The sequence below is a fragment of the Papaver somniferum genome, chromosome 6 (genome assembly GCF_003573695.1).
Source record: "Papaver somniferum cultivar HN1 chromosome 6, ASM357369v1, whole genome shotgun sequence".
NCBI classification, from domain to species: Eukaryota; Viridiplantae; Streptophyta; class Magnoliopsida; order Ranunculales; family Papaveraceae; genus Papaver; species Papaver somniferum.
The window spans coordinates 91,102,207-91,174,295 of record NC_039363.1 but is presented as its reverse complement, the minus strand read 5'-3'; the positions used below and the strand labels follow the sequence as shown (position 1 = coordinate 91,174,295).

Below are 72,089 nucleotides of genomic sequence, written 5' to 3'. Positions count from 1 at the left end.
AACATTGGGATGCACTTTTTAGAGTGTTGAGGTATTTGAAATATACTTTGACCTTTTGTTTGAATTATGAAAGGTATCCTGCCGTCCTTGAGGGATTTTGTGATGCAAACTGGATATCAGACTCAGAGGAGTCCAAGTCTATGAGTGGATATGTTTTCACTCTAGCAGGTGGGGCTGTTTCTTGGAAGAGTTCCAAACAGACCTGCATAGATCGATCCACTATGGAATCCGAGTTTATTGCGTTATATAAAGCAGGAGAGGAAGCCGCTTGTCTAAGATGCTTTTTAGAAGACATTCCTTTCTGGCATAGGCCTGTGCCAGCTATATCTATACATTGTCATAATCAATCTGCAATAGATAATGCTAAAAAGAGCTACTATAATGGGAAGTCTATTCATATAAAGAGAAGACACGATACCCTGAAAAAGCTAATCTCGAAAGGCGTGATTTCCATTGATTGGGTTAAGTCCAAGGAGAATACGCAGACCCTTTGACGAAAGGTTTGTCCAAGGAGATAGTTAGTAATGCATCTAAGGGGATGGGGCTTAGGCTCATTAAATAAACTTGCCATGAATGATACTCAACCTTGCTGACTGGAGATCCCAAGATCAAGGTTTTGAATGAGACAACTAATTTTTGGCGGGTCAAGGTAAACACTATCAGAGAATTTCATTCTCTGCCCCTTCCCTATGGTGTAGACGTGATAGTGTGATTGCATGTGGAGGATGACTTTTAACTAAGTCTTAATGAGTTATATAGTTCCAATTTAAGATTTAAGTGGGGTGTAGTAGTAAACACTCTTGATGGAACTCACCTATCTGAATGTGGAAGTGGGTCGCTTCCTATGAGAATAAAGATGGTTCTCTAGAGCATTCTGAGAAACGGGATTTTCCAGGGCCAAAAAGGACACAACGGCACGAACTTGATAGCACCTAGAGAGATATCACGCGTGGTTATTATCGCGGATTACACCAAACGATGGAAGTTCAAGACATCGCGTTCACTGTCCATCAAGTAGTTTCGACAATTTCTCACTAAGCAAAGGTTCAAGACCTCATGGAAACCTCTTGACTAAGTGGTATTTCTCGCTTTCCTTTTTCTGATTTGTATCGGTATTTCATTCATGTGGGGGATTGTTGGAGAAAATGAGTTTTTAATGTTTTGATTTTATGGTCTTGGTGGGAATGGAACTTAGGACTTTTGGGTCTCTAAGAGCTCTTACTCATTTTCTATGAGTGAATGAAATAGGTCCTTTAGTCCCACATTGGGCATAACTAAAGAGGAGTTTCACTGTATAGTTATTACTTTATGGATAGTTAGTAAAACAATGTGGGTGGAACGGGTAGGGCGAAATATTTTTGTTTCCACTAAGGGCTTGGGCTTAGGGCTCGAGCTGGTGCTTGTGCCATGGACTTTGGTCAACCAAGACTTACCTTTTTGGAAAAATTTCTTTGATTTATTTCCTAATCATTTTGAAAATCAAAACAAATTCTGTCTTAAATATGGGGGGCGTGTGACCCAAATGAATTTATTCTCTTACCAAAAACATTTTTCTTAACGGATTTATTTGCTTTTTTTGAATGTTGATGACAGAATTATGTCGACATCATGGCAGCACTATTTCGCATGCAGTATTCATTCACGCATTAATGTGCATTGATTTCACCCTCTCTATTTGCCTATAAAAAGAATTCGAAACTTTCATTTTCATTTGTGTCCAGAAGATCTACTATCCTCTTATTTTCGTCTCTCTCCCTCTGTGTGGTCTTTTTCTTTTCTTCCGTGCTTTGCTGTTGAGTTCGTATGAGTGGGAAAGTATTGTAGTGCTAACAATACTTGCAACGGGCAGTTTTATCCTGGATACAAATTGACCACATGGTATAGGCATCACTCATTCTTGAGGCGTACCGGTCAACTATTGTGTTAAGGACATCGTCACTACGGGAAAAATCATCATTGACGACATTGTATTAGCGTTGTAGTACCCCTACAACAACTCTATTTTATGCATTGTGGATGGGGGGTATTGTAGAAAGTCCAAGCTTTTCTACAATACTTGAATAAGAGTTGTAAAGGGTGATGTGATTCATGGTTCGACAATATTTTGGCAAAGTTGTGATTCTCTTTCAATTTTTTTTGAAAGCCTAACACAACTCTTGCTTGTGTTGTAGGACTATTTTACACAACAAAGGATGTGTATCGTAAAAATATGTAACACAACACTTGTATAAGTTGAAGGTCTATCTTAGACAACCTAGGATGTGTATCGTAGAAATATGTAACACAACACTTGTATAAGTTGAAGGACTATCTTAGACAACCTAGGATGTGTATTGTAGAAATACGTAACAACTCTTATTAATATTATGAATAAGATTTGCACGACACTTGTTAGAGTTGTAGAACTATGTTGGACAACACCTAGTTATGTCGTAAAGACATTCTTTCACAACCTTTGGTTTGTGTATTTGAAATATGGAACACAACTCTTATTAGAAGTTGTGTGCATATAACTATTTTGAAAAAAAAAAATTATAGCTGAAACCGAATTGCCGAAAGTATTTGACATTCATAATTTCATATTAACCTGCCAGTGTAACACATTTACATTCATTCAAGTTACCATACCAGTGTTAAACACACACATCCAAAAAATGGCAGTAATATAGATGTTTGTTACAAAAAGTTGACTCCAAAAATATTATGAAGATTAAGATGTCTATGAGAACACTATTCGACAGCATCACTAACATACTTGAACTCTGATGTCGGCATGTAGACATGAGCATCATCCACATGATGAGTAATCACACACACAATGTAGGCTCGTCAGTTTAAAAAGTACTTGCAAGGTCATCAATCCGACAAAGATTTAAACCTTCACCCTGCAAGTGCAAACCTATGGCCAAACTTTAACAAGGCAATCATTTCATTGTAGCAAATAGTTAGCATGTTATAATTAGGTGATGAACTTAAGTTTTCCGTTGCCAACACATATCATATCCAACGCATATCATATCCAACACATATCTTATAATGTTAAGGTTATGCAATATCTTAATAATGGTATTGCCTATGTTAAGGTTAGGCAATATCTTAATAATGGTATTGCCTCGTCTTCAAAACATAAGATTGTGCTTCCGCATTGCTAAGGACTAAGGAGTGAATTGCAAAACAGAGAGGATCCCGGTTGATACAAATAATATTTACAGGATATAACAACAAAAATTTTATCAAAAATGAAAATACGGGGTAGTAACAAACCTTCAGTTCTCGCCAGATGCCCCACCCATATTCTCTACTATCTTCTTCAGATCAATTCCACGCATCAAGTTCATTCTCCTTGAGTGGATTTTCAAAATATCCCATCGAGACTACAAGAAGATGTGAAATAAAAATCATGAGACGCTAGCTAAGATTAAATCATGAAAACTGAATCAGAGCACATTATTTACATAATTTTCAGATTTACAATTTCAGCTACAAAGTTGTTTTACCCAATAAATCTACTGTTGTAATATTATCAAACAACTAAATTATGGGCATAGAATCATGAAAAAAACAACTATTAATCCCATCACACAAGATCACAATGATTCAGGAGGTGAACACTACTTAAGGTGAACGTATTACATACCTCCTCGTTGGGATTTGGAAACTCAATCTTCCTGTCAATACGTCCAGGCCTTAGGAGTGTTGTATCCAGAATACCAATCCCATTTGTAGCCATCAGAAACTGTAAAAATTACGTATTGAGTTGTAATAATAAGCACCAAGGAGAAATATCAAACTTTATGCTACAATATTAATCGATTTCCTACGAAGGCCCAACGCATCATAGAAATATTGAGCATACCTTGATCTTGTTTGATTCTTCAAATCCATACAGCTAATTAAGAAGCTCAAGCATGGTCCTTTGCACTTCACTATCACCATTACCAGTTCCACATTCCATACGAGCTGATCCAATACTGTCAATTTAGTCCATGAAAATGATTGAGGGCGCATGTTCTCTGTCCATGTTAAGAAACATGTACAGCTTAAGTACGAGTGATAAAACTTCTTACAAAACTCAATAACATGATACATCACATGAGAGGCAATTTAATCAAACTAAATGGAATCCACGAGTCAGAATTAAAGATAAAACCATGTTTGAGGAAGCATGACTCACCCGTATGGAGGGTATGGAAACCCTTGTTTGTAGATGTATGAAACTGATTGAGTGTAATTGGGTTTTGTGATGTACGGTCACGAATACCCTGCACTCCACCGTAGTAGGGAGTTTTTGCTCTCATGGTTCCTGTAAGAATAAACCAAACAACAAGGTATATAAGCTTCTACGAAAATATATTTATTTTTTTCTTCAGTTTATACCGATAAAGTACCTGGTTGAACCACAATTATTAATCATAGCAAATTTCATAAGCTTAAAGGCACAAATTAGTAAGAAAAGTGACTTGACCACCCAAACTCAAGGGTAATAAGTCATTTCCAAGGGAATAGAAACTGAAAAGTAAGAAAACAAAAATCACAAGGGTCTTGAAGAATTATACCGATTGGTTGCGGAGATTGCTGAGACCGGCCAAGCGAAGCTATGCATTCCGCTCACCCATTAACCATCATTGCAACTTGTGTTCATAAGCAACATACACATCTTCAACTGCAGATACAACCTCACTGCAAATACCCATTCCAATTCCATTCCAACATCACCTGCACCACCAGCTTGCCATCACCATGGCAGACACCAAAGTTTCACTTATACAAATGCCAGCAACAACAACTTCTTGTATTGCTCATCTGAATTCCATTGCACCCATTCTACACTGCCCTGGCAACTCAGTTTTCTTCAATTCATGGCACCATCATCTCCAAGTACACACCAGTCCACCAGTTAAGTTCTAAATGCTCATCACTTCAATCATCATCCATGCAGACCTTCACCATTCCTCATACCAACAGGTCCAGTCCTTCATCTTCTTCCATCTTTCAGTGTTGTTCTCACAGGTAACAGCAGAAACAAACCAAACCCATCCTTCTTTCACTGCATACAACAACACAACACCACCAGAAGCTAATCATAATAAATCACCACTACCATCTGGACTTCATCTTTGTTGTGAATTAACACCACCAACACATTGTTCTTCAACTCTGCAATATTGCTTACAACTCACACAACATCACATTATGGAGCTTCGCCCGTCCTAACCATACATCAAATTCACTCTATTTCGGTTTCACAAACTTAATCCTACTCTTGTTCTTGAGATCATGACAAATCTACCTTCTCATTAGATGTATCTTCTTCATCTTTTGTTCTTGACTAAACAAATATGAAACCCCCATCGATCTCAACTCCAAGCTAGTCCTCTTTCCCATAAAAACAATTGGTATAAAACACAGCACCACCTTCTGCAATCAAATCCACTACCATCTCTTCTATCTCGGTTCAATTCATCAGCTAAAATTCATTCAAGACATAACCCATATCTCAATCAAACCCTGGATTTTTTGTTCTTGGCTACAACAACAATCAAATCGAGAGAAACCCCCAACTTTACTCTCAAAACCTCACTCCTGAGAATCTTATATTCTTCTCATCTGATTCTTCACCATCTTTAATCTTGAGCTCACCTTTTTACTGATTTCAGAACTAACTTGAACCCAATCTTCAGTTTCCTTATAAACTTCGAAATCTAGTCATTAACAGACCCTTAAGAAATCTCCATCAAATCCATAGTATCATCTTATAAAAACCCTAACTTCCCATGAATATAAACAACAACAAATATACAAATTCATCCAGATTTGATCCCTAAATCGCATATTACGAATTGAAAGGGGTTCTGATATTGAATCAGTGAAAGAAGAAATCGGTAGCATATTATGAATTAAAGTTGGGTTTCGTTTGATTTAGGGTTTGTAGAAGGTGGATCTGAGGTATTCGATTGATGAGTTTCTGTGACTGAGGTTGTCATGTTTTTCACCGGAAATTGCAGATGAAAACTAATATGGGTCGATTCAATCAAGAAATGAAGATGAATAAGAGGGATTGAGAGAAGAAGAGAGGTGTTCTTCGGGGGAGAGGAAGAGGAGAGGAAGAAAGAGAGAAAGAGATAGAGTTCGAGTGGTTGAGGGAGGGTTTGGTGGGTGAATGAAAATGTTGGACGGACCAGATTTTGTTTGATCCACTCATACGGATTTGGAAAATAATTTCATGGTTGAGATTGTTTTTTGGGATGCTCATACGGATTAAGAAGCATGTGTGTTTCTCTTTGTGCTAATACGCACTCATGTATTCGGTTTTATTATCAACCTTCGACACGAAAAAAATTCAAAAAAAATATGAATAAATTTAGCATATTGTTATCGACATTCTAATATAAAAAAAATCCAAAAAATGTATAAGAATGAAGATGAAAAATAAGAAATGAATTCGATAATTGGTGTGTTTCTTTGTGCTTTCTCTTTGTGCTTCCGGTTTGAATTTCGACTAGTTACATAAGTCATGAAGTAATTTCGACTAGTCATACAGGTCATGAAGTAGATTTATTTCACAATAGTAGCATGATACATCATCGAAATCGATAAATATGAAGCTCAGTGTCGATTCAAACTTAAAATGTGGTATAACGACATACAAACTATGAACCAAGAAGTTCTTACAAAATATGAATCCCTAAACAAACCCTAAACTGTGAAACCTTCGGAATATTCGACGAAACCTTAAACAAACCTTATTTCTGCATATTGTATGCATACCAGGCTCCGAGATCGAAACCTGGACACGAGTTGACTACTCTAAGTCAGAAACTTGGTAAGAACGAAGAATCCATCCATTAACAAATAAGATTCCTTAGAAATATTCTACGAAACCTTAAACAAACCCTATTTCTGCATATTGTATGCATACCAGGCTCCGAAATCGAAACCTGGCCGGGAGTGGACTACTCTAAGTCAGAAACTTATTAAGAACGACGAATCCATCCATTTACAGGTAAGATTCCTTCGGAATATTATACGAAACCTTAAAGAAACCCTATTTGTTCATATTGTTTGCAAACCAGGCTCCGATATCGAAACCTAGCCACGAGTTGACTACTCTAAGTCAGAAACTTGGTAAGAACGACGAATTCATCCATTTACATGTAAGATTCCTTCGGATTATTCTATAAATCTTAAACAAACCATATTTCTGCATATTGTATCCATACCAGGCTCCGAGATCGAAAGATGGCCACGAGTGGACTACTATAAGTCAGAAACTTAGTAAGAATGACGAATCCATCCATTTACAGGTAAGATTCCTTCGGAATATTCTACGAAACCTTAAAGAAACCCTATTTCTTTATATTATATGCGAACCAGGCTCCGAGATTGAAACCTAGCCGCGAGTTGACTACTCTGAGTCAGAAACTTGGTAAGAACGACGAATCCATCCATTTACATGTAAGATTCCTTCGGAATATTCTACGGAACCTTAAACAACCCATAATTTTGCATATTGTATGCATATCAGGTTCCGAGATCGAAACCTGGCCGCGAGTTGACTACTATGAGCCAGAAACTTGGTAAGAACGACGAATCCATCCATTTACAGCTAAGATTCCTTCGGAATATTCTACAAAACCTTAAACAAACCCTATTTATGTTTATTGTATGCATACTAGGATCCGAGATCAAAACCTCGCCGGGAGTGGACTACTCTAAGTCAGGAACTTAGTAAGAACGACGAATCCCTCAATTTACAGGTAAGATTCCTTCGGAATATTCTACGAAACCTTAAAGAAACCCTATTTCTTCATATTGTATGCAAACCAGGCTCCGAGATCGAAACCTGGCTGCGAGTTGACTACTGTGAGTCAGAAACTTGGTAAGAACGACGAATCCATCCATTAACAAATAAGATTCCTTAGGAATATTCTACGAAACCTTAAACAAACCCTATTTCTGCATATTGTATGCATACCAGGCTCCGAGATCGAAACCTGGCCATGAGTTGACTAATTTAAGTCAGAAACCTTGTAAGAACGACGAATCCATCCATTTACAGGTAAGATTTCTTCAGAATATTCTACGAAACCTTAAACAAACCCTATTTGTGCATATTGTATGCATACCAGGCTCCGAAATCGAAACCTGGCCGGGAGTGGACTACTCTAAGTCAGAAACTTATTAAGAACGACGAATCCATCCATTTACAGGTAAGATTCCTTCGGAATATTATACGAAACCTTAAAGAAACCCTATTTGTTCATATTGTTTGCAAACCAGGCTCCGATATCGAAACCTAGCCACGAGTTGACTACTCTAAGTCAGAAACTTGGTAAGAACGACGAATTCATCCATTTACATGTAAGATTCCTTCGGATTATTCTATAAATCTTAAACAAACCATATTTCTGCATATTGTATCCATAACAGGCTCCGAGATCGAAAGATGGCCACGAGTGGACTACTATAAGTCAGAAACTTAGTAAGAATGACGAATCCATCCATTTACAGGTAAGATTCCTTCGGAATATTCTACGAAACCTTAAAGAAACCCTATTTCTTTATATTATATGCGAACCAGGCTCCGAGATTGAAACCTAGCCGCGAGTTGACTACTCTGAGTCAGAAACTTGGTAAGAACGACGAATCCATCCATTTACATGTAAGATTCCTTCGGAATATTCTACGGAACCTTAAACAACCCATAATTTTGCATATTGTATGCATATCAGGTTCCGAGATCGAAACCTGGCCGCGAGTTGACTACTATAAGCCAGAAACTTGGTAAGAACGACGAATCCATCCATTTACAGGTAAGATTCCTTCGGAATATTCTACAAAACCTTAAACAAACCCTATTTATGTTTATTGTATGCATACGAGGATCCGAGATCAAAACCTCGCCGGGAGTGGACTACTCTAAGTCAGGAACTTAGTAAGAACGACGAATCCCTCAATTTACAGGTAAGATTCCTTCGAAATATTCTACGAAACCTTAAAGAAACCCTATTTCTTCATATTGTATGCAAACCAGGCTCCGAGATCGAAACCTGGCTGCGAGTTGACTACTGTGAGTCAGAAACTTGGTAAGAACGACGAATCCATCCATTAACAAATAATATTCCTTCGGAATATTCTACGAAACCTTAAACAAACCCTATTTCTGCATATTGTATGCAAACCAGGCTCCGAGATCGAAACCTGGCCACGAGTTGACTAATTTAAGTCAGAAACCTTGTAAGAACGACGAATCCATCCGTTTACAGGTAAGATTTCTTCAGAATATTTTGCGGCTTAGTCACCTGAGCATTTTTTTTGGACATTATATTTTGTTTCACAACTCTTATAAAGGGTTGTCTTAAAATTAGTATATTAAAGAACCACAAACTTGACAGAACTTGTGATAGTGTAGGAATGGTTAGTGGTGTAGACTTTCATGCATGAGGCTGAGGATCAAATCCCCCCATCCTCATTTCTGCCAACGTTCTATATTTTTACTTCAACAACACTTATAAGTGTTGTTATGCATTTTTATTAAGAAAAACAAACAACCAAAACTTGTGAACGGTAAGGATGGTTGATGAGCTAGACTTCCATGCAGTAGATTCATGTTCGAATCTCCCTTCTAATCTCATTTTTTCCAACATTCTATATTTTTACTTCAACAACACTTATAAGTGTTGTTATACGTTTTTATTAAAAAAAAAAGAAAAAAAAAAGAAAACTTGTGAACTGTAAGGATGGTTGATGATCCATACTTCCAAGCAGTAGGTTCATGTTCGAATCTCCCTCTAACACTATTTTTCATCATCATATTTTGGTGTTCTTCAACAACTCTTGTGAAAATTGTGATAGGCTTAGAGCGTCCACAATGGACGACTAAACCCAAATATTTGGTCCAGCGGATAGGCGTAGTGGGACGGACCATCGATCAAAATTTGATCAAAGACTAAAACCCAGACCAAATTTGGTCGGCGACCAAGACCAAACCCAAATATAGTCGGACGTTTATATAGTCCACGCCCCATCACCAGGCGGACGTATAGTCCACGTCCCACCCCAGGCGGACATATAGTCCACGCCCCACACCAGGCGAACGTATAATGCACGCCTGTTTTTTTTTTTCTTTTTCTTTTGTGTGGGGCGTGGTTTATACCTCCGCCCCACTCTTTACAAATTTCAAATGCATGGGGCGGGATTAATACCTCCGCCCCACTCTTTACAATTTTATTTTATTATTTGTTTTTTGAATTTTTATGCACCGGGCGAACGTATAGTCCCCGTCCCACACCAGGCGTTGGTATAATCCACGCCCCACACCAGGCGAACGTATAATGTACGTCTGACCAAATTTAGTTTTTTCACCGTAGCGTCACACACCTGACTAAACCCAAAATTTGATCCTTTTTTCCCTCTTTGGTCTTTGGTTATACTCGCACCACTGCAGTTGTTCTTAGTCACTACCTTTGAAGAATGCGGGGACCAAGATGCAAGGGCAAAAGATACTGGGAACAGTTAAAATGAGAAAAAGATAAAGAGTATAAAACGGGAAAGATTTACAGAGAATTACAGTTGTAATGTGAATCTTACGTACACTAAACACATTTGCACCTACTCTTCCTTCTAACTAAGACCAAGCAGTATGGCCACCTGATGCAGATCAGGACTATGAGGTCAAATTTATTAGGTGCAGTAGTTGGGAAATTAATGGGGCAGTAACCTTAGATTAAAGGGGAATGCCTAATAATCAGTTAAGAGTCTGATTTACACCAAAGAAAGCAAACAGATATCAACTAATGCAGTTTCGTACGTTTTGGTTTCTTGGTGATAATATAGCGAATCTCTGTGTCTAACCATTTCCAGCTGACAACAACAGAAATCTACTTCTAGCTTTGCATTGAAGTATTACTAGGAAGGCCATTATTGAATGTGTAACATTTTTTATTTTTTTTGAAGCATGTAATTTATTAAACGAAGAATTAGGTTATCATTTGACGCGGGTATGTAGTATCCACGGAGTCATGAAAAACAATTTGACTAATAAAATCTGGGATTGCCTAGTCCCAAATTTTAGTTGAAAAGTTCCCCATTTGACTTCCATCAGCTGCATTATTGGCCAAACCATATGCTGTTTGATTTCCTTCTCTGCAGTTGTGTCGTATAGCAATCTGCGGAATCTGTTCCATGGTTGAAATCTTGATATGCCAACTTAAGAATATTATTTTTATTTTATTTTTCTTTTGAAGATTTAAGAATATTTAATGTCTAAGAGTGGTACATTTTTGTTGGGCATGCATGAGTCGCAGACAAAAATAAGTCGATACTACATTACTTTTTTTGAAACACGGGATACAGAGCACACTGCATTATGAGGTGTTTTCAGAAACACGCGATATAGTGCACACTGCATTATGAGGTGGAATGGACATGTCGGTATCCATCAAAAATACAGCTTTTTGTGGAAAGCATTCGTCGAAGCTCTGCGAAGTCTTGACAATCTTATCTTCGCCAATTCCAGTTACCCCCGCTGCAATCTGAATCCGAAAAATGCTACTGGCACTACGATTAGATACCATGTTATTTTATTTTCGTGACATATCTGTCCAACTGTATTTGATCGTACGGGTATCACGTACCACTTCGTAATAGCCCTCTAGTAGTTAATAAAATTTCATGCTTCAAAATAAAAATAAAAAAATGAGGTGGAATGGAACTTCGTGACCCAAACAAAAATAAGAGGATACTACAGTATGTTTTTGAAAAATGGGTACAATGCACATTACACTATGATGTGGAAGTGGAGCATAGTAAATCCTAAGACTGTACATGGTCCGGTATAGTCCGAAATGGGGGTACGATGCACATTACACTATGATGTGGAAGTGGAACATCGTAAATTGAAAGCCAAGTATTTGACAGGAGTATTTGATACGGAAAAGAAGCAAACAAACAATTACAAAAGAGTTAGGTGTTGCTTATGAAATTCAAAATATCACAGTCAATTTTAAAATGATCCACAACCTTGCATTCTTGACATACATGGTAAGACTGTTTTCATAGAAATAACACATCCAACGAGTAATACCAGCAACACTTGCAGTATAAGTACCAGAAATAAGAGGAGTTCTAACATAGAAATGACCAAAGCTCTATACTTGTTGGACGTAGGGGGATTAATACCATTAGGTTCCACAAGTCTGGGAAATAACAAAAATAGCTGAATGCGTGCAAGGGATCCCAAGTTCAGTTCTCTAGGAATGTCAGATCAGGCCCTTTGTGGTATCTTGCGCTTATAGTTCAGTGGTAGAGCGTCAGTCTTATAAAGATAAGCTTGTAGCTGCTAACAAGAGACTGTAGCTGTAGAGGGCAAAAAAGCCCGGCTAGTTTGGGGCCTATGACCATTATTTGAGGCCTATAGATTTTCACATCCAAACAATAAAAAAGGATAAGGGGTGTCTAAATCTGATGTATTTATTAATATACCCTTTATAAAAAATTTAATACTACCGACTCATCCACTAAATCCTAATAATAAAAACTAAAACAAAAATTAATTCATTTCCATCTCCACTTACCGATACTTCTTCTCTTCTTTTTTTTTTTATGTCAAACAAAAAATTTGTTGATAATCACCCAATCTCTAGAGTAGGTACTTTTTCATTTTAGTTAGAATCAGGTAATGTTATATCAACTCAATCCCCTAGAATAAGATTCAATAACATGCAATCACTTAAAAATCCAATTTTTTGAAATCAAAATTTTCTGGATTTAGAAGAATCGGTCTACGTCAATGCACTTCTAAACCGATTTCATTTAGAAACGGTTATTGTTCATGCTCAAAAAGGCCGATTGTCCCGGATGGGCATTCTGGTTGGAGAAAATTGAACCAGAATCGGTCTACGTTAATGCCCACATAATTCGGTTCTGGTATGAAAGAGATAACTGTTTTTCTGTATTCTTTTTTTGTTAGCTACGGAGTACATGTGCATTTTTATAAAGCGATTTCAATTGTGCAATATCAGGAATCGGTTTTTATGTGCGTATCGTGTAAACCAATTTTGGTTAGACCATTTTTTTCCAGTTAATACTCGATCACACAAAATGAGAAGGAAATCATACTCGATTTCAGGTCGAGTACAAATGAAAATAGTTTTATTCCCGAATTGAAAATGCATATGATTTTACACTCAATTTGAAAATGAGTATAATTTTATACTCCAATTGAAAACAAAAAACGAATATGACTTCTCAAACAATCTGAAAATGCATCCCTAACTCGGGTATATATATGGAGTAAAATGAATTTTAGTTTTATTTGATGTTTAACTACACATAATTTACCGATAAAAAAGAATTTTTTTTAATCCAGAATCGGTTTATGTTCAAGTCCATATAAACCGATTCTGGGTAACAGCAAATTTCAAAATTTTTACTGTATGTTTTAGATGTTACAATTGGTTGATACCAATGTCAATGTAAACCGATTTTGGGTTGGTGTTCTTCAAACTAAATTCAATATTTTAACTTTTTTCATTTATGATGATTCATCAACACAAGTTAATTTCACACCTAACACGATATTTTTACTACTAATCACCCGAATTAACACTAATTAATTAAGGATAAATTAGCCATTAAGAAAAATTGTTGGATAAGGGATTTTCCATTTTACTTAAAAATGTATTATTTTGTCACATAGTGGTAGTCTCCAAATAATTCTTATAGCCCCGAAAAAAAGGATCAAAAGAGACGAAAGAATTGAAATATTTCTTTTGAATTTGATACCATGAAAGATTTTGAGACTTGAGAGAAGTTGTAAAAAGATTTTATTAATCTTGATAACAAAGGATTACATCAAAGAGAGCCTTATTTATATATACGTATATAGGCATACATACACCACAATCACTCATTCTTTCAGCTTTAATGGGGATTGTACCATCAGAGACTGGTTGTCGACGTGATTGTCCCATCTCTGCCTGTGTGTATGAGCTAAGATAGATGAAATATTACTGCAGATTCATACGAGTACTGGCTTTCTTCTCTTTGATTATTATTCATGATGGAGAATTTTTTTAAAGACACCTCTTCCATCTCCCAAGCTTCTCGCAACCCTGCAAAAAAAAAACAAGGAGTTCTGTAATCCCTAGTAAAGACATTCGAGCGATCAGAAGTCATAATAATTATATCACATATCTTTTTCATTCTACGCAAAAAAGACCTCCAAATCATATCACATACCCTTCGCTGTCCTACGGCCATCTCGTTATCTATTATAGAAGTCGCCTTGAATCCCCATGGATGCAAAACCTCTTCATAACTGCACATACATGTAAATATTGATGGTTAAATCAGTTGATACCAAGAAAACATAAACACTCATTTCCTTGGTACATGCTATAGAAAACTAAAAGAAAACAAAATTGAATTTAGAAATTACTCCGCCACAGAAACTTTATAAGGTGGACTTCCTCCATAACGATCATCAGTCTGCAATTAAAAAGACAAGCCAATATACAGTTAAATTTAAAAGCATGTAAGATTTTATCAGACGTTTTACTATACTTTGAAACAAAAAACTCGAAGTCAGACAGATATATTAGTTGCGATCAAAATAGATTCATTGGTCCTTGCTCTTACAGGAAACATTAGAGTTATGAGCTCCCCATCTGGTTTCAACAGCTCATGCATTTGTGTTCCCCAAGATGCTCTCATGCCAGGTTCAATTGCACAGAAAAACCTACAGTGCTCCATATATTAACGTCAGTAACATGGAGAAATCCACAGAATAAAAGAAGTTGATAAATTATCGACTTACGTATAATCAAATATGAGATCAAATTTCTCAGTTGGACGCCAAGTGAAGAAGTCTGCCTCTATAAACTCAAAACATTTTGCATTTGGTAATGACAAAGATATCTGGTGACAAAGTACGCAGACGGTTAGGCAGGTGGCGTTTTGATACAAAAGAATTGAGAACTACCAAAAGTAATGTGCTTAGCGGAAAAGTATCAGTAGAATAAAGGAGCTAATGAGGTTCGAAGCAGTAATCCATGCATATATATCTAAGTGCCCCGTATGCAAGCCTTACCTCTCTTGCTCTCTTAATGCCATTTTCAGATAAATCCAGGCCTACAACATAGCGCTCAGGGTTTGCGATTGCAATCACGTCGTGTCCCTGCCAGTTTGAATATTCTGTAAGCGGCAAAAAATATAAAGGGAAGGAAAAAACTGCAGCTGGTTACTTAAATCTACAAATTGTAAGGTGCAAACTTAAGTTAGAGAATTGAAAAACCCCCATATATCTGTACTGGCTGGCACATTCTAAAACTTAATTTTTGAGTATATATCATTGTGATTATCCCGGGTGTGAGACAAATTAAGTTGAACTGTGAGATTCTAATACACTAAAGTTGTAAGAAAAGTTTGAAACTCACAGCCCCACATCCAGGGACTAGAACTCTGCCTTTGGGAAGGGTTTCCTTGTCAAGAAGTTGAAGCAGTACAGGCGTTGGCTGACCCAAATCCCATGGTGTCACTCCTTGCTCCCAGCATTTGTTCCAACCACCTGAAAATTCCAAAAAAAAAACAATGGAAGCCCAACAGCGTACATAAAAACTAAATTGTGTCTACCCGTATATATATATATTAACTCTCAATTTGAAGAGCACAATTGTTACCTGCGGAGTACTCATCTATGATACTCTGCATTTTTTCCACCTTGGAACTATGATTTTCTTCTTCCATTTTTGGGTGTGTTGTTGGCATGGAAATGAAGGGTTTATTTATAGGTAAAAGGCCCCGATTTGGAGGGCAAATTTATGGGTAGTTGAAGAATGCGGGGACCAAGATGCAAGGGCAAAAGATACTGGGAACAGTTAAAATGAGAAAAAGATAAAGAGTATAAAAAGGGAAAGATTTACAGAGAATTACAGTTGTAATGTGAATCTTAGGTAAACTAAACACATTTGCACCTACTCTTCCTTCTAACTAAGAGCAAGCAGTATGGCCACCTGATGCGGACCAGGACTATGAGGTCAAATTTATTAGGTGCAGTAGTTGGGAAATTAATGGGGCAGTAACCTTAGATTAAAGGTGAATGCCTAATAATCAGTTAAGAGTCTGATTTATACCTAAGAAAGCAAACAGATATTTCGTACGTTTTGGTTTCTTGGTGATAATATAGCGAATCTCTGTGTCTAACCATTTCCAGCTGACAACAACAGAAATCTACTTCTAGCTTTGCATTGAAGTATTATTAGGAAGGCCATTATTGAATGTGTAACTTTTTTTTTTTTTTTTTGAAGCATGTTATTTATGCATATATATCTAAGTGCCCCGTATGCAAGCCTTACCTCTCTTGCTCTCTTAATGCCATTTTCAGATAAATCCAGGCCTACAACATAGCGCTCAGGGTTTGCGATTGCAATCACGTCGTGTCCCTGCCAGTTTGAATATTCTGTAAGCGGCAAAAAATATAAAGGGAAGGAAAAAACTGCAGCTGGTTACTTAAATCTACAAATTGTAAGGTGCAAACTTAAGTTAGAGAATTGAAAAACCCCCATATATCTGTACTGGCTGGCACATTCTAAAACTTAATTTTTGAGTATATATCATTGTGATTATCCCGGGTGTGAGACAAATTAAGTTGAACTGTGAGATTCTAATACACTAAAGTTGTAAGAAAAGTTTGAAACTCACAGCCCCACATCCAGGGACTAGAACTCTGCCTTTGGGAAGGGTTTCCTTGTCAAGAAGTTGAAGCAGTACAGGCGTTGGCTGACCCAAATCCCATGGTGTCACTCCTTGCTCCCAGCATTTGTTCCAACCACCTGAAAATTCCAAAAAAAAAACAATGGAAGCCCAACAGCGTACATAAAAACTAAATTGTGTCTACCCGTATATATATATATTAACTCTCAATTTGAAGAGCACAATTGTTACCTGCGGAGTACTCATCTATGATACTCTGCATTTTTTCCACCTTGGAACTATGATTTTCTTCTTCCATTTTTGGGTGTGTTGTTGGCATGGAAATGAAGGGTTTATTTATAGGTAAAAGGCCCCGATTTGGAGGGCAAATTTATGGGTAGTTGAAGAATGCGGGGACCAAGATGCAAGGGCAAAAGATACTGGGAACAGTTAAAATGAGAAAAAGATAAAGAGTATAAAAAGGGAAAGATTTACAGAGAATTACAGTTGTAATGTGAATCTTAGGTAAACTAAACACATTTGCACCTACTCTTCCTTCTAACTAAGAGCAAGCAGTATGGCCACCTGATGCGGACCAGGACTATGAAGTCAAATTTATTAGGTGCAGTAGTTGGGAAATTAATGGGGCAGTAACCTTAGATTAAAGGGGAATGCCTAATAATCAGTTAAGAGTCTGATTTATACCTAAGAAAGCAAACAGATATTTCGTACGTTTTGGTTTCTTGGTGATAATATAGCGAATCTCTGTGTCTAACCATTTCCAGCTGACAACAACAGAAATCTACTTCTAGCTTTGCATTGAAGTATTATTAGGAAGGCCATTATTGAATGTGTAACTTTTTTTTTTTTTTTGAAGCATGTTATTTATGCATATATATCTAAGTGCCCCGTATGCAAGCCTTACCTCTCTTGCTCTCTTAATGCCATTTTCAGATAAATCCAGGCCTACAACATAGCGCTCAGGGTTTGCGATTGCAATCACGTCGTGTCCCTGCCAGTTTGAATACTCTGTAAGCGGCAAAAAATATAAAGGGAAGGAAAAAACTGCAGCTGGTTACTTAAATCTACAAATTGTAAGGTGCAAACTTAAGTTAGAGAATTGAAAAACCCCCATATATCTGTACTGGCTGGCACATTCCAAAACTTAATTTTTGAGTATATATCATTGTGATTATCCCGGGTGTGAGACAAATTAAGTTGAACTGTGAGATTCTAATACACTAAAGTTGTAAAGAAAAGTGTGAAACTCACAGCCCCACATCCAGGGACTAGAACTCTGCCTTTGGGAAGGGTTTCCTTGTCAAGAAGTTGTAGCACTACAGGCGTTGGCTGACCCAAATCTCATGGTGTCATTCCTTGCTCTCAGCATTTGTCCCAACCACCTGAAAATTCCAAAACTAAAACCACCATTCACAAAAAAAACAGTGGGAGCTTACATAAAGACTAAATTGAATCTACCATATACATATATATATATATGCATGTAACTCTCAATTTGACGAGCACAACTGTTACCTGCGGAGTACTCATGTATGATACTCTGCATTTTTTCCACCTTGGAACAAAATATTGCAGAATTATTTGAATGACTTTCTTCTTCCATTTCTGGATGTGTTGTTGTCATCGAAATGAAGGGTTTATTTATAGGTAAAAATCCCGGACTTGGAGGGCAAAATTATTGGTGGTTGAAGTATAAGGGACGAAGACGTAAGGGCCAAGGATACTGAAAACAAGAAAAAGATTTAGAGCATAAACCACGGAGAACTACATTTCTAATGTTACTTAAACACGGAGTTTAGTCTTTTATTTGCACCTGCTCTTCCTTGTGAATATAGAACGATAGCTACTGAGAGAAAGCATCATGGGCCATGGCCACCTGATCTGGATCAGAACTAGGGCTGCACAACGGATAGGGTGGGTAGGATATGGCCTATTTCGCCACCCTACCCGCTCACTGGCGGATAAGAAATTTTTTACCCTCCACCCTACCCGCCATTAAGCAGGTAAGATCCTACCTACCCATTTAATAACGAGTTGGGTCGGGTCGGGTTGCGGGTATAACCGCTTTTTTTGGGGGTCTGACAGTCAAAACAGGCATCAATGGGGAAGTCATTCATGGATGCCAGGGAAGGGGAGCTGGACCAATCTACCCTCCTTCCAACACTATAACCAATTGGCAAATACTTTTGAATATTAGCTGGATAGACTAGAAAACAAAGAAGATGATGCAGAAGAAAACAAAAAGGCCAAGTAAAATGATATGACTGATAATATGATTCCCCTGTGGACATAAAAGAGTAGGATAGATATGATAATGACAGGGAAAAACAAAAGCTACCAAATGCAGATAACAACACCATCTTGAAAACCAGCCTAATATCTCTATCAAAATTTAGAAATAGCTTCTGCATGACACAAGCTGAGCACCAAAAGAACAATTCTCTTTTCAACAGTAACCAACAGAGAATTAACGATAATATGAACAAGAGTTGGATAAAAAACTGATGGTAGGGTCCTGTAAAAACATTAGTATCATCACCAAAAGCTCTTCATACGACATTCTTCTTCAATCATCGTCTACGATGATGGAATAAGTACTAAAGATCACCAAATAAATCTGCAAAACAACAGATAAAGCCAATCAACATAAAAAATCTCAATGCACTTCGTAGGTAGCAGAAGTATAGTGTATAATGAGTTAGAAGGATCCATGTAAAATTCAATATCAACAAGTTCCATACCTGACTCTAAGAAATCATCCTCCTTAGCTCCCAATGTAGATGGATCCATATCAATTGGTGTCCTCAACCAGTTTTGTAGGAGAATCAATGCTTCCACAGTTCGGGGTCTTAAAGAACTTCGAAAATGACCAAGTAATCGCTTTCCAATACTGAAAGCGGATTCACTTGCAACTGAAGAGACATGAATAGCAAGTACGTCTCTTGCTATAAGTGACAGAATATCAAACCTTGCAGCATTGATTTTCCACCAAGTCAGTATATCAAACTTTGAACCTTCTTTGTTGTCTTCTATTGGTGAATAAATCTGCTCCGATAAGTAACTTTCCACCTCTGATTTGTCAACATCCTCCATTATAGACAACTGGGTTTTACGATATTCTCTATGGGCCTTATGTCTTCTCTTTCTATGTAACGTAGAACTAAAACTCGAACTATCTTGACTAGGACTACCACCAGTATCACCTACGGACTCTGACGAGGCTAACACACTTCCTACATCTGTATATTCTGCCTTATAAATTGTAAATAACTCATTAAAATCCTCTTTCATTTTATCTAACCAATTTTTTACCAATCTTTGTTTCATCCAAGGAATATCATGCATAATCAAGTCTTCTAGTATTACTTGCAGTCCACGTTCTTTTTATCTTGGATGAAGAAGCATCGCAATAAAAAATAAAGGATTCATGTTTTTATACTCACCCCAATACTTGTTGTATTTAAGTAACATCTTCTCACCCATATGGCTTAAGTGAGGATCATAATGAGCTTTTTGCCATTCATTTAACTCTCCACGTACATCACAAATTTCCTCCAAATATGCGAAGTAACATACGTAGAACCAGAAAACTCAACAGTGGCTTCAAAAAAATACATGTAGAAATAGTTTTAATTGTTATCTAAGTAAGCATAGAAACTTCATATACAGATCCTATTAACTCGGATGCAACACAACAAGCTACTCAAAACAGTTGACTAAGCCAACTGACTTTTACGCAGTATTTCGAGAAGAGGCCGAAACCAGATCAAACGACATCTTTCCAAGATAAATTGATAAATTTATTGTCTCTAAGCATGGTACTACAATGATTAATACATGTCAAACAAAATCTGTACAAGTATGCTCTTGACTACCGAGAGTCTGAGACTTCATATGTCAAAAAAAATGGAGACCCAACTGATTACAGAACATATATTCATAGAGAACAACTATCTATTATGAGCCGTTACTACTCCAGAAGTTTCTTTGTAATTAGTTAAATACATTATGTTTTTTGGTGCATCTAACCTACAGGAGAACAAAATTTTCTCGCTCTTTAGAGATTGTAAGTTTAGAAGTTGTTCTAAGGTGACTTCTGTCTTACGGTTTCTGTCAGACACTTCATTTTGGCATCAATATATTACACGCTAGATTTTATTGTCTCTAAGCATGGTATTATAATGATTAATACATGTAAAACAAAATATGTACAATTATGCTCTTGACTATTTAGAACCAACTGATTTTCCCAAGTTTATGGCTACAATCTTAAATATTTATAATCATGCTGATAGTTAAAGAGAATGAGATTTAAAATACCTGTAGAAACTGAATTAGGACTCGAGCATTAGCCCAGTCATACTTTTCAGGAGCATGCACGTGAGGATTTTTCTTCTGGCGTTTTCTTCGACCAAAAAAGGGTTCTTCAGGAGCATCAAAATCAGAAGAACTGGATTCTAATTCATCAGGAATATCTGTACTATCAATATCATCAACATTATCACCCATTACTGGTTCATCGGGAATATCGAAGATAAACCTCTCACGAAATGATTTATCTGACCATCATAGCCTTATAAAGACCTTTTCATATTTCTCCGTTGCATCCAACATCAAGTAAATGGAGTTCCATCTTGTTTTCACATCCAATACTAATACCTTTCTATATTCCATTCTTTCAAGAAATAAGGCATCTAAGAACTTCTTCATTCTAGCAGGAGAGGCGGTGACGTATTTAACCACTGACCTGATTCTGCCCACTGAAGTATGATACTTCTTCAACCCATCCTTAAAAACTAAAGCTAATACGTGGGCAGCACACCTAACATGTAAATGTTTACCTCCAACAATTGACGATCCCCAACTTACAACTTTCTATGTGACATACTCAATTGCTTTTTTATTTGTAGATGCATTATCGAGAGTGATGGTGAACACTCTCTCAAGACCCCACTCTATCAAACATTTCTCTGATGCTCTTCCAATATGCTCACCTCCATGACTAGTGATTTGACAGAAACATGTGATTCTTTTGTGTAACTTCCAGTGGTCATCGATAAAGTGAGCAGTAACTACCATGTAGTTGTAGTTCTGAAGGGATGTCCAAGTATCGGTTGTGAGACAAACTCTAACCTTGTTCATCTTGAAATAATTCACCAAATTGGTTTTTTATTCACAAACAGTCTGCAGATATCACGATCGACGGTCATCCGCGATGGAAGCTTGAACCTAGGCTCAAGATATCTACAAAATGCTATAAATCCTTCTCCTTCAACCATTCGGAAAGACTATTCATCTGTGATAAGGAACTTTATCAAGGCTCTCCTACGTGCATCTTGGCAGAACGTAACCCCAGATGTTTGCTGATCATCTCTCATATTGCTAGGCTGACCGAGAGAGTGTTGTTCCAACTGTGCAGATTCTAGTGTTTTCAAATACTTTTGACACTTAGTCAAATGAAAGTTCAAATTTGATGTTCCATACTCATTACCACCAGCCTTATATTTACCACCTTCACAGTAGTTACACTTCCCCCATTTAATATCATCGTCATCAGCACTCTTCGTGAAATGATCCCATACCCAATATGTGTTCTTCCGCTTCCTACTTTCTCTGATCTCTGGTTGAGATGATGGTGGAGGTGGCGGAGATGCAACAACGCTGGACCTTCGTTGCACAGATTGAGATGCAGCTTGAGAGAGAATAGGAGGTCTCGTTGACATCACTTCTGTAATCTCAACCATCTTTCCTCACACTAAGCCTGTACAATCTAAATTAATTACACGTCAAAGACAATCATTCATAAGAATCGTAACTTCTGATTTCAGTATATTTTAATAATTCAGTATTTCAAAATGATTCGAAAGGGAATGTGTGTAAAATTATAGGAAAGACAACAAGGTACGTGTACATCATCTTTCCAAAATGTACTTATCAACAATAAGAACAGTAGATAAAAATAGAACATAAATATTTATGCCAAATGCTAACTACTACAGTGTAAAGTGAACTTCTCAAACATGTGCCTAAAATCAAGAAAAATGAAATGTTGGACCAGGCATGTTTGACTAAAATAAATAGCATTTGTTGTGAGCCTCAAAGAATTCATGTATATGCCTATATTCATCATATGGCATTCTACAGGTAGATACTACTCATGTGTAATCATGTTGTTTCCCATCCTATCCAGAACCAGCCTTTGATAGACAAAACGCTCTCCTTTTTAAGGTCTTGTGCATATCTCATGGTCTTTTGGTACCAAGTAGAGGCTACGTAAATGCTGAAAGTGCCAGAATTAATGTGAAACATTTCCCATTATACTATAGTTGAAATTTATTTCCCATCGTTAAAACCATGTAGACAACAATTTATTTCTTTTAGGCTCCAAATGTGGCACAGATGATTTCAGTCCACAGCTAACCTTGTGGATTCTCAATTTTGTTACTAACTAAACTATGGAATAAGAAAGGCATCACGTGGTGCAATATGCAGTAGAAAAGTTAAATAGTTTGTCCAAGATAAGGTAGTACAGTGTTATGCCAACTTGTAGCTACACTGTTGCATTAAACAATCCCATCAGTACAAAGAAATCGGAACATTAAATGGCTAAGTTTCCATTGACAATCCACTATGCAATTTACATTGAATCATATTCACACAAACTCTTACCATGTCATAGTGGTTACGTGGGGGTCGTGCCCATTATTGATTTGGTAGTGAAGAAAATAAGATAACCCTTATATGTGTTATGCTTACAAACATTAAAGTGTATATTTGTTACCTTATACAAGACAAGGCCCCTAGTGACAAGGAACTCCATAGGAGGAATATCCCTTGCAATTGCAATCTACGAAAGTACAAATTCACTCATTTATGGAAAACTAAGTATCCAAATTCAAATCAGAATCAAGCTTCTGAGATATCAAGCTCAACACAAGTGAATTACTCATACGAAATACAAATCAATCGCAAAATAAACAAGAAATTAGAGAAATTCTAATTCCCACGTTCTATTTCAGTAGTATAGCTTTTTCATAAAAATCTCAAAATCAGTTACTAACAAAAAAGAACAAATTAAACTCCTATGAAAAATTTCATCAATCAGTTAACATGCATGTCAATTTCTCATAACGACAATCATATTACTCAACTGATTTCAAATAATTTCTTTAAATACAAATGAAACCACCAACCAATACAACATACTTCAGGTATAAAAAGAAAAATCCATTCAGATTATCAAAAACAATTTGATAATTATGTGATTATTATGGACTTACCTAAGATTGGACGTCAATTCATAACTTCTTCATCATATTTGACGGAATTAGATTATTAGGGTGTAAACGAACCAACTGAGTAAAGGGTTTTAACCGAGACCTTGAAAGATGAACATGAATTCGAGAAGAGTAAGGTCTAGGGTAAGCACTGGGAAAGGGTTTCTATGACTCTATGTTCGATTTGAGGAAGAAGAAGAAGAAGAAGAGAATAGAGATAGGTAGAAGAAAAGGCCAGTTTACATTATACCCCTAATATATTTTAAAATAACAAAAAAAATAGGCAGAAGAAAAAAATAATAGAAGGGTTACTTTTTTTATTTTTAATATTACACGGATAGGCGGGTAGGATAGGATAATTTCGAGCTTTACCCGTCATCCTATCCGTTTAACGGCGGATAAGAAACCTTTACCCATCACCCTACCCATCAAACGGCGGATAGGATAGAATACGGGTAAAATTTTGACGGGTAGGATAGGATATGCGGGTATGGGCAGGATATGTGCACCCTAATCAGGACTATGAGGTCAAATTTGTTGGGTACAGTAGTTGAAAAATTGATGTGACAGTAACCCTTAGATTAATTGGAATAACCTAATAGTCAGTTAAGAGTCTGATTTACACCAAAAAAATCAAACAGATACAGTATTAACTAACTAATTCAGTTTGGTATACATTTTGGTTTCTTGGTGATAATATAGCGAATCTCTTGTTTTTCTATAAGTTTTCCGCGCACTAAAGTTTTTCATATACCACAATCTTCCGATGACCATTGGCCATGGCCATGACTGTAAGATTACTTCACTATGTATAAACATACTACACCTTCATTTTTTTGAACTTCTTCAAAGTCTCATTTGTTTACCTCTCTTCTTCTATTAATTTCTTTCGATCAATAAAAACAGCAGATTAGATTATATTTTTTCGGAATTATGGTCAGTATACTGGTGAGCCATTTGAGTCGAGCTTGAGGCAGGCAGGGGCAGAGCTGTTAGTGGGGTGGGTGATACCATGGACCACCCGAACTTCCGAAATAAATTAAGTAGTACTGTTACACGTATAGATGAGTGAGAGAAAATAAATAGGCAGCCGTCAAATGAAAGGAATCGGCGGCAGTCGGAAGCAAAATCGGATGAGTTTGAATAGTACTATTTTACTCGCTAACCTAGCGTTTCCTTCAAGGGAGCCCTCCTGGGACAATTGTTTTGACAAAAGATTATAACAAATCCTAAGATCCTCTACATTACGTTACATCCTGTAGATATACACTCACGTGACGTGGCAACCAAATCCGCAGAATTTAATATACTTAAATGGTTTTATAACCCTTAAAAAAAGACAACATATATCATGTACATATAAAGTCTCACTCACAAATAAGTGATAACCACCGGGATTGAAACAAAAGTGTGCGTTGTAAAGAAAAAGAAAAAAAATTAACCGAGAAGGAATGAAATGAGGACTTGTTGTTGAAGTGTTTAGAAAGTTAACGAGGAAGACGAAGCAATATCGAAACGATGAAGTTCTTAATTTTCCGAAAATGGGTCATTTGTCCAAATATTTTTAAATCACAGTTTAAATGGACGAATAAAAATAGTTTGGGTGAAATGACCTAAATAAAAAAATAGTCATAGCTTAAATTTAAAAAATAACAAGGATGAAACTGGATACATCCTGTGTAAATTAAAAATAAGAAAAAATATTTGAAAATGGGCATGATGAAACTGATTACATCCTGCCTATTTTTATATTTTTGTCCATTTAAACAGTATCAAAATCTAACTGTCCATTTCATCCAGGAATCGTTGATTTTGATCTTTTTAATCAATTTTGTGTTTAATTTTAGAGTAGTCACGACTTACGAATATCTCGCTTTGCTTATCAGAAAAATGTCAATCATGATAAGTCGTAATCCTAAGGACAATAAGATTTGATTTGTCACATTCTTTATTATGATTTATGAATGTCAATCATGGCTTGGCCTAAGTCTACGCAAGCACACTTTGGTAAAGTTGTGTACCCATTTTTTATTATGAACATTATTTTAATGATATAGTCTCCGAGTTAAGATTACTCCATTTTGTTTAGATAATGTTCTTTTTAATTAATAAATTTTGAAGGTTAATGTTTGCTTAATCACGAGTAAGCTATTCCCAATTCCATTAGTGATGAGATGATCATAGAACGCTTCCGAAAAAAGCAAAAAATAGGAAAGGAAAACTATGATCTCATCGTATGCTTTTTAGCATGCATGTATGTTTTTTATTTTATTTTTAGCAGGTACAGGTATGGTTGAGCCTTCTTATTTTTGGCAGAGGATTATTCATATCTTCTTTTACCTTTAGCAAATACTAATTGATTTTCGTAAGATCATAACTTCATTTGCTTTTTGTTACTCTTTTTTCTTCTTTATTGTGTTTGATGGGAACTGCTATGAATTGCTTGCAGAAAGAAAGACCATAGTTAACTAAGGTACACGTTATTTTTCCACATGCACCACCCAACCAAATATTCTGGCTCCGTCACAGGCAGCAGCAGTAGCAATCAACATATTAGTAAAAAAAAGAAAGTAGCAGATGATGATGAAAATGAGCAGAAGTTGAGATGGTTAAGGTCACAAGTGATTGGAGATAACTTAGAATTTGAGACACCTTTTGGGAAAAGGAAACTAGTTTATGCTGATCATACTGCTTCCGGAAGATCTCTTCACTACATTGAAAATTACATCATTCAAAATGTCCTTCCATTTTATGGTAATTTGGTCACTAAACTTTTCTTTTCTCTCTTTTTGCATCCATATTTCACATCCGTTAATTAAAACATCCGATGACATGTTCACATACTAAAGCTTTTCGATATGGCATTAATCGCGCGAGATGATATATTAGAAAATTTTAAGCATTATGTCACTAATTCTAGTTATTATATATATTGAGCAGGAAACACACATACAAGTGATAGTTATGTGGGTAAATCCACAAGTAAAATGGTGAAGGAAGCGACAGAGTACGTCAAGAAATGTTTGGGTGGAAGTTTATATGCTGCCGTGCTTTTCTGTGGATCAGGAACCACTGCAGCAATTAAGAGACTACAAGAAGTACTGGGCATTTGGGTTCCATCATTCCTCAGAGATAAAATTATCCAGAACCAAATTTTAGAAAATGAAGAAAGGTGGATAGTTTTTGTAGGGCCTTATGAGCATCATTCCAACATCCTATCGTGGCGTCAAAGTTTAGCCGAAGTTGTAGAAATAGGGTTAGATGATGATGGTTTGGTAGACAGGGAAAGTTTGAGAGTTCAGCTTGAGAGATTCAAGTCCGAAAATCGTCCGATGTTAGGTTCATTCTCAGCTTGTAGTAATGTCACTGGGATAATAGTCGATACGCGTGCCGTCGCTTGTTTACTTCACAATTATGGTGCATTTGCATGCTTTGACTTCGCAGCAAGGTGCGTTGGTATATCTGCATGAGTTCCTTTATATATATGAATCGCTAAGTGTACCAGGGGCATGGGTTTAACTTTGAATGTCTTATGTCTGCTACAGTGCTTCCTATGTGGAGATCGACATGCGATCTGGCAAGGTTGACGGGTACGATGCTATTTTCTTAAGCCCGCATAAGTTCCTTGGTGGTCCTGGATCGCCAGGAATTCTCATGATGAACAAGGCCTTATATCAGCTGCGAAATTCCCCCCCTTCAACTTGTGGAGGAGGAACTGTCACTTATGTCAATGAGTTTAATCCGAAGGTAGTATTCTTAATTAGCTCTTAATTCAAATGTACATGTTATAATATTATGCTCGATATCGGCAGGACACGATATACTACGATGATATCGAAGAAAGAGAAGATGCCGGTACACCACCAATCATTCAAAAGATAAGAGCATCATTGGCTTTTTGGATCAAAGAGTACATTGGCTACAGCGTAATAGAAAATAAGGAGCTCTGCTACATATAAAAAGCTCTAAAGAAACTCCTCCCGAATCCAAACATATGGATACTAGGAAATACCAAGGTTAAAAGACTAGCCATCCTTTCTTTCCTAATTTGCCCGAGCACGACCAACACTGTAGCACATGAAAGGGAAAGAAGCCTTTTCATGTCAAGAGAGTCGGGGAAGCCTTCACACGGACCTTTTGCTGCAAAGCTCTTGAACGACCTTTTTGGCATTCAGGCTAGAGGTGTTTAATGGCAACTGCAAGATGAAACTTAGCTTATATAAAGACAACTCTCTTTATTGATGTTTAGAAAATCTCTCAAAACTAAACACAAGCTCTAATCTTGCTCATATGATCAAACCACAACTTTGGTGATCATATATATAGAATTATGAATTCCTTTTCCTACTCCTATTACCTTATTACATGTCTTTCCTTTTCTTAGAACTAGATGACTTCTAATTCCCTTAGGATTACATCAATTTCCTAATCTTGTCCTAACCAGCTTGTTACTGACTTCTATGTTGAAGTTTAACCAACATTCTCCCCGTTAAGCTTCAACCTTACCCGTGACATATCTTGTACTCCAATCAATTGTCTCATTTCTTCAAACTTGATCCGAGCTAATTCCTTTGTCAATATATATGCTTTCTGCTCAGTTCCTGGTATGTGTTCAACGTTGATGATCTCCTTCTCGATACATTCTCGTATGAAATGATACCTTTTGTGAATGTGTTTCGTTTTCCCATGAAACACTGGATTTTTAGCGAGTGCAATTGTAGACTTATTATCAATCTTGATAAGAACTTTTTCAGGTTCTCTTCCTTTGATTTCACCCAACAGTTCTTGAAGCCATATTGATTGTTTAGTTGCTTCTGTTGCGGCCATAAACTCAGCTTCACAGGATGAGAGGGCTACAGTGTCTTGCTTCTGTGAACACCATGTAATAGGTGCTTCACCTAGATAAAATATATGACCAATTGTACCTTTTCCATCATCTTGGTCAATATTATGATTGTTGTCACTATACCCAACAATTCCTTTTGATCCTCCTCGACCATACTTCAATCCCCAGCAGATTGTTCCTCTTAGATATCTCAATATCTGTTTTATTACATCACCATGAGACTTGCGTGGACTCTGCATATAACGACTTGCTACTCCCACAGAGAAACCCAAGTCTGGTCTTATGTGTAACAAGTATCTAAGGCATCCAACATTTCTTATATAACTTGTTGGATCAATCTCTGCTTGTTCTTGTGCCTTTGAAACTTTAAGTCCAAACTCCATTGGTATTTTAGCTGGATTACAAGTTTCAAGTCCTGCTTCTTTCAGAATTCTCCTTGCATAAGCTTCTTGTTTAATCTGAATCCCATCTAATCCTTGATGGACTTCTATGCCAAGGTAATAAGTGAGTTTTCCGAGGTCTGAAATCTCAAACTTTGATGACATTTCTCTCTTGAACTCATTGATCACCTTAAGGGAGTTGGCAGTCAAAAATAGATCATCTACATAGACTGCAATCACAAGAAGCGTTCCCTTTTCTTCTCTTCTGTATACTGATGTTTCTTTAGAGCACTTAACAAATCTGATTTCTCTTAAGATTTGATCTAACTTTGTATTCCAGGATCGAGGAGCTTGTCTTAGACCATATAGATCTTTTGATAACTTATAAACCTTATGCTCTTGTCCTTTTACTTCAAAACCTTCTGGTTGTTCAACATACACATCTTCTCGCAATTCACCATGTAAGAATGCTGTCTTAACGTCTAAGTGGTGAATTTCCCATGAGTTTGATGCTGCCTCTGTCTTATCAACTAGAAACCAAGTCTTGTTTCTGTTGATTGAAATAATTTCTTCTCTACATGCTTGTGTCCATTTAGTCGAGACCTTTGCTTCCTGAAAATTCCTTGGTTCATCATTAACAAAAGTAGCATTATCTCACATTCTTCTGCAGCTTGAAGAACATAATCCTCCAGATATTGTGGCTTTTGTATCTGTCTTGTTAATTTCGCAGTGGAATGGGTTGAGTTATTTCATCAATCTCTTCTTCTTCTTCTTCTTCTTCTTCTTCTTCTGCTTCTTCGTTATTCTCAGTGTTTTCATTATTATCTTCTTCTTCTTGATTAACATCATTGTTTCCATTGGTATTGATGATTATGGGTCCTTCGCCTTCATCAATTACTTGACCCCATCTCATGTGAAACATTCCTGGATCCCTACTTGGTCCATAATTAGTTTATTTCCAGTTCCAGTTTGCTTTTTCATCGAATACCACATCTCGACTCACTATCACTCTTTTCGTTGTTCGATTGAATAATCTGTAAGCTTTGGATCCAGGCTCAATTCCTAGATTCAAAAGAGTCTGAGATCGATCATCCAGTTTCTTAAGAGTTGCAGAATCAACTTTTGCGTATGCTTTGCAACCAAACACTCTTAAATGATCTATGTTTGGTTTTCTCTTTCGCAAACTTTCATATGGAGTCATGTCTTTCAGAGCTTTCGTAGGTATCCTGTTTATTAGGTATGTGGAGTGTCGTACAACTTCTCCCCATAGATAATTAGGTACCTGCATAGCCTTTAAAGAACTTCTTTTCATCTCCATTAGAGTCCTGTTTCTCCTCTCCACCACTCCGTTTTGTTGTGGTGTATATGGTGTAATATGACCACATAAATCAGCATGAAGAAGCTCTAATGGCTTTGAGGCTTTGAATGTTATTGCTTTTGGGAAACCTTGACGAGTTTGTTTCTCAACTAAACATGATTCACAGATCCTTGATTCATCGTTTATCTGTGGTAGCCCTCTAACCATCTTGTTCTGAGACATTGTCTTTAAAGTTCTAAAGCTTATGTGTCCTAACCTTGCATGCCACTTCCATGTCTGATCTTCCAGTCTCATATTCAGACACAATGGCCTTACAATCATGAGACTTATCTTGTAGAGTCTATCTGTGAACGTGAGACTCTAACTAAAAGTCTTCCACTTGGGTCATGAACTGTTAGATAATCTTGTCGCATTCTAACATCACATCCAACTTCTGTAGCTTGTACTAAACTTAGAATGTTGCTTTGTAAGTTTTGGATGAAGTAGAAGTTTGTGACAAGCTTCTGTTCTCCGGTCTTGCTCTGAAATAGAATTGATCCTTTCCCTTCAATTTCTACAGAAGATCCATCCCCAAACTTCACTTGTCCTTTGATTTTCTCATTTAGTTCAGAAAAGTAGTGTCTCTTACCAGTCATGTGATTGCTGGCTCCATTATCTAAATACCAGATTCCTTCTTCTCCATCCTTTGATTCGTAGTTCTTTGGTATTAGTTTCCCTTCGTTTAAGAATACAACTTCGTGCATGAAAAGAGTTGTATCTGCTTCCCTTGTTTCATTCTTGTTTGCTTCTTCCATCTTTTGTATTCTTTCAGGGAATATAGAGGAGAAGTGTCCTGGTTTATCACATCTGTAACAAATAATGTTTGATCTATCATTCTTTTCTTTCCCTTGGTTTTGATCATTCTGACTTGTTGTTCTATCTTGTGAGTTAAACCTTCCCCCCTTCCTTGGCCTCTGTTTACTCTACCACCTCTTCCACGACCTCTTCCTCTTGTCGCTGAGTTTTGTTGGTAAGAGTTTGTGTACAAGAGTTTTCCTTGAGTTTCTCCATTGTTTTCTTCATCAAGGATTCTCTCTTCATATGCTTTCAATCTTCCAATTATATCTTCATAGCTAGTCTTCTTTAAATCTAAGACTTGTTCGAGAGAAGCTATGATATGAATATACTTGGATCTTGGTAGACTGTTGAGAAACTTCTTTACCAGTTTATCTTCATCAATGAATTGTCCAAGTGACGCAGCTTTTGAGGCTATCTCTGATAGCTTTCCTGCTAAGCTATCAATAGTATCAGTGTCTTTCATCTTCACTCTTTCAAATTCAGACATTAAGGTTTGCATACGGGCTTCTTTAACTCGATCAGCTCTGAGATTACGTGCCTTTATTGCATCCCAAATTTTCTTTGAAGTTTCCTGTTCACCAACTTGTAGAACAAGACATTCTGGTATTTCTTGAAAGAGTAATCCAATGGCAACATTGTTTTTGTCTGGATCCAATGTACCAGGATCAATTGTTTCCCAAACTTTGTAGATTTTCATCAGTACCTTCATTCTCATGGCCCATACTGTGTAGTTTGTGGCGTTGAAGATTGGAACTTGTATTGATGGTGGCGTGAACAGTTTTGCACCCACAATGGTGGTTTCGTTTTCCATGGCTCAGAAACAATCTCTGATACCAATTAATGGCAACTACAAGATGAAACTTAGCTTATATAAATACAACTCTCTTTATTGATGTTTAGAAAATCTCTCAAAACTAAACACAAGCTCTAATCTTGCTCATATGATCAAACCACAACTTTGGTGATCATATATATAGAACTATGAATTCCTTTTCCTAGTCCTATTACCTTATTACATGTCTTTCCTTTTCTTAGAACTAGATGACTTCTAATTCCCTTAGGATTACATCAATTTCCTAATCTTGTCCTAACCAGCTTGTTAGTGACTTCTATGTTGAAGTTTAACCAACATTGGTTGTGCCTGTGCTGCACCCTACGGTAACCATTTGCTTGGTGTAGATGAGAATCTTTCCCTTTCCTTTCGAGCAACTATTCAAAAGGTATTTTCAACTGCCTAGTTACGGGGGGCACTATATAGAATGACATTTTCAGCTGTCTGATCATCATTTGATAATGTTTTGATCCCTTTCATCTGCAGGGTTACCTTGGTGTAAAACCTGGAAGGACAAGAATCAGCTTCACATATTACATGTCAAATGAAGAGTTCGATTTCATACTATTAGCTCTAGAATTCATTTCCGTTTACGGTAATCGGTTCCTTCCATTATATAGTTTCAATTGGAAAACAGGGGAATGGACATTTAGAAGCAAATCAGTCAAAGACAGCTTAATGGGAGACGATCATCATAACCTTGTACAATTGATTGACAACTTGTCATCCACTAGTAAGAAACTAAATGACAACTGCATAAGAAAGTTGGACGGATACAAATCCAAGAATGATTTTCAAGGAACTGAATCTTTTACTATGTCCTTAAACGATGCTAAGGGCATTGCTGATTCTCTCTTAAATTTCTGTCATGAACGTAAAGTTCCGGTCGATATAGATAGGAACCTTGTATATTTTGCAATCTGAATATGCATTTGCATTACTAGTTAATCCGAAAAAGGTCTATGATTTTGTGTCACTAAAGATGTATAGTTACCGGTATTAAAATGTGCCAAAAGGGCTAAAACTTAAATAAACCAATTTATCCAAATTCGTGTATTTACTCATGCATTTTGGTTATCTAATCAAAGCTCCCGTTACAAACTTCGCTATTATAGAACTTTAATTCCAACACTCAAGTTACACTTACACAGCTCTCTCACACACTCTCAGACACACTTGTGTTCGACACATACAACAATTGTATCACCAGAGGATAGTTGTCATTGTGATTGTCACATCATCTCTGCCTGTGTTTATGAGCCAACATAGATGAAATATTACTATAGATCCATACGAGTACTAGCTTTATTCTTTTATTCATAATTGTGATTCTTTTAAAGACACCTCTTCCATCTCCCAAGCTTCTCATTACCCTGCAAAAGCGCAAACAAGGAGTTCTAAAATCCCTAGTAAAGGCATCTTTGAGTGATGACATTCAGGTATGTCATACGCTAGTTGTGCCTGTACGGCACATCAAGGGGTATCCAGTATGCTATTACGGTATCAAGTTTGGGGTTATGAAATATATATCGCATACCTTTCGGTGTCCTACAGCCAGCTCGTAATCTATTATAGAAGTCGCCTTGAATCCCCAGGGATGCAAAACCTCTTCATAACTGCATGCAGATACATGTAAATATTCATAAGTTACTCAGATGATACCAACAAAATATTAACACTAATTTACTTAGTTCAAGCTATTGAACTAAAAGAAAATAAATAAATTGAGTTTAGAAATTACTCGGCCGCAGAAACTTTATAAGGTGGACCAACACCACGTTCATCAGTCTGAAACTAAAAATAAATAAACATTCTACTGTTAAATTTTAAAGTATGTAAGATTTTCAGATTTGCATTTAGTTTCTAATTTTCATTGAAGTCAGACATATGTTTCAGGCAGTAAAATGGGTCCTTTCTCTTACAGGAAACATTAGAGTTATGAGCTCTCCATCTGGTTTCAACAGCTCATGCATTTGTGTTCCCCAAGATGCTCTCATGGGAGGTTCAATTGCACAGAAAAACCTACAATGCTCCATATATTATCGTCATTAGTAACATGGAGAAATTCACTGAATGAAAGAAGTTGATAAATTATTGACTTACGTATAATCAAAAATGAGATCAAATTTCTCAGTTGGACGCCAAGTGAAGAAGTCCGCCTCTATATAACTCAGAACATTTTGCATTTGGTGATGACGTTTTGATACAAAAGAATTCAGATCTAAAAAAAGCAATGTGCTTCTGTAGAATGAAGGAGCCAATCAGATTAGAAGCAGTCATCCATGCATGAATATACATCTAATTATGCCCCGTATGCAAACCTTACCTGTCTTGCTCTCTTAAGGCCATTTTCCGATAAATCCAGGCCTACAACATAGCGTTCAGGGTTTGCAATTGCAATTACGTCGTGGCCCTGCCAGTTTGAATATTCAGTAAGCGGCAAACTAGATAAGAAAAGGAAAAATATCTGTGCTGGCTGGCACATTCCAAAACTCAAATTTGAGTATCGTTATGATTAACCTGGCGGTGTGATAAAAATTCCTTAACAAATCAAGTTAAACTGCGAGGTGTAATATGTAAGGAAACGTGGGTTTCCTAGTTTAGGTTAAATTCTTAGTTTGAGTTAATTACCATATTAAGATGGGATACCTAAATTGATCATGGTTTCTTAATATGAGTCGGTTTCCTAATCCAAGGAGGCCAAGACTTGGGAACCAAGTTTGTGACTCCTATATAAGGAGCTCTAGGCTAAGTGTTTTAGTCATGTAATCCTCAATGTAAATCTCGTAGAAATGTGAGGGATTCATCCCACCTATTGAGGTGGTTATGTGAGAGACCTAATGGTGGAAGGAGTACATCATTATGGTGTTTATGGGATACTTATCGATGTTGGAAGATATGTCGTTATGGAGTATTCGTATGGAAATGTTGGTAAGACATCTTTTTGAGGAGAAGATCATCTTGGTGCTGCTGGATTAGATTATTGGTGTTGAGATAAAGGCGTCCATGATAATCTATATCAGGGTGTGCAGAGAAGATCGTCTCGTTGTGGTAAACATTATCTCGTATGGGTGAAGATGCTACTTTGGATCTTATAGGTTGCTTGTGAGAGTTCTTATGTTCGGTCACGTTGTGGTGAGTCGATGATTGATTTAGTCAATCAGTTGTGTAATTCTCAGTGGTGATTCTATAATGAATAAAGAGGTTGTAGCCGTTTGGTGGATGTAGACAATATTACACACATTGTGTATATTGTTGAACCACGTTAAATCCGTGAGTACTTTACTTCTTGTTGCTTTGTTTACGGCTTGCATCTATGTGGTTCTCTTTCTCTTCTTCTTATCCTAGATCATAGTAAGGTTCATGGAGCAATCCGAGAGATCAAGTGTTTCTTGTTAGCTAACATGTTTCCGCAAGATTAGCACGTAGATGGCTCTGAACCCCAACAATTGGTATCAGAGCGATCCAATTGTCCCAATAATTGGTATCAGAGCGATCCAATTGTCCCAACAATTGGTATCAGAGCTATAGGTTGCGTAGAAGATTCGAAGAGATAAGTTTTGGGTTTTCTTGATTTGCAAGAAAAATTTGAAGACGAAGGATCTGGTTTCATCAAGTATGTAAGGATTTGATGTTACAGCTTCCGAAGATGCATAGTTTGATGTTATCAAGTACGTGTAGGATTTGATTTCATCAGTTTTGGATACAAAGCAAAGTAAGCGTACTTCTAAAAGAATGAGATTATATCAGGTGATCTACATTCGATATGGTCAAGATGTTTATGGTGCTCTACGTTGGAGATTTGACATCGATACTTATTGGAGCATAAATCATTTACATGGATTCAAGTAAGTTTATTTATTCTCTGTACTTCGTACCATATTCTTGTGATCTGTTTGAAAGACATGCGTAGATTGGTTTTCAATTAATCGGTGTTTGCTTGGAATGACACAAGAAGCCAAGAATATCGTAGTTGGGATACAAATATTGATTTGTATGTTTGTGGAAGTAAAGAAGGAATATAAGCATGTCAAAGTCTCATTATTATTCCAAACCAAGGAAACAATAATTTGGTTATCAATCGTCAATTGGATTATGTTGCTGCTTGTATTTAACCTGAAGTTGAAAAATATGAAGATGGATTCATACTCGTTCTGCCTTATTTGTTTGTTACAATAAGGATATGGGAAAATCTCGTTGTAGGTTTCGTTTTGGAAGTATTGTCCGTTGGCCAGGGTTTGATATGTTCCACTTGTGAAGAGTTTGATTTCAGTCTTAGTATTTGAAGTGTATGGTTATAAATAAGTTGCAGGACGTTGATCGTTGGATGAGATGTGATATTGGTTGTGGTGGAGCTATGGATTATTATTATTGTATAAGAAGCAGTTTGTCGATACAGTTTGTTAGGGTTTGTTTGTCTGTGTTGAAGTTTGACATTGTGTCGGGTAGAACAATGTTTTCTGGAGTTTCTCTCGTACTGTTTCTGATGGAGAAGCTGAATAGTTTGTGATATTTTGATTCTTGTCGACGACGTTCTGTCGAAGAGTTGTTTTTGTTATACACCATTTGAAGTCGATCGGAGCTAGTTGAAGTGCAAGACCGTTGTGAGAAACAGGTTGGTCTATTTGTGTTGCGGATACGTTCCTACTTTGGTGAAGACTCGTTATGAGGAATTAAAAAGGTATCGCTTGGACACTTCAAGAGTTTAAAGAATAAAGATACAATACTACAATGTGTATGGTGGTGTGGCTAAGGAATCTAGCACATACTACTTGGAGAAAACACGGTGCATGAATTCGAGTGGTCTACAATTTCGGCGTGTTTTTCCATCAACCTTTTATTATGCATTGGTTATTTGATTTCCCGATGATCAGTATGAGACTTTCTGTTGGAGAGAGCAACATTATAGGAATGCTGATATTTTGGGGTTTGCTCATCTGCTATAGTTATTGAAATTGATTTCAATAGTGACGGAGCCTGTAGAGATGAAGATAAAGATTTCTATTGAGAAATTTGGTTCAACAACGAATATAGTTTTCGTCAAGTTATTTTCTCTACGAATCATGGGAAGATAAACACAACAGCGTCTTGAATTGCTTGGAGATTGAGGAAGTTACCGAAGGTTTCAGATTATGGCTGGGTGTGATTGGGTCTTTGTGTAAAGACGGATTATCAGATTTCGAAAGTTGGTGTACGTTTTTGGAGCAATATTGGTAAAGGGATATGCATAAGACAGAATGTGTGACTTTATGCATTGTTACGAGGGTAGCAGTGAATTCTTCGACGATGGTCACAGTTCTATCCGAGTCCAATTGTGTTGTGGTTTGACTGTCATGAAGTCGAAACTACATACTTGCTATGAAATTAATAAAAGACTATCTTGACAATTATGCCTGTAAAAGGACATTGTTGTCAAAGCCCTTTGAGGTTGTTGAAGTGGTGAAGATGATTGGTGTGTCAGCTGCCGAAGTCTCTGTGAAGTTGGAGACGTGTTTTGTATGTATGCAATTGTTCAATATATGATGAGCTTTTTGAAGGAGTAAAAACTCAATTGGTTATATATGGTCGTAGAATCATGATTTAGTCGGAGATAGGCTCGTAAAGCAAGATTCATATATATGAGCTCGAGATTGGCACGCAGTGGCAATGATCCATGTATTGGTTGTATTTGATGCCAGTTAGAATCATGCTCAATATGCTTTGGTACATACAAGATAGTTAGTTTCTTGGAAGCTAACATGGAGGCTGATTTATTATAAACTAACCTGAAGTATTTCGTTAACTCGCTTTCGTGGACATGCTCGTGGAAAAGAGCAAGTATGTGATCAGTTGTTTAAAAAAGCAATTGACTCGGCTGGAGTTTAGAAACTAAGATGAAGACTATGGTTATGATAAGGTAATGCTTCGGCATACGCATGAAGGCTATTGTGGTAGTTTTATTTGTTGATCGATTAGTTATGGATGTCAACCCTAACGGATGTGGTGCGCAACTTGGAGTTAGTGGCTTAGAAGAGCGGAACATTAACTTAGGTGGAGCAAGGAAGGCCAAGACGGAGCTATGTCCGTAGTATGGAACAAGTTTGAAGGTTGCGAAGGCTCAAAGGCGCATAATGACTGTAACTAAGTTCGATTGGTAGCATATGAACAACGATCGTGTATGGTCTGATTGAGTTGGCATGCAATACACTATAATGATGTCAATCAATGTGGAGTTGTGAACAGAAAGGAGTAAGGTGTATTTTCTCAAGATGGTCAGGATTTTTCACCATGGTGGAGATTTGTACAATCACCGGTAGGTTGGAGTGTTAAGTCTAAGTTGGTGACATTCAAGTTTGGTTTGCTCTCTTCTGGTGGAGGTTCTATGGAACAAGTTTGGGTGAACTACATTTCGGTTTGATTCCTATTGAGGATATGTAGGCAACCAGTGATGGTGCAATCGATGTTCAGAGATGGAGGGATAACAGTTGATCGTCTCATGCATGAATGCATGATCCGAGGTGGATAATTTTAAGGAAATGTAGGTTTCCTAGTTTAGTTTAAATTCTTAGTTTGAGTTAATTACCATATTAATATGGGATACCTAAATTGATCATGGTTTTCTAGTATGAGTCGGTTTCCTAATCCAAGGAGGCCAATACTTGGGAACCAAGTTTGTGACTCCTATATAAGGAGCTCTAGGCTAAGTTCTTTAGTCATGCAATCCTCAATGTAAATATCGTAGAGATGTGAGGGATTCATCCCACCTATTGAGGTGGTTATGTGAGAGACCTAATGGTGGAAGGAGTACATCATTATGGTGTTTATGGGATACTTATCGATGTTGGAAGATATGACGTTATGGAGTATTCGTGTGGAGATGTTGGTAAGACATCTTGTTGAGGAGAAGATCATCTTGGTGGTGCTGGATTAGATTATTGTTGTTGAGCTAAAGGCGTCCATGATAATCTATATCAGGGTGTGCAGAGAAAATCGTCTCGTTGTGGTAGATAATGTGGTAAACATTATCTCGTATGGGTAAAGATGTTACTTTGGATCTTATAGGGTGCTTGTGAGAGTTCTTATGTTCGGTCACGTTGTGGTGAGTCGATGGATTGATTTAGTCAAGCAGTTGTGTAATTCTCAGTAGTGATTCTATAATGAATAAAGAGGTCGTACCCGTTTGGTGGATGTAGACAATATTACACACATTGTGTATATTGTTGAACCACGTTAAATCCGTGGAGTACTTTACTTCTTGTTTCTTTGTTTATGGCTTGCATCTATGTGGTCCTCTTTCTCTTCTTCTTATCCTAGATCATAGTAAGGTTCATGGAGCAATCCGAAAAATCAAGTGTTTCTTGTTAGCTAATATGTTTCCGCAAGATTAGCACGTAGATGGCTTTGAACCCCAACAATTGGTATCAGACTGATCCAATTGTCCCAACATAATACACTAAAGTTGTAAAGACAAGTTTGAAACTCACAGCCCCACATCCAGGCACTAGAACTCTGCCTTTGGGAAGAGTTTCGTTCTCAAGAAGTTATAGAGGCATTGGCTGACCCAAATCCCATGGTGTCACTCCTTGCTCCCAGCACTTGTTCCAACCACCTGAAAAGTCCAAAACAAAACCACCATTCTCAAAAAAACAACGGAAGCTCAACAGCTTACATGGAAACTAAATTGAATCTACCCATATATATACATATATCTCTCAATTTGATGAGCACAATTGTTACCTGCGGGGTACTCATGTATGATACTCGGCATTTTTTCTACCTTGGAACTAAATATTGCACAGTTATTTGAAGGATCTTCTTCTCCTCTTTGTTCTGCCATTTTTGGGTGTGTTGTTGTGTCATGGAAATGAGGGTTCATTTATAGGGAAAAGGCCCCGGCTTGGAGGGCATATTTATTGCTAGTTGTGTGGACACACGAACTACGTGGGGTTCCGAATGCCCACAATCAATCGTTAACGTCTAAAGAGACTACGATGATGATACCCTGATGTGGATTCATTGGCTCAAAACCTTCGGGTTTATCATGGCCTCCTCCAACTTCCCCGTGCGTGGCGATCATGCATGGGATACAAGTATTAAAGGAAAACAAAACATATAAGCAAATACATGCGGAGCTAAATGAATGTAAAGTGCTGAAATGTAAATAAGACCAAGGTTTACGTGGTTCAGCACTAAGGCCTACATCCACGGGGTTTGTTGTTCTACTATATTATTCACGGTTACATGAATAGTTGAATGACTTTGGGTTTACATATTTCTCTCCACTAAGGGATTAACTTACCCTTACTATTCTCTCTCTCTCTCTCCTTCTCTCCTGATGTTTTTTCGATCCCCTTCCTCTTTGTGGAGATTGGGTATTTATAAGGTTGGAACGTGGGACCCATCTCTGAAGACCGTTGGAACCTTATCTTCTCGTGTCCTTGCGTCCATCACGGGGAGGTCTGCGTTTCCCCCTCGATCCCGCGGAGGCATCTTCGCTCGTTCCACAGGTTGGTCGACACGTGCACTGCTCAGAGTGTTTAATGCGGGTAGTTGAGGGGTCTGCTCGTGTCAGACAAGTGTTTTCTGCCCCTGTCAGTCCGTGTCAGCTAACTTTCTCTCCACCGTTGATCTTGGCCCCTCTTCTGGGGATGAGATAAAGCAACTCCTAGGGGTTTATTTGGTGCTTCGTGACGCATCATGTTTTGATGTTTTGGCTTGCATGCTTTCCACGTACCTTTCTGTATACACGTGTCTGATAGTGAGATATATGTGTACACAATTTGCCCCTTTTCTTCGGGCTTAAATGGCTAATGGGTGCCTTGAAGAAAAACTATCGTCGCACATTCTTCTCACTCCTAATAACTTCTCCTAGATACTTGGGCACGTCTTTTATTCGTGCATTAACTGCTTATGTAACGGGCACGTTTTCCTATTTCTCCCTTAATTTCCTCTTTTCTTTCGGGTATTTTAAGGATAGAGAGGAAATTTAATTTCATTCTTCCTAAACACTCTCTCAGTTCATTCTTCCTTTAAATTTCCTGCCTTCCTTCATTGAACCTGTGACCTTAAATTCTTTGTCAGTCTTTATTGCACCTGTGATCTTAAATTCTGTCAGTCTTTATTGCACCTGTGATCTTCCCCTGTTCGTTTCTTCTACTTGCTGTTTTTTCCGGTGAGTTTTTCTTTTCTTTATTTCACTGTTTTATGCCGTGTTGATTTGTGAATTTTCTGCTACTGTTGTTCCTTGTTTGTGATGAAGAACTTTTTCTGATGCTTGCATACTAGTTTGCCCCTGTTCTTCATCTTAAATTAAGGAAGCCATTACTTCGAGGGTGAAATATTGAGCATGTATCCTAATTTTAGGGTTGCTATGTTATCTTTGTTGTATTGCTATGGATGTGTTTTTTGATTTTTGGTTATCGTGTGTAACTTGTTCTTGATTTTATTCTTTCCGCAGCCATGTCTGACCATCCGCGGCCTACTTATGAGACTCCTGATTCTAGGTTGTCTAGATCTCCTCAGCGTCGAGAGTCTCAAGATGATGTTCGTCGGAGTCGAGTTTCTTCTGGAGCGAAAGCCTCGTCCTCTAGGGAAGAGATTCCTCGATAATTCCGTCTGGTTCACGAAGAGTCTTTATCATCAATGGTGCGTCCTCGTGTGAGATACTAGGAGTACGCAGGCTCCGCCCCGCGCTGTTGCTTTTGACGTTCCTCCTTACGTTCGTTAGTGCCCGAGCATCATCTACGGTCTTCTCCAACTTTTAAAGGGAAGAATACAAGGGTAGCTCCTAGGGTTGAATCTTCAAAGAATCCCCCCGTGAAGAGAAAAGCTCGAAGCGTTTGTTAGTTCATCCGGCCCCGCCGAGGAGGATGAGGCTGCTCCCTTGATACGCAGTGTCTCTGTTAGCAGGAAAAAAGTAACCTTCAAGCATATCGATCTTGAAATATTCAAGGAAAAGCATGAGCTTCAAGCCTTCGGGGTTCGTTTCTATGCCCCGAGGATGATATTACGTATGAGCTTATCTCCAAGTACGAATTCGATGAATTTCATTTGTTAACGACGGTTGGGGCATTCGAGGCTGGTCTGATGCTGCCGTTGTACAAATCGGTGATTCCTTCTACTACGACGTGCTCGCTAGTCGTGAGGGTTCTTCCACCAATACTCATAGCCGTTCCGTATCCCAACTATCGGGGAATTATCTCCGCGCCCTGAAGGAATGCTATCTGCGGAGTAAGGGGGAAACGTCGATGACTTGCTACGTCCCCAATCCCTGGAGAAGGAATGGTATACTCCTGAGAATTTCAATAACTCCTTCGGTGATTACGTCAATAGTAGGAATCGCAAGCCGTGGAGTGTCAGCCTTCGGAATCTCCCTGCTCCTCGAGGCGAGATTCGTCTGTTAAATGAGGTCAGCGATGCCAAGCTGAAGTATGTTCCTGGCACGGAGGCGTCCAGTCGTCGGAAACTCTTCCCCGCGCGAGAAGGATCAAGCGCGATCATGACTACGAGTGGCACGCCACTTATCGAGATAGTTGGTCCGTGGGCTTACGGTTGGATTCCTGGTCCCCGCGGTGGCGGCCACCGAGAATAGTAAGCCGCGCGAATCTCCTCCTGTTCGCTATGGAGATTTCTGCCCCTGGCGTCTGAACTTTGCGGGCATGAATTTTCCTTATGCCCTGGACGTCGTAGAGGGAGACGAGGATGGTTCCGGTGCTATACTCCAAAGAATATCTCAGCTGCTCAGGTACGCAGATTCTAGCTGCGCTTCTTTTTAACTTCCATCAGACGGGAAAAATAATTCTTTTGTGGTGTTGGTTTCAGGTATTGAAGAAGAAAAAGATTAGGCCGAAGCAGTCTTCTACTACGGTGATGGGCGAGGTTGAGGCCCAAGAAGAAGTTACTAGTCCAGTGAACGAAGAGTTTGCTGAGGACGAGATTACAGATGGGGAGGAACGTACTGGTACCTCCCCTATCAATGTCGAAGAAGAGGTCTTCGCTGGTCACGCTGGTGATGAAGGAAGGAACAAGTGTGGTGGCGGATGATGTTGTCATCGGGGATGTTTCCGTCCCTGCTGGTGATGTCGCGGATACCCTTCCCACTTCTCAAGAATTTTCTTTCGATCGGATGTATTCCACGGGGGAGTTCTTTGACGAAGCCCTCGATTTTCCCGAGGACTTCTCTTTACTTTCCCCAATGATGATTGGGATGTTCTTGGTGGTGATGGTAATGGGGATGCTACTGTAGAAGATGTTGGTGCGGAGGAGCCTGCTGTGCATGTAGGCGCGGAGGAGCATGCCAACATTCATGCTGAGGGGGTCGAGTCAGAGAAAGGAAAATCTGTTGTTGACGCGCCCGCCGATAGTCTTCCCCAGTCGCCGACGTCTGAGGGTGAGGACGCCATCATGATTGGTTTAAGGAAAGAATCTTCTGTTTGTCTCTCATCCCGCTCCTGTGGTTGTGGGGAAAAGGAATCAACCGCGTATACCCGTCGCATGATGGAGATGTCTTCGAAGGCGCAGGTGTCTGAAGCCTGGGGAAAAAGGTTGACTGTTCCCGAAGCTACCCTCGTGCCGGAGCCTCCTACTTCCGTTGCCGATATGATGGCTATTGCGCCGGGTATCAATATGGCTTTCCGCAGCAGCGTGTGCTGGAGGTAAATTTTCGTACATCTTGTACGTGAGATCGACGCTTCGGTGAATAATGTTTTGTCATCTTGATGTGTAGATGATGAGGAGCGAGCATTGCAACCACGTGCTGTATCAGTTCTTCAAAGCGAAATCTCTGAAGCTCGAGGCTAAGCTTCGTCACGGAAAAGGAATTATCTGCGGCTGAGGTGGAAATAGAAGAGCTGAAGAAAAGCCTTAAGGAGAAAGAAAAGCTGGGTGAAGCAGAGGCTGATCTTCGTTCAGAACTTGTTGCAGTGCGCGCTGAGTTAGAGCAAACTCGTAGCCAAGTTTCCACTTTCACAGGTTTGGTTCTTTTCCCTCGCCGTATGTCGTCATTCTTTTATCTCTTAGTTGTTCTGTCTGAGTCTCCCCACCCTATGTCCAGTGGGTGGCATCCCCGAGCTGATATGGCTTCGAAACGAAAGAGCTCGGCAAAAATCTCGTATTAGAGATTTGGTTGAGAAGATTAAGAGTGAGGCTAGAAATGGGATGCTCGGGCTGAGTATGGCGCGCGCGGCATGTTCAGATGGTCGACATGCAAAATCTGTACAACCATGATCGTGCTTTATTTGGCACACTGCTGTGGACCAGTGATAATCTGCGGGAAGCCCGTGAGCGTACTTCCTTGTTGGAATCTAGGATTCAGCTATTGGAAGAAGAATTACAGACGGCGCGGTCCATTCCTCTTTCAGGGGTCCAAGATAATATGCTTGGTCTTGCCAGGGAACGAGATGATGCTCGTGCTGAAGTCTACGCTCTCAGCAATGCTCTTTCCGCGTCTCGTGCCGATGTAGCCGTCTTGCTGAGTCTGAGAGGAATCTTGAAGTGTGCATGTATACTCAGCAAAGGGGTCTCAGAGATAAATAAAGAGGTCGACCACCTTCGTCATATGGACTCGATGAAGCAGGTAGAATTAGATGCCTGTCAATTTACTCTCACCAACCTTCAACTAGACTATAAGAAATTATCCGCGGAATATGATCATCTTGATGAAGCGCGAGATGCGGTTGTTAATGAGTATGAAGAGGCTTCGGCTTGTGTCGAAGGTATAATCCCAATTCATCGAGTGTGATCTTGTTTTTTTCTACGCTAACTCCGTGGTGTTGTCTTTTTCAGAGCTCGAGGGACGCCTTCGCGTCACAAATGAAGAACTTGAAAAGGCTCAATCTTCCTTAGCACAGCAAGAGGAACAAACCAATCACTTCAAGAATTTAGCAGCCACCCGCGAGGAGGCCGTTGGTGCTGCTTCCAGAGAAGTGAATCGGCTATCTTCGTTATTATCCCAAGCCCAACAGCGGACAACAGTTATTAAACATAAGGCTCGTTGTCAATTGGCTGAGGAGACGAACAAGATGCTGGAGAGGATAGAACTTGGCCTAAGGAATGAACATGGTCTCGTGAAGAACTATCCTCGTCGTCCCGTTCCTTGCATTGCCCAGCTCCTCGGGCCCCTCTTCTGGTGGGAGCGTCCCATCAAGTCTTCGGAAATCCTGACGACGGGACCGCCACCTAGGTAGAGATCGCAGCGTTCTGTAGGGTCCGCGGCATAATTATATTTTTTTGTAACATGTAAAAGGAATGTTTTTTGATTGTGTATCCTTGGCTTTGGCCGTTCACTTCTTGTAATCACCCTTTATGAAATGAATCCTCTTCTTGATATACCTACAATGTTTTTGTTTTATTTTAAGTTTGTGAAAAATCAAAACAAAAGTTGTTAAGTGTTTTTGAGTGCGATACGAAGGAAGGTACCTTCGTGATCGTCTTGAGACCTGTCACCCCGCTGGCAAATCCTGGGCCAGAGGATTCCCAGACGGTGGGGGCCGGGGCAACGTTCTAGGATATGGGGGTAAAATATGTACGCACCCATTCCGTCGACCCGTTGCCTTAAGATTGGTTGGGTATCTCTTTCTGCTGGGTGCCTTCCCCCTGGTCCTACACTTATGGACACTGATGGGGGAGCCCTGAGAGATTGTAGATTAACTACTTTCCCCAATATTGTAGGTAGATTCCACAGACTTGATAATTTGAAAGCTTGTTTGATTGATAAGTTGAGGTCTGCAATTCCTCTTCCAGAGATAGAAACATGTGGGCGGTAGGCTCCTTTCTTCTTCTGGTACACTCCCAGCAGATTCAAATCTGCGTTGCTTCTATGGGAAGTATGGTTTGAGCCATTTAGCATTCCAAGGATGCCGGAGGACCTCACCTTTTAGATTACGAAGGTAGTAGAACCATTACCCGCAATGTCGTGGATCATAAACGGTCCTCCCCATGTAGGTGCTAACTTTCCCCATTTCTTTTCTTGCTGATATCGTGGGATTGTTCTCAACACATACTGTCCCTCTACAAAATTTCGTAGCTTTACCTTTTTGTTGTACTCCCTTGCTAGTCTTCGTTGATAATTTTCCATCTTTTGCAATGCTACTTCCCTTCTTCCTCCAAGTCGTCCAACCTTTCTAACATCATATCTGTTGTGAGGTTTTTCTCCCAGGCTTCGGTCTTCGTGGTTGGCATGAGGATTTCCGTAGGTATGACTGCTTCAGCTCCATAAGTAAGAAGAAACGGGGATTCCCCGGTAGCGGACCTTCGTGTTGTCCTGTATGCCCATAAGACATTGTGCAGTTGTTCGCACCATCTTCCCTTATGCTCGTCTAATTGTTTTTTGAGTATAAGGGCGAGGGTCTTGTTGGTAGCTTCCGCTTGTCCGTTGCTTTGAGGGTATAAGGGGGTGGACTTGTTCTTTCTTATTTTAAAGGTGTCGAAGAGCATGTCTATATTTTTTCCCTGTAATTGCTTGCCGTTATCAGACAATTTCAGCAGGTATACCAAATCTGCAAATGATGTTCTGGAATATGAAAGTGAACACATCCGCGTCTCTGATCCTGGCCAAGGCCTTAGCCTCCACCCATTTACTGAAGTAGTCCGTGGCTACTATCAAAAATCGTCTCTTCCTTCTGATCCTTCGATGAAAGGCCCGACGATGTCTACTCCCCATTTTGCAAATGGCGGCGTGGATTTTTTCGCGAAGCGCTGACATTCTTCGCATCGTCGGGACATCCTCGCAGCATCTTGTATCATGGTCGGCCAGTAATATCCTTGCGTTTTTGCCTTGTCAGCTAGTGATCTCATACCGCTATGATTCCCTGCGTCACCATAATGGATATCATTTAGAATTCGATGCCCTTCTTTCGGGACAAGCAGCGTAGTAATGGTCCGAGGAAGGATTTTCATACAGGACCCCGTCCCGAAGATCGTATCTTCCCACTTTGGAGAGCATCTTCTAGCTTGCTTCCGATCCGCAGGTAGGCTTCCTTTGTCGAGGAAGGCATGTATTGTCACCCTCCAGTCATCTTCGTTGCTGAAATCTTCGTCTTGATTTGCTTTTGACAAGATGTCTTCTTCATCAAAGTCGTTATGGATGTCTTCTCCTACTGGTCTTCATATATTCTTCCATCGTATCTTGATTGGTAGCGAAGGAGAATTGAGATGCAATCGAAGGCTCGTATACCCTTGCTATTTTAATACCTTCGGCATTTTTATCCCTCAGCATGGATGATATGTATGCTAGGGCATCCGCGTGCCTGAGGTCCCTTCTGCATAAGTGCCGGAACTTAATGTTCGGGATTTGTGATGCCAATGTTTGGACCAATGCCATGTAAGCTGAAAGGGTGTCATCGTACACATTATATTCGAGCCCATTTGCCGTATGACCAGCTGCGAATCACTTGTCAGCCTTACATCGGTTACCCCCATCTCTATTATTATACGTAGGGCATGTACGACAGCTTCGTATTCAACAATGTTATTGGTATGCTCTTTGAATTCCAATCTAAGTGCCTGTATGATCCTTTCTCCAGTTGGGGTGATAATGACAATACCTATTCCTGCTCCTTATTTTTAGATCCGTCGACGAAGACTTCCCATTGTCTATGACTCGCAGGTTCGAGGATATCCATTGGATCCTTGATTGCTTCCTCGGCTTCCGGTATTCCCTTAATCTCTTCGTCGTTGTCTAGAGGGAGGTCTGCTAAGAAATCTGCCAGAACTTGGGACTTCTGAGAATGTTGAATTTCATGAATGATGTTGAATTGGTCCAGATGGGTGTTCCATTTGGCTATTCGGCCCACTTTTCCCGTGCTTTTGAGGACTGCTTCCAATGGTGCTTTGCATGGTACCCTGACGAAGTGAGTTAGGAAGTAGGTTCTCAGTTTTTGGGTAGCCCATACCAGTGCGAGGATGAGTTGTTCAATCTTAGTATAATTTCTTTCCGCGGAATTGAGTGTCTTGCTGACGTAATAGATAGGCTGTTCTATCTTTGTATTGGTTTTGACTAATACCGCGCTGACTGCGTCCTCCGTCGCTGCTATGTACAGTGCCAAAAACTTCATCAGGGTCTGGCTTCTGCAGGATGGGGATTGAAGCCAGATGTTCTTTGATCCTTTGGAATGCTTCCTCGCATTCGGCGGTCCATTCGAACCTGCTCCCTTTTTTAAGAATATTGAAGAAATGTTTGCACTTGTCCGAAGACCGTGCAATAAATCTGCCCAACGCTGCTATGGACCCATTTAGCTTCTGCACTTTTTAGATTCTTTGGTGACGGCATCTCTACTATGGCTTGAATCTTAGCTGGGTCTACCTCGATGCCCCTTTTCGTCACCAGATAACCGAGGAACTTCCCCGAGGTGACACCGAAAGTACATTTCTTTTCTCCGGATTTACTTTCATGTGATGCTGTCTCATTGCATTGAAGATATTCCTCAGGTCCTGGTGGTGATTTTTACGCAGCTTGCTTTTGACGAGCATGTCGTCCACGTAGACTTCTAGGGTTCCTCCGATCCATGGTTTGAAGATAGCATCGACCATCCTTTGGTATGTTGCCCCTGCGTTTCGGAGCCCGAAAGGCATTCTGGTATAACAATAAAGGCCATGTGGTGTATAGAATGATGTGTGTGGCTGATCTTCTTCTGCCAGGGCTACTTGGTTGTAACCAGAGTATCCGTCCATAAACGACAGCTCCTCGTATCCTTCAACTGCTTCAACCAGTTGATCTATGCTCGGCAGGGGATAACTGTCCTTTGGACATGCCTTGTTGAGATTAGTAAAGTCGATGCATATTCTAACCCCTCCATTTTTCTTAGGAACAATGACCATGTTGGATATCCAGGTAGGGTACTTGACTTCCTTGATAAATCCTGCATCTAGTAGCTTCCGAAGTTCCGTTTCTACCGCCTCATGATATTCTGGAGCCACTTTTCGTATTTTCTGCCTGAACGGGGGCGTGCCCTGTTTGATGCGTAGTTCATGTTGGATTACTTATGGGTCAATCCCCGGAATATCTCCTAACTTCCAGGCGAACACATCCGCATATTCCTTAAGTAATTTGGTTAAGGAATGTTCTCTCCTTTCGCCCATGATGGTCCCAATTTTGACCATCTTCGGGTCTTCTTCCGTTCCTATGTTGATTTCCTTTGTGGGTTCCACTGGTGTGAACATAGGCTTTGGGTTTCCGAGGACTGGGGCGCTCTTTAATTGCTATTTGGCGTGTTTCTGCTCTTTGTTGATTGTTGAGGTACTTGTTTCCGAGCCTCGGACATTACCCTCTTTCGCCAAGCCTTTTCCTGTAGTTTCCTTAAGGAATAGGTCTACGGCTTTCTCTTTCGTGGTTTCTTGATTTCTTACTCTTCGGATTTTTCACTGTTCTTCTTGCTCATTGTTGATATGATCCTGAGTGGCCTGGCATTCTCGTGTAGCGATTCGATCTCCCTTGATCTCCATGATTCCCTCAGGTGTTGGAAATCTGAGGTACTGGTGGTATGTTGCCGCAACTCCTTTGAGCTTGTGTACCCATTGTCGTCCAATAATGGCATTGTAGGGGGAAGGGGTATCCACCACACTGAATCGGGTATCCAGCTTCATGGGCCCTCCGTTAACCTGTAACACAATGTCTCCCAAGGGCTTCGTGGCCGCTCCATTGAATCCGTAGATGGTGTGATAAGAGGTCATCAATTGTTCATCATGGAGCTTCATCCGCTTGAATGCATCATAGAATAGGACATTCACAGAGCTTCCCCCGTCTATGAGGATCTTTTTGAGGTTACATACAGCTATTGGTAATGTTAGGACCAAGGCACGCTCCCGTGAATTTCAACAAATAGGGGACTCATTCGGTCTAAGCCCCATTTATAGCAATTGATGCTTACCACTGGGTCCACGCTTCCTATGGCTTGGCAGATCCTATGCCATCTGTTTGTGTATTCCCTCGTGGTTTCCTTGTAGCCGATTTCTAGTGAAAAGAGCTTATCCATCCCGGTGTTTACAGTCTTGTTGTACATGTATGTTCTTAAGAATTTCTCTGCAAGTTGGTCGTATGAGTGTATGGAGTTTGGTGGCAGATTATCAAACCATGATAACGCCGATCCCTTCAAGCTTGACGGGAAGTATCTACAGAGTACGGCGTCGTTCTGTCCCCATCTAGCTAAGACACGGTTGTAGTACCGAACATGTGCAGCAGGGTCGCTGGACCCATCATAGCATTCGAACGTCGGGACAGGGCATTTCAGGGGAATAGGGGTGTTGGCCAGGCGATGCGTTAGGGGCGTGGAGTTAGCTTCTCTCATGACCTCTTCTAACCTTCCCCACCTTGTTTATTTTTCAATTGCCTGATCTCTGCCATCATCTCATCCCGCAGTTCCTCCATTGCGCGTTGGTGCTCTAAATTCTTCAGCTCATTTCCGTCTGACTCTCCATCGTCATAATCCGGGTCGGATACGCTACGTCTCCTTGTCGCGTCTTCATTAGTCTCTAGGACGAATCTACAGTCTTGGTTTGGATCTGGTGCTTTGGAGCTTGCTTCATCAAGTTGTTGGCTGGTCTTTGTGCTTAGAGCAATCCGCTCCTTTAAATCTTGATTTTCTCTGGCCAACAGAGCTACAACTTCTGCGTAAACCTGTTGGTTCCTCCTCAGTTCCTCGAGCTCAGCCATTAGTTGGTGTGATTGGTTGGACCCCTAATTGGGAGTCCCCGCGCGTGCCGCTACAGCCGTGGCGCCGCCCTCCTCCATGGTCTGTACTAAAGGTGGCAGGGGTTCAGCTTCTGTTGCTGGTGTTTCCAAATTGGAGTGAGCGCCCCTCTGCGGTGCCAGAGCCGCCGGTATGGTTTGATTCTGGTTATTTGTTAGCGGCATTCCAAAGGTTAGCAGATGCGCGGGTTGGAATGTTCTGGATTCATCCACCCTTTCCCTTGGTTGGTTAAGTTGACTCATGGCGAAGGTATTGCTAGCCTCCGCAGCCTTCGGGACTACCGCAGCTTCCCCGTATTTTATCGTTGCTGCTCTGAGAGCCGCCACTGCCACAGAATTAGCGTTCATGGGTGAAGTGATTTCTGCGGTATCCTGCCTTCGATTGGTCATTTTAGTTTTATCTCCTTTCTGTTTGCTTCGGGTGATGATCGGGGTTGTCCGGGGTGTTTCTTTTGACAAAGCTTTGGACTTTCCTTCTTCCTGCGTCTTCTCCATCACGTGCCCTTTTGTTGATGACGAAATCTCGCGTAAACTTGCCTTCTTTACTCACAACACGTTCTCTCTGTATAAATTATTTCAAACAAAAACGGGAATATCCGCGTGAAGCGGGTTAGTTGGCGAAATACAATTTTTCAAGAGGGAATTAATACCCGCAGGCTATAAAATATGGGACATGCGATCCTTAGTATAAAAAAACTATAGCAAATCCGACGGGTATAAAATATGGGTTAAAGTTTTATTAAAGGCGATCCTTAGTATATAAAAAAAACTACGAAAATTGTAAATCCGACGGATTAGGACAATAACCCTTGCTTGGAACAATAACTCTTATCGAAGGCAAAAGGTGGGTTTTTGAACATAATACAGTTGACGAATGATCTATACGGTCCAAGCTGATAAAATCGGAGCAATCATATGCCAAATTAGAATGAAATCACAGGACAAGATAAATCTTTTACCGGGACGAAGTCCCTGTTTCTAGCGCCAAATTGTGGACACACGAACTACGTGGGGGTCCGAATGCCCACAATCAATCGTTAACGTCTAAAGAGACTACGATGATGATACCCTGATGTGGATTCATTGGCTCAAAACCTTCGGGTTTATCATGGCCTCCTCCAACTTCCCCGTGCGTGGCGATCATGCATGGGATACAAGTATTAAAGGAAAACAAAACATATAAGCAAATACATGCGGAGCTAAATGAATGTAAAGTGCTGAAATGTAAATAAGACCAAGGTTTACGTGGTTCAGCACTAAGGCCTACATCCACGGGGTTTGTTGTTCTACTATATTATTCACGGTTACATGAATAGTTGAATGACTTTGGGTTTACATATTTCTCTCCACTAAGGGATTAACTTACCCTTACTATTCTCTCTCTCTCTCTCTCTCCTTCTCTCCTGATGTTTTTTCGATCCCTTTCCTCTTTGTGGAGATTGGGTATTTATAAGGTTGGAACGTGGGACCCATCTCTGAAGACCGTTGGAACCTTATCTTCTCGTGTCCTTGCGTCCATCACGCGGAGGTCTGCGTTTCCCCCTCGATCCCGCGGAGGCATCTTCGCTCGTTCCACAGGTTGGTCGACACGTGCACTGCTCAGAGTGTTTAATGCGGGTAGTTGAGGGGTCTGCTCGTGTCAGACAAGTGTCTTCTTCCCCTGTCAGTCCGTGTCAGCTAACTTTCTCTCCACCGTTGATCTTGGCCCCTCTTCTGGGGATGAGATAAAGCAACTCCTAGGGGTTTATTTGGTGCTTCGTGACGCATCATGTTTTGATGTTTTGGCTTGCATGCTTTCCACGTACCTTTCTGTATACACGTGTCTGATAGTGAGATATATGTGTACACAAGTTGAAAGGAAAATTCAATATTTACATAGAATTATAGTTGTAATGTGAATTTTACGAGAACACAGAGTTTAGTCTTTTATTTGCACCTAGTCTACCTTCCGTTCTGAATGTAGACCGATTGTTCTAAGAACAAACAGTATGGTCACCTGATGCAGTGCAGATCAGGACCATGAGGTCAAATTTATTGGGTACAAAAGTTGAAAAGTTAATGGGGCAGTAACCTTAGATTAATTGGGAATGCCCAATAATCAGTTAAGAGTCTGATTTACACCAAAGAAAGCAAACAGATATAAACTAATGCAGTTCCGTACATTTTGGTTTCTTGGTTAATATAGCGAATCTCTTGTGTAACCATTTCCGGCTGATAACAACAGATATCTACTGTGGTAATATAACGAATCTCTGTGTCTAACCATTTCCAGCTGACAGCAACAGAAATCTACTTCTAGCTTTGCATTGAAGTATTAGTAGGAAGGCCACTATTGAACGTGTTGTATGGTTGAAATCTTGATATGCATTTTTTTTTTCTGAAGCATTTAAGAATATTTACTGTCTAAGAGTAGTACAATATTGTTGGGCATAGGTCACAGACAAAGATAAGCGGATACTACATTATTTTTTGAAACACGGGATACAGTACACCATTATGAATAAGGGGATACTACATTATTTTTTTGAAAAATGGGGTACAGTGCACGCTACATTATTTGGTGGAAGTTGAACATCTTAGAGTCAGATATTTGACAGGACACAGGAGTATTTGATAGGAAAGAGAAGCAAACAAATAACTTTAGAAGTGTTCGGTGCGGACAAAAAGTGGGATTTGAACCCACGCCCTTTCGGATCAGCGCCTTAGACCAACTCGGCCACATCAACATTGTTGGAACGGTAAGCAGATAAAAAATACTCCCCAAAGAACGTATTCTGCAATATCTCATCAAACCACTGTATATGTGTGTTCTTCTTTTGTTACGGACAGCGCAGGATTCAAACACCTCTAACCTATCATTTGAGAGTTCGATCCCAAACCAACTGGGCTATTCTTTGGTTACTGTACTTTTGTGTTACTAAATATGTAAAATTATGGGTAATAAATTTGTGCCAAAAAGGAGAAAACTTCAAATAAACTAATTTATCCAAATTCGTGTTTTTACTGATGCATATTGATCATCTGACCGATGCTCCCATTTACAAACTTTGCTATTATATTCGCAGTGATCTATGTATACATGTACATAAATGAGATTGTATGCGATTGTTTTTGATTGGCATCTGGAATACAACCAATGCCGTTTGGGTTTACATCCAAATCTCATGATGGGCTTTGCAGGGGACCTATCTCTCCAGGCAAGCTTATACATGCATACAGCTGCTATTACAACGATTGGATGAGAAATAGTAAAAGATTTTATTCTATTACAATCTTGATAACAAAGGGTTACATAAAAAGAGCCCTATGTAGGCAGTAAGACAGAATTGAGACGAGGAGAAAAGAGGTGTTACAGACAACAAAATTGAAACTGAACAATTCTGCTGTAACAGCTAAAAGCAGAAAATAATTTTTTTATTCCAACACTCAAGTGACACCTCACACACGCTCTCTGAAACGCTTGTTTATGAGCCAAGATAGATGAAATGTTACTCTAGATCCATAGGGGGTACTCGCTTTCTTTCTGAATTCTTTAAAGACACCTCTTCCATCTCCCAAGCTTCTCGCAACCCTACAAAACCGGAAACAACAAGTTTTGGGCAATCAGAAGTCATAATAATTGTATCATATTTCTTTTACATTCTAAGACATAAAACACCTCCAAATCATATCACATACCCTTCGTAGTCCTACGTGAGCTAGCTCGTTATCTATTGCAGAAGTCGCCTTGAATCCCCAGGGATGCAAAACTTCTTCATATCTGCAGATAAATGTAAATATTCATAAGTTAATCAGATGATACCATAAACACTCATTTATTTGGTACGACAAGCTATATTGAGCTAAAAGTAAAAAAAAAATTGAATTTATAAATTACTCGGCCACAGAAACTTTATAAGGTGGACCTCCATCGCGATCATCAGTCTGCAATATAAAAAAGAAAATGAATCACAGTTAAGTTTAAAAGCATACAAGATTTTATCAGATTTGCATTTAGTTTCTAATTTTCATTGACTAAGTTTTATCATTTGAGAAAACTCAAAGTCAGACAGATATACTTTGTATGAGAAATAAATGGGTCCTTGCTCTTACAGGCCACATTAGAGTTATGAGCTCCCCATCTGGTTTCAACAGCTCATCCATTCGTTTTCCCCAGGATGCTCTCATGCGAGGTTCAAACGCACAGAAAAACCTATAATGTTCCATATTAACGTCAGTAATTAACATGGAGAAATCCACTGAATGAAAGAAGTTGATAAACTATCGACTTACGTATAATCAAATATGAGATCAAATTTCTCAGTTGGACACCAAGTGAAGAAGTCCGCCTCTATAAACTCAAAACATTTTGCATTTGGTGATGACGAAGATATCTGGTGACAAATTAGCAGAAGGTTAGGTAGGTGATTTCATGACACAAAAGAAGTACCAGACGTACGTAAGGTGCTTAGCGGACTAGAACCAGTAGGATAAAGGAGCTTATCAGGTTAGAAACAGTAATCCATGCATGCATGATGCATATATATCTAATTGTCCCGTATGCAACCGTACCTCTCTTGCTCTTTTCAAGGCATTTTCCGATAAATCCAGTCCTACAACATAGCGTTCAAGGTTTGCAATTGCAATCACGTCGTGTCCCTGCCAGTTTGCAATATTTGGTAAGCGGCAAAATATATAATTAAGGGAAAACATATAATTTTATAAAACCACCACACTATGCATCTGTCCAGGCGGCAGATTCCAAAACTCAAGTTGTAAAGAGAAGTGTGAAACTCACAGACCCACATCCAGGGACTAGAACTCTGCCTTTGGGAAGGGTTTCCTTGTCAAGAAGTTCTAGCACTATAGGCGTTAGCTGACCCAAATCCCATGGTGTCACTCGTTGCTCCCAGCATTTGTCCCAACCACCTGAAATTTCCAAAACTAAAACCACCACTCACAAAAAACAATGGAAGCCTAACAGCTAACACAAAAATAAAATAAAATAAATCTAATCAATTTGACGAGCACAATCGTTACCTCCCGAGTACTCATGTATGATACCCTGCATTTTTTCCACCTTGGAACGAAATGTTGCAGAATTACTTGAATGATTTTCTTCTCCTCTTTTTTCTTCCATTTTTGTGTTTGCTGTTGTCATCGAAATGAAGGGTTTATTTATAGGGAAAAGACCCGACTAGGAAGGCAAACTTATGGGTAGTCGAAGTATTAATGCAGGGACGAAAACGCAAAGGCCAAGGATACGGACTGCGAACAGTTAAAATGAGAAAAAGATTAGAGTATAAAACAGGAAACATTTAAATGAGAATCACAGTTGTCATGTAAATCTTACGTAAAGAAAGCAAACAGATAAGTATTAACTATTAACTAATGCACTATGGCTACCTAATGAGAAATTAATGGGGCAGTAACCTAATAAACTTAAGAGTCTGATTCACACCAAAGGAAGCAAACAGATAAGTATAAACTAATGCAGTTTCGTACATTTTGGTTTCTTGGTGATAATATAGAGAATCTCTTGTTTAACCATTTTCGGCTGATAACAACAGATATCTACTGTGATAATACAACGAATCTCATTGTCTAACCACTACGGGAAAAATATACATCTACAATTGGAGATTTACAACACTTCGCTATACATCATAGAAAGTCCTATGTTTTACAACTGGTTTCAAAGGAAGAGTTGTCGTATATCATCACTACCAACTCTTAGGAATAAGGGGTTGCGCTAAGAAAACAAACGACAACTCCTTTAGCAAAACTGTTGTGACGACATTTAGGTATAACAACTTTGTTTCATAAGTGTAGTGACTTAGCCTATCACAATTCTCACAAGTGTTGTTGAAGAACACAAAAACATGAACCTAATGCATGGATGTCTAGCTCATCAACCATCCTTACAGTTCACAAGTTTAGTTTTTTTTTTTTAATAGAAACGTATAACAACACTTATAAGTGTTGTTGAAGTTAAAATATAGAATGTGGGAAAAAATGAGGTTTGGGGGATTCGACGGCCAGGTTTCGATCTTGGATCCGGGTACGCATACAATATGCAGAAATATGATTTTTTTAATGTTTCGTAGAATATATCGAAGGAATCTTACCTGTAAATGGAATATTCTGATGGAATCTTATCTGTAGATTGGTGAATTCATCGTTCCTATAAAGTTTTCGACTTATAATAGTCCACTCGCGACCAACTATCGAGCTCAGAGCCTGGTTAAGTGTCTAATTTGTAGTGTGTTTAAGGTTTCGGAGAATATTCAGATGAAATCTTACTTGTAGATGGGTGGATTCATCGTTCTTACGCAGTTTCCGACTTATTGTAGTCTACTCGCGGCCAGATTTTGAGCTCGTAGCCAGGTTCAATGTCGAAGTTAACAAATTTGTGGTGTGTTTAAGGTTTCGGAGAATATTCCGATGGAATCTTAGTTGTAGATGAATGAATTCATCGTTTTTAGGAAGTTCAAACCGACATTGAGCTTCAAATTTATCGATTCGATGATGTATCATGCTAAGTTTGAAGTCAGAACTCTCCCAGAGCTTCATGATTCATAGTTTCTATGTCGTTATACCATATTTGAAGTTCGAATCGACTCTGAGATTCATATTTATCGATTTCGATGATGTATCATGCCAAGTTTGAAGTTAGAACCCTCCTGAAGCTTCATGATTCATAGTTTGTTTGTCGTTATACCGAATTTGAAGTTCGAATCGACATTGAGATTCATATTTATCGATTTCGATGATGTATCATGCTAAGTTTGAAGTCAGAACCCTCCCAGAGCTTCTTGGTTCATATTTTCTATGTCGTTATACCATATTTGAAGTTCGAATCGACTCTGAGATTCATATTTATCGATTTCGATGATGTATCATGCCAAGTTTGAAGTTAGAACCCTCCTGAAGCTTCATGATTCATAGTTTGTTTGTCGTTATACCGAATTTGAAGTTCGAATCGACATTGAGATTCATTTATCGATTTCGATGATGTATCATGCTAAGTTTGAAGTCAGAACCCTCCCAGAGCTTCTTGGTTCATATTTTCTATGTCGTTATACCATATTTGAAGTTCGAATCGACTTTGAGCTTCATATTTATCGATTTCGATGATATATCATGCTACGTTTGAAGTCAGAACTCTCCCGGAGCTTCATGATTCATAGTTTCTATGTCGTTATACCATATTTTAAGTTTAAATCGACTCTGAGATTTATATTTATTATCGATTTCGATGATGTATCATGCCAAGTTTGAAGTCAGAACCCTCTTGGAGCTTCATGATTCATACTTTATTTGTCGTTATACCTAATTTCGAATCGACATTGAGATTCATATTTATCAATTTCGATGATGTATTATGCTAAGCTTGAAGTCAGAACCCTCCTGGAGCTTCCCGATTCATAGTTTGTATGCCATTATGCCACATTTGAAGTTCGAGTCGACACTGAGCTTTATATTTATCAATTTCGATGATGTATCTTGCTAACCCTAGTTAAAATAAACCGAAAGCAAAAAAATAAAGCACAAAAGCACAAATCGAAATTACAAAAAAAAAGAACAAAAAAACACACAAAGAGCTTCATATTTATCGATTTCAATGGTGTATCCTGAGAACCCGAGTCTTCCGGTGTGAACTAAAGCTACTTCATGACATGTATGGATAGTCGAAATTACTTCACGACTTATGTGACTAGTCGAAATTCAATCCGGAAGCACATAGAGAAAGCACAAAGAAACACACAAAGAAAACACACTTTCCTTGATCCGTATGACAGTCTCAAATCAAATCTCCACCGTCCAAAGATATCCCTAATCCGTATGACCATATTTAAATCAAATCTTGGCCGTTTAAAGATAGGTATATAGAAGATCAAAAGAAAATTTCTCACGGTTTCTTCATTTTCCTCTCTTATCTTCGTCTCTAACCTTATCTTCCGCCTCCCTTGCAAAAGAAAACCCTAACTCACCACATAATCTATTTCTCGATCACTCTCTTATGTAAAAAAACTTACGGAAGTTGTAGATCGGTTCTTTCAAATTGCAATGGCTTCTTTGAAACTCATTTTCTCTTCTTATTCTCTCTTCTTCTTTCTTCTTTTTCGTTCTTCTTCTCTGCTCTTCTTCAGTTGAAAATCGAGAGGTGAAATTGAGGTATGGCTTGAGGAAATTTAAATCGTGAGGATGTATAAAAGAAGAAGGAGTTGGTGTTTCTGCTAATTATGAAGAAGAAGATTGAGTCCTGTTATGAATCGAGAACTAGGGTTTTCTTAGTGAATCGTTAATTGAGTTAGAAATTGAGAAATTAAAGATGGATTTTGTTCATATTGAAGATTCGAACACGAATTTCTGAAGATTTGTCACCATGGGTGCCTTAACTATCAATAGCTGTAAGCGTCGTAACGATTATCTTAACTTAAATTATGCGGTAAATTATTTTCAATCTCCAAGTTATGTTATTGATTTTTGTGTTTTTTTTAGTTTCTCAGGAACCCTAGTTCCCAATTTTGTTTTGTAACTCTTAGTTCCTTCTAATTTTGTTTTGAATGGTCTTCCTTTTTAGCCATTTGAGGTCTAATTGCGGTCTATTTTAGATTTCTTCTGTCTTCTAAGCTCTCTATTTTGAATCTGACTTGATTCTTATTTCCTTTACATCAGGACGGAGGAAGGCTTAAAGTCTAACTTTCGGAAGGACTCTCTGAGGATTGCAGCTTAGATGTACAACCTGTAATTAAGTACAGACAAAATGGCGTTATCTTTTAACACATGGAAGTAGAGAGAACTCAATCACTCATTCAGGTATATATTGACAATAAAAAGTAGCTTCAATTTACAAATCTGTTGTATTTCTGATGTGTTGGTATGATTTTAATGTTGGAGGGGTGTTTTGGGTGTGAGAAGGTATTGACTGTTTGATCTGGGTTGATACAGAACACCACCAAGCTGGTTGGAGATTTCTTCTCCTGAGGTTGCTGTTGGAATCCACAAAGACAATATTGATCATGTTCTAAAACATATCATCTTATGTCACGGCGTTGGTTTGCCCATGCTTCTCCTACTCTTTTCAATGCAAGGACACCAAGGCCTCAAGTATGTTATGTTTTTTCTTTGTTTGTTATTTTGATATTAGGATTAATTTTCTGACTAATTGAGGTTTTGTTGGAATTTGTAGTTGAGTAGAGGCTTCCATGTGTGCATGATAGAGGACAATATTAAAGGAATATACGACACTTTGAAGGAGTGTGCTGTTATTAGTAAATCTTCTGGAGGAATTGGAGTTTCTGTACACAACATCGATGCCACTAGTCTTGTAAGTGGTTTTGTCTTTTGATTTAGGGTTTTTGTTTTTGTTCATGATAAATTGGTTGTTTTATTGTGTAAATTTAAATTTGTTGTTGTCATGATTTGCGGAGTGTAAATTGCTCGTGTCAGTTTATTTGCCCTTGACGACATAGATCTCAGTCCTGGAACTGAAAAGTAGTAGTATTGGTGGGAGGTTGGAAATTCAATGGTTTGTGGGAAAAATCATGTAGGGCTTCAACCTTAATCTTATCGAGCTTGGACCTTGTGAGAGAGAAAAGTTTGTTGGATTTGTGGAGAGAATATGAATTAACGATGTGAAATTTCTTCTACTTGCAGAGCTTTGAAGGATCTTTCTCTGGATGGAACACTGGCTCCTGAAATTTGTAATCTTTTGTACACGAAGTTGATGTAAGCATCTGTGAGCACTAGCCTAGTTTCTTTAGTTATATTAACCCACTTGTGCAAGGATGTTAACTGAGCTTTTCCCACTGCGCAACAACTCATTCTCTGGAACCAATCCCTATAGAAATTAAAGAATTTGGACCCGAGTTCAACAATTTCGATGGACCTATTCCATCCAACCTTAGCGATAAATTGTCCCTTGTCATCCTTTGAGTATAAGCTATTGGATCTGATGTTTTATTATGCTCTTCTTGCTTTGACAAGCTAGATGTGCTCCGCGTTAACTGCTTACAGAGTGCTGATTCTCAACAACTTATTAATTTCCTCTATGAGTGCTGATTCTGTATATGCTTTTCTGCTTCCCGGGCTACGCAAATCAGATAGTGTCACTGGGTAGGAGAAAGTTCAGCACAGATTTTCAGACTGCTAAAGGCGTTGATGTTCTTTGGATTTATAGTGACGGTTAGCATCCTCTTTATGTTTGTGAATCTTAAAGTTGGTGACATCTTTGCGAGCAAAGAGCACAACAGCTGATCCAAATGGTACCCCTTTTCTTCTCTTATTGACATGAGAAACAAACCACACAGATAGATAAAGTTATAGTTAATGATTTTCTGATACCAAATTGTGTAAGAAACCTATATGGCCTTTTTATTTGTTGTTGTGAAATTTTAACTGCTGTTTTACTAGAAATTCAATCGTGGTATATGATGCAGCATTGATTGATGAATGGAGAATACACAAGAAGCAAGTTATGGCTTCATGACCTTGCTGGAAGTGAGAGATTAGCCAAGCCAGACGTTTAAGGAGATCCGCTGAAAGAAACTCAAATTATTAACAGATCCTTATCTGCACTGGGAGGTGTGATAGCAGCGCTGGCGACCAAAATCCCACATATTCCTTTCAGGTTATCTTTTATGAGGATATATGATGAAGATACAAATTTAATATTGTTAATTTTGCTTGTTTGATATGATTATAATTTTCTACTTAATGCCAAAATAACATTCTGATTTTTGAATATTCCCAATTTGTGCAGGAATTCAAAGCTCACTCACTTGCTCCAAGATTCTCTAGGTATTTTTCATTCTTCCCTAATTAATTTTGAAGTTATTGAAACTGGACTGAGGATTGAGTTTCTCTATTGTTTATATTGCATATGCCATAATAATTACCACTCCAACTAATCACATCAGCAATAACATCCCATGGAAAATTTTCGGCCATCCTTTGACTTTATAAGATCCCATGGAAATTTTGTCATGAGAACAAAAACAAATCAACAATCGCTGCTACGAAATGAACACCAAATTTTCTTAACCATTAGGACCATAATGTAGCTTACAATTCCAAAGTGGAATTCCGTGGCAGCCCGCTCTATCAATATGTAGTTTTTCCATTTTTGTTATTACTTCATCTTGTTTCAGGTTCAAGCTGTTGCATGGAATTCACATCTGCCTAATTATTTTCTTAGTGTGTTTACTTGACTCTTGCTATGTGAGCATTCCCACATAGCAGAAAACTGTAAATACAGTTGCAACAACCTAGTATCACTGATCTGAAAGCCTAACAAATGCAAATATGTGGGAACCTAGGATGTCTTTGATGAAAAACTTAATGCTTGCAGAAACTTCAGTCTTATTTTTCAGTCTCTCATATGTGGTTCAAACTTTGAATTGTAGGGTGACAATTGCTTTTCAATAAAGCAACAACTTGTAACATACAGAAGCAGCTGTAAACTGGAGAATGTGGACCAAGTTGAAGAAAATCTCTTTCCATGAGTCTCGAGTCTAACCAACCATCTTCAGCATCAGTTTTCAATAGCTGGTTGTATATGAATGAATAGTTACTCTTTTGTACTTTAATCCGCACCTAGTTGTTCCATCTATGGAATAAATTTGCGCACGTACGATTTATATGATATTTTTAGTCATGTTCAAAGAATCTACCATTTTATTTTCTTTCGTTGCGCAACACACTTTCATACAAGGTGATTTGAAGTTAGCTAGGTAATGCAATTGGAGTGGTAGGTTAACTTGAATGAATGTAAATGTGCTACACTGGCATGTTAATGTGAATGTGAAATACTTTCGGCAATTCATGCAATTCGGTTTCAGCTATAATTTTTTTTTTCAAAATAGTTTTATGCACACAACTTCTAATAAGAGTTGTATTCCATATTTCAACTACACATACCAAAGGTTGTGAAAAATGTCTTTACGACATAACCACGTGCTGTCTAAGATAGTTCGACAATTCATACAAGTGTTGTGCAAATATTATTCATAATACTGGTAATTGTTGTTGTATATGTTTCTACGATATACTACTTATGTTGTCCACGATTGTTCTACAATACAAACAAGAGTTGTGTTAGGTTATCAAAAAAAATCGAAAGAGAATCACAACATTGACAAACTATTGTCGAACCATGAATCACATCACCCTTTACAACACTTTTCATCCATTGTAGAAAAACTTGGACTTTCTACAATACCCCCGTTCCACAATGCATGGAATGGAGTTGTCGTAGGGGTACTGCAACTCTTATCTTGTGTCGTCAATGATGTTTTTTCCCGTAGTGAACCATTTCCAGCTGATAACAACAGAAATCTACTTCTAGATTCGCATCGAAGTATTAGGAAGGCCAAACGTGCTGTATGGTTGAAAACTTGATATGCCAAAGAGTACATATTTGTTGGGCATGGGTCACAGGAATAAGAGGAATACTACATTATTTTTCACATAATGAGGTGGATGTGCATGTGAGCCAAATATTTGGAAAAGCTTGCTTAGGCAAGCCTAATTGTCCAAAACTTATTGATTATCCCAGGATAAAATTTCTAATTAGCCCATTAATACGACATATTCACATGATTTCTTCTGATTTTGATAAATTCTTTTGAAGTTTGTCATTTTATGTTTAGGTTAGAAATTAGAGTCAACAATGGAACTTACCCCCACTCCACCACAACCTGATCAATTTAGGTCATGTTGTTTCCAAATACTTACCCAGATTTGGCCCATGTGTAAACTAAAAATTAGCCCAATATCAAAATCTATTAACATTAGGGGTGTGCAATAGACGGACGGATGCGGATTAGGGGTCACTCGCATCCAATCCGTCAAAGCTGCGGATTTGGAAAATCCAAACGTATCCGGCCCAATCATCCATGAATTTGACATCCACGGATCAACGGGTGATATGGACTGGATGCGGATTAACCGCGGGTTTAGTAAAAAAAAAACAACCTAATTCTACATAATAGGAAAACAGTTCAGAAACGAAGGAAGAAGAGGCACATGAGTGCAAACTTGTTTTTCAAAAGTTTAGCCTGTGTGGGGAAACTCTAAATTCTCAATATCTCTATTATGGAACTGGAAACAACTTTTCTTTCTATGACTTTTATCTTACTGAATACAATCACCATGCAAAGCAAAAGAATACCTTTCAGCTCTTTCTTAGACGGCGTCAGAGTAGCTTCATGTTGATGAGAAGGTGTCCAACGTTTAGTGAGAAATCCCTTGTGATCATTTAAATGCCAATCTGGTAGGAATGTTAAAAGAAGATAATGTCAGCTTCACTAAAACTCAAATTTGATAAATTTTAAAGCAAAAAAACAGGTAAAGGATAAATACCAGTAAATGATGTGAAGATTTTCTTATGGAATCACTGACAACGGCGGAATAACGGATCTTGAGATATTATGATGAATAATAAGCACAAGCAACTATAATATTACAATAAAGATAAATCAACTCACAAGACACAAGATTTATAGTGGTTCGACCAATACATACAACTTGTATATATTGTCTACTTCCACTTTGAACCACACTAACTCAAATCCACTATGAAGAAAAAATGATTACAACGTTGTGTGAATCCCAGCAAACCCTTGGTTACACCGCAACAATTACCAGAGACGATAACCTTGTCTCTTGTTCCTCACCAATATGCTCTCACAATGAAACCCTAGCTTTTTACCCTAAAATCTATACAAGAAAGAACTCTCTTTTCTCTCTAAAACAATTTTCTTCACCCAATTATACAAGGTTACCTATTTATATAGGTTACAAACTTGGCCACCAAGAATTCTAGCCGTTTTAGGAAACCCCTTTCCCAAAACAGCCGCGGCGAACTTAGGAAATAATTAGTCTTCAATTAACTAACAATCTCCCACTTTGAAGACTCATTTATTATCTTCAATTCTCCTTTTCTTCAACTTTGGATTTGACGGTGCTAAAACATCTTCATGTCAGTGTGGATCCCTCCCAGATCCTCATTCTGAGAGATCAACTAAAGCCTTGAAGAGCTTTAGCTTGTCTGATGTAACTCCCTTGGTAAACATATCCGCCAGATTCATCGAACCAAGAATCTTCTCGAGCTTCAACTCTCCTTCTTCTAAGAGATCCCGAATGAAATGATAAATAATATTTATATGCTTCGTCCTAGCATGATAGGTTGAGTTCTTGGATAAACGTATAGCGCTTTGACTATCGCTAAACAGAACATTATCTCCTTGTTCCTTTCCCAACTCATCTAACAAACCTCGTAACCAAATCATCTCCTTGCTCGCTTCTGTTACTGCTACGTACTCCTCTTCCGTAGTAGACAATGTTACCAACTTTTGTAACCCTGAGTTCCAACTCACTGCCGCTGGCCCCATAGTATAAACATAACCGGTTGTACTTCTCCTTTTATCTACATCACCTACGAAGTATGTATCCACATAACCACTCAAGATAGAACCACCTTTTCCATAACATAACGGTATGTTTATGTTACCTCTCAAATACCTGAGAATCCACTTCACAGCTTCCCAATGTTGTTTTCCTGGGTTGCTTGCATATCTACTCACTACTCCCACTGCATGTGCAATATACGGTCTCGTGCACACCATAGCATACATTACACTCCCAATAGCCGAAGAATATGGTACATTGTCCATGTACTCCTTTTCTTCATCTGTCTTCGCACACTGCATACTTGAAAGACGAATTTGACTTCCAAGTGGAGAACTAATTGGTTTAGCATTCTCCATATTGAACCTTTTCAACACTCGTTCAATATATTCAGCCTGACAAAGCATAAGTACACCCTTAGATCTGTCTCTTATGATCCTCATACCAAGAATCTGCTTTGCTTCACCAAGATCTTTCATAGAAAACTCACTTGCTAATTGTTTCTTCAAATTATCAACTTCTTGTAGAGATGTTCCGGAAACCAACATATCATCCACATACAGTAATAATATGATGTAGTCAGGACCGCACCTTTTGAAGTAACAACAATGATTTGCATTACACCGTGAGTAACCACCTCCATGCATGAAGTTATCAAACTTCTTGTACCACTGTCTCGGGGCTTGTTTTAAGCCATACAAACTCTTATTTAGCTTTCACACCATCTCTTCCTTGCCTTTTACTATGAATCCTTCTGGCTGCTTCATGTAAATTTCTTTATCTAGGTCACCATGAATAAAATTTGTCTTTACATCCAACTGTTCAAGGTAGAGATATTCAGAATCCACTAGACTTAACACTACTCAAATGGTAGTCATCTTCACAACTGGAGAAAATATCTCGTTGTAATCAACACCAGGTTTTTGCTGGAAACCTTTCACAACCAATCTTGCCTTGTAGCGAATATCTCCATTTTCTTCAGACTTCATCTGATAAACCCACTTGTTATACAACTCCTTCTTACCTCTTGGTAATTTTACTAACACCCAAGTGTCATTCTCCTCAAGTGAATTCATCTCATCTTCGATAGCAAGTTTCCACTTGCCTGAATCATCAGCCGCTAGTGCTTCTTTAATATCTTCAGGTTCACCTCCATCCGTAAGTAATAAATAACTCAGATCATACCTTGGGTTTGGTTTTGGAGTTCTTGATGATCTTCGTACTTCTTGTGGAACTATAAGAGTAACTCTCACTGCAGCAGAAGTATCTTCACCTTGTACTTCTCTGTCATCATCAACACCATGCCCTTCTTGTACCATAATTTTTCCAGAAACATCATCATTATCGATATACAACTCCTTATCGACGTTGTTTGATCCGAAATCTTCAACTTGTGTTTTATTCATGTCCTTGAAAAGCTCATTCTCATTAAAAATGACGTCTCTACTTATAGTAACTTTGTGACCCTCGTGGTCCCAAAGTTTATACCCAAAAGCGTCATTTCCGTAACCAAGAAATATACACTTCTTTGCTTGAGTACCTATCTTATACCTCTCACCGGCACTAAGATGAACATAACCAACACAACCAAAAACTTTCAAATATGAAAGATTTACCTTTTTGTCGGTCCAAACTTCCTCTTCTGGTATCTTCATATCTAATGGAATGCTAGGTGTCCTATTGATTAGATAAGCAACCGTCTCTGTTGCATGTGCCCAGAAGGTCTCGGGAAAACCAGACTGCAACCTCATGCACCTAGCACGTGCATTCAACGTCCAATTCATACGTTTTTCTATTCCATTCTCCTGTGGCGTCCTTGAAACTTTCCTCTCCAAACGAATTCCATTTGTATCACATAATTGTAATAATTATTTTTTGTCATACTCACCACCGTTGTATGACCTTAGACACTTCAACTTCAGACCAGTTTCTGTTTCAACCAAAGCTTTCCACTTCTTAAACACTTCATACACCTCGAACTTATTCTTCATGAAGTAAAGACACACCTTCCTTGAGTGATCATCAATAAAGGTGACATAATATTGGAACCCGCTGTGAGATGCAACATCAATTGGTCCCCATACATCAGTATGAACCAAATCAAGTTTCTCACTTTTCAAGGCTCTGCCGCCTCTGCTCAAACTAACCCATTTTTGCTTTCCAAGAACACAGTTTTCACAAAAACTCATATCAACAGACTTCACCTTAGGTAGATATCCTCCCGAACATAGAATCTTCATGTTCTTCTCATTCATGTGCCCTAATATTCTATGCCATAAGTTAGTGTCTTCACCACTACTAGCCACTGCTGAAGTAGTTCCATCTGAAGTCCGGTATAGAGTACCCACTCTAAATCCACGAGCTAATACCATAACTCCTTTCTTCATTTTCTAATTGTGTTTCGTAAGCACAACTTCACAGTCGTTATCACAAACATGGCCCACAGACACCAAGTTCTTCTTCAAATTTGGAACGTGTCATACATCCTTCAATTTCCATGTCGAACCGTTGACTTTCAAGATCACATCACCCAAACCAATGATGTCGCATGCTTCACCGTCACCTAAGAATACTTGGCCATAGTATCCTTCTTTATAAGAGATCATAATACTCTTATCACCCGTTGCATGGAAAGAAGCTCCCGAGTCTATAATCCAAGACTCATCTTGCTTGTCCTTAGAGAGTAGTAGAAAACCTTCCGTAATCACCTTCTTGTTATCAACAAGGACCTTCACCGGTTCCGCAGCTGCAGCTACGTTGACCTCTTCTTGATTACCTTTTTTTCTACCATTATTAGCACCTTTGTTTTCCGGACAATCGCTCTTGAAGTGTCCTACTTTATTACACGCAAAACACTCAACAACACCTCTAGTCCGGGATTGAGATATCCCCCTAGACTTCCATCTAGATTTGTTGTTGTTGTTCCGATTTGAACTCCTTCCTCTATCTTCTTTCTGCAAACTTAAGGTCGAGCTTGAAGTACTAGAACCATAACCTTGTTCTACTCTTCTTTCCTCTTCAGCGATCAACCTTTGCTGCACATCATCAAGCTTCAACTTCTCGCTCCCTGCAGAATTACTAATAGTTGTTCTTTCGATTTCCCAACTCTTTGGTAATGAAGACAACAACCATAAAGCTTGAACTTCATCATAAAAAGTAATACTAACTTTTGAAAGCTGAGAAATAATCGATTTATACTTCACAAGATGTGCTGAAATCGCTTCGCCTTCTTGCATCTTCAGATTAAATAATTGTTCACACAACATAATCTTCCCCGAGGCTGATGACTTTTGATACAACTTTTCAATTTTATCCATAAGATACTTGGTACTAGTTTCCTCTTGTACGTTATTGTAGACTTCCTCCGTTAGACATCTAAGGATCACGGCTACACAGTTGCGATCAAGAGTTGTCCATTCATCGTCTTTGCGTGCTCTTTTTCGCAACTCCACCCAATGGATCAGCAAGGTATTTCTCATATAGGTAGTCTTCCATCTGAGACTTCCAAAAGGCAAAGTTCTTCCCATTAAAAACTTTAACCCTAGTTACCGTACTTTCATTATTATCACCCATAACTCCCACTCCAATTGTACTACGATAAACCCTAAAGCTTTAACTCGAGCTCTAATACCAGTTGTCAGGATTTTCTTATGGAATCACTGACAACCGCGGAATAACGGATCTTGAGATATTATGATGAATAATAAGTAAACCAAGCACAAACAATTATAATAATATGAGAAAGATAAATCAACTCACAAGACACAAGATTTATAGTGGTTCGACCAATACATACAACTTGTATATATTGTCTATGTCCACTTTGAGCCACACCAACTCAAATTCACTATGAAGAAAAAACGATTACAACGTTGTGTGAATCCCAGCAAACCCTTGGTTATACCGTAATAATTATCAGAGACGATAACCTTGTCGCTTGTTCCTCACCAATATGCTCTCACAACGAAACCCTAGCTTTTTACTGTAAAAGTTATACAAGAAAGAACTCTCTTTTCTCTTTAAAACAATTTTCTTCACCCAATTATACAAGGCCTAATTACCTATTTATATAGGTTACAAACTTGGCCACCAAGAATTCTAACCGTTTTAGGAAACCCCTTTCCCAAAACAGTCACGGCTAACTTAGTAAATAATTAGTCTTCAATTAACTAACAAATGACTAATACCTCGAGCATAATTCTGAATAAGTAACCGCGGATTTTGTGATTCAAGAGGCTCTAAACGTCAACAATGGTTCATATTACTTCCTCTTGATCTATTTTCTACGGTACGGGTGAATCCGCGGATTTCAAAGTCCAACCGCAACCAAATCGCTAAAAGTGAGGATTTGAGAATCCTTCCTGTGTCCGGCTCATAGATCTTGCGAATTGGTTTTCACCTGCAATTTTGCGGACGGGCATGGATGAAATCCGCGATTCCCGACTTTTTTCTCACCTCTAATTAACATGATGTTTTCTTCCCATCTCTTTTTTTTCTTTTTGCGAACAATAACAAAAAATTGATGTTTAAATGTACTGACGTATTTTCAAAATCTCATGATCTGATTTGAAAACCATACAAATATATAAAAATAACATTTAAAAATTTTGGGCGGCTTTCGGCCGCAATTTCATATAATAATACTAATTTTGCTATACACACGTTGTTTGTAAAATATTGTCACTGAGCTGAACCTTAATATACATGAAACTATAAGTAGCGTGAGCGTGTTTCTCATTGTAAATAATTTTGAGGTATTTAGATTACTACAATCTGGGTGTACGAAGAAAAACATTTAGCCCACCTGAGCACAAATTCCTGGATCCGTCGCTGCCCTCGACTATCACAAAATTTCTCACGGCGAGTCTTTTTCTTTTGGATAAAATTGGGTGATGTCGCAGCAACGTTGATTGAAGTAAAATAACCGATGACGTGTTTAGATACTCAAAGGGGCTCAATAGATCAAAAATGGTTGCCCTGAGAGAGGTACAAGGTTGTTACAAAGTAGTCAAATAAAAGGCTGTCAAATGGACACAAAAGAAAAATAACCGAAACCAAAACAGTTAGCCAGGCAGGCGTAACTATAACTCCGTTCCAATTTTACACCCACTGACCAGTTGAAATGTTTAATCTCATCTTAGAGTTGATTAGAATTCTTGTATTTTCCTTTGAAACAATCTTTTGTCTTTTTCATTCCAAACCGTCCACCTAATAGCAAAAAGTATCCTGCTCCACCAAAGCTTGCCCATTATTGACTTGCTTGAAGGATAGCTCATTCATCTTAAATTTGCTTTCGAAGCTACACTCATCTTGCACTTCTTCGGTTCTTCCCAGGCCAAGACGATTTTTAGCTTCATACTTAAAACGGAAGTTATGGAACCCCCTCACGTCTTGGATGCAGCATCTCTTAGGCTCGACTAGTCAACAGCGGACAAGCCCCATCTAGATTCCTTTTTACTAAATAATCATCAGATTGTACATTATGTACCTTATCATGAGCTGAGTATCATCCCTAAACAACCGATAAATTTTACTGGTACACTTACTTAACAAATCATATAGTTAAATTTCTTAGAAATGTAACCTATGCCCGATATAACATCCAACCCTTACAGAATCGGTTTGAAACCATGACCTTGACCAGATGTGTAATACACATAGCAAGTCATTTTGATCCAATTAATATATTACAAACTAATCAACTTGCATATAGATTATTATGTACCATGAATCGAGGGGTGTTGAGTGTCAACGGATATACGTGTGTTCTACCAATGAAAAGATAGAACATACATTTTATCGATTCAATACTAGAAAGCACACTGACGCAGGCACATAGCTGACTAGTTCATGTCAAAGAAGAAAGAAAGAACAAAAAGTAATCTAGAAAGGATCGACAATCTAAGTGTAGACTTTATGTCAACAAAAATTACACTTGTTTTTGAAAACATGTACAGTACTTGCTTAAAAACTGTGTTCAAAATTGCACTTTTTATTGAGCAAATAATATGAAATTTTGGCTACAAGTTTCGTACATGGTGTGTGCCACTTGTTTTTCTATGTGTTTTGCGCGTACAAAACAACTTGCACGTATATACCATTATCTTCAGCTGACCATTGACCATGACCAAGATACAAGATCACTTGACTTCTCTCACTATAAATAATGCCTTCATTTATTTGAACTTATCTACTGTCTTCCTCCTCCTTTCATCTCTTCTTCTATTCATTACTTCCGATCAATAAAAAAAGTTTGATTTTGGAATTATGGTCATGTATACTGCTCAGCCATTCGACTCGAGCTCACAAGACAGCTGCGGCGACAACAATCATCAACATACTGATAAAGAGAATAGAGTAGGAGATGATGATGAAAGTGAGAAGAAGTTGAGATGGTTAAGGTCACAAGTGATTGGAGATAACTTAGAATTTGAGACACCTTTTGGGAAAAGGAAACTAGTTTATGCTGATCATACTGCTTCCGGAAGATCTCTTCACTACATTGAAAATTACATCATTCAAAATGTCCTTCCATTCTATGGTAACTTCTACACTTCTTTTATCTTTTCGCATTTCCTTCTTGTATCTTTTCGCATCCGTATTTCACATGTTCAGTTGCTCTAATCCACCCATAGCCTAGAAAACAAAATTTTATGCAATTTCACACATTTTGGTGTCTTCAAAATTTATCTGTAACCATTTCCGGATGATAACCACATAAATGTACTGCAAGCTTTTTTCTTTAGTAATAAAGTAGTGGGAAGGCCTCTCATTATTGAATGTGTCATATGGTTTGGTATGTCCACCAAGTATTAAATGCTTAAATTATAT

General features: G+C 38.6%; 3 protein-coding genes, 2 long non-coding RNA genes and 2 pseudogenes across 7 annotated transcripts in view; 4 read left to right on the top strand and 3 right to left on the bottom strand.

The window, feature by feature from the left end:
* Positions 1-13,803: 13,803 nt before the first annotated feature.
* LOC113288393 (probable thiol methyltransferase 2) lies at positions 13,804-15,749 on the bottom strand. The gene is made up of 8 exons (XM_026537415.1): positions 15,681-15,749; positions 15,438-15,568; positions 15,092-15,178; positions 14,819-14,919; positions 14,641-14,740; positions 14,441-14,490; positions 14,242-14,320; positions 13,804-14,114 (listed from the first exon to the last, which is right to left on the bottom strand). The coding sequence occupies exons 1-8, from the start codon at positions 15,745-15,747 to the stop codon at positions 14,076-14,078; spliced, it is 654 nt and encodes a 217-aa protein (XP_026393200.1). The 5' UTR covers positions 15,748-15,749; the 3' UTR covers positions 13,804-14,075.
* A 10,733-nt stretch (positions 15,750-26,482) lies between these two features.
* On the top strand, positions 26,483-33,127 carry LOC113291068 (annotated as a pseudogene).
* Positions 33,128-33,537: 410 nt separating this feature from the next.
* Positions 33,538-40,019, bottom strand: LOC113291067 (annotated as a pseudogene).
* A 14,079-nt stretch (positions 40,020-54,098) lies between these two features.
* Positions 54,099-56,026, bottom strand: LOC113288390 (probable thiol methyltransferase 2). Its single transcript, XM_026537414.1, has 8 exons — positions 55,884-56,026; positions 55,642-55,772; positions 55,416-55,502; positions 55,137-55,237; positions 54,957-55,056; positions 54,742-54,788; positions 54,543-54,624; positions 54,099-54,435 (listed from the first exon to the last, which is right to left on the bottom strand). The coding sequence occupies exons 1-8, from the start codon at positions 56,002-56,004 to the stop codon at positions 54,397-54,399; spliced, it is 708 nt and encodes a 235-aa protein (XP_026393199.1). The 5' UTR covers positions 56,005-56,026; the 3' UTR covers positions 54,099-54,396.
* A 3,160-nt stretch (positions 56,027-59,186) lies between these two features.
* Positions 59,187-60,078, top strand: LOC113288392. Of its 2 annotated transcripts, none has more exons than XR_003330604.1 (4): positions 59,187-59,257; positions 59,526-59,666; positions 59,799-59,957; positions 60,040-60,078. It is a non-coding gene; the product is annotated as an uncharacterized LOC113288392 (long non-coding RNA). The 2 variants fall into 2 exon arrangements; XR_003330606.1 differs by having other exon boundaries at positions 59,194-59,295.
* A 56-nt stretch (positions 60,079-60,134) lies between these two features.
* Positions 60,135-62,343, top strand: LOC113288391. Of its 2 annotated transcripts, XR_003330603.1 has the most exons (6): positions 60,135-60,177; positions 60,507-60,578; positions 60,953-61,114; positions 61,289-61,479; positions 61,612-61,649; positions 62,255-62,343. It is a non-coding gene; the product is annotated as an uncharacterized LOC113288391 (long non-coding RNA). The 2 variants fall into 2 exon arrangements; XR_003330602.1 differs by lacking the exons at positions 60,135-60,177; positions 60,507-60,578 and having other exon boundaries at positions 60,766-61,114.
* Positions 62,344-71,468: 9,125 nt separating this feature from the next.
* The window catches only part of LOC113288389 (probable cysteine desulfurase), a 3,044-nt gene continuing 2,423 nt past the window's right edge, over positions 71,469-72,089 (top strand). Inside the window, exon 1 of the mRNA XM_026537413.1 lies at positions 71,469-71,799. Within this exon, the coding sequence (XP_026393198.1) occupies positions 71,526-71,799 (274 nt within the window). The 5' untranslated portion in view covers positions 71,469-71,525. The remainder of the gene's footprint in view (positions 71,800-72,089) is intronic.

What these genes read in the sequence shown, in the direction of transcription:
- LOC113288393 (XM_026537415.1), bottom strand. Translation starts at nt 15,747, where the DNA reads ATGGAAGAAGAAAATCATAGTTCCAAGGTGGAAAAAATGCAGAGTATC. An exon ending in GATCTCATATTTGATTATAC is followed by an intron (nt 14,741 to 14,818) that starts GTAAGTCGATAA and finishes GGAGCACTGTAG; the next exon opens with GTTTTTCTGTGCAATTGAAC. An exon ending in TGGCCGTAGGACAGCGAAGG is followed by an intron (nt 14,115 to 14,241) that starts GTATGTGATATG and finishes TTTTTTTTGCAG; the next exon opens with GGTTGCGAGAAGCTTGGGAG.
- LOC113288390 (XM_026537414.1), bottom strand. Translation starts at nt 56,004, where the DNA reads ATGACAACAGCAAACACAAAAATGGAAGAAAAAAGAGGAGAAGAAAAT. An exon ending in CATACATGAGTACTCGGGAG is followed by an intron (nt 55,773 to 55,883) that starts GTAACGATTGTG and finishes TGGAAATTTCAG; the next exon opens with GTGGTTGGGACAAATGCTGG. An exon ending in TCATAACTCTAATGTGGCCT is followed by an intron (nt 54,789 to 54,956) that starts GTAAGAGCAAGG and finishes TTTATATTGCAG; the next exon opens with ACTGATGATCGCGATGGAGG.